General features: G+C 39.6%; 2 protein-coding genes across 2 annotated transcripts; both read right to left on the bottom strand.

Annotated features, from left to right (window-relative positions):
- Window positions 1-20,758: 20,758 nt before the first annotated feature.
- Window positions 20,759-35,115, bottom strand: LOC117594880 (B-cell receptor CD22-like). The gene is made up of 9 exons (XM_034294316.1): window positions 35,085-35,115; window positions 31,829-31,906; window positions 28,019-28,348; window positions 24,187-24,438; window positions 23,796-24,059; window positions 22,838-22,928; window positions 22,367-22,421; window positions 22,064-22,275; window positions 20,759-21,415 (listed from the first exon to the last, which is right to left on the bottom strand). The coding sequence occupies exons 2-9, from the start codon at window positions 31,881-31,883 to the stop codon at window positions 21,337-21,339; spliced, it is 1,338 nt and encodes a 445-aa protein (XP_034150207.1). The 5' UTR covers window positions 31,884-31,906; window positions 35,085-35,115; the 3' UTR covers window positions 20,759-21,336.
- A 9,933-nt stretch (window positions 35,116-45,048) lies between these two features.
- LOC106024442 lies at window positions 45,049-54,579 on the bottom strand. The gene is made up of 6 exons (XM_034294482.1): window positions 54,502-54,579; window positions 51,454-51,531; window positions 49,377-49,712; window positions 46,714-46,829; window positions 45,851-46,009; window positions 45,049-45,096 (listed from the first exon to the last, which is right to left on the bottom strand). Exons 2-6 carry the CDS (start codon window positions 51,506-51,508, stop codon window positions 45,049-45,051), a joined length of 714 nt encoding a protein of 237 aa, XP_034150373.1. The 5' UTR covers window positions 51,509-51,531; window positions 54,502-54,579.
- Between the last annotated feature and the right edge of the window lie 6,369 nt (window positions 54,580-60,948).

Consider the following 60,948-nt stretch of genomic DNA (forward strand, 5'->3'; position numbering starts at 1 on the left):
TCTGTTTCTCCAACCTGTATTAAAACCCATTTTGATGACCTAGTTCTTCATTGGAGCTCTATTGTGGCCTCACTATAAAGGGATCTGTGCCTGCTCTTGGGCTGTTTCTCTATTGCAGAGTTGAGATCCCTTTGAGTTTATGATATATTCATACTGTATGTTAAACAAAAAAATGAAATGGAGTGGTATACTCACTCAAAACCATAAGAAAAACAACAGCTGAAGTTTTGTTTCCAATACTGTTTTTTGCCTCACAGTAATATTCTCCACTGTCATCAGATGTGATGTTAGTGATGTTGTAACTCTGCCCTGATGCTTTTTTTAGTGAGGTTACAGTCTTCTTGTACCAGGTGTATTTGTCCACAGGTGGGTTGGCATCACTGCTGCAGGTCAGAGTCACTGAACTGCCCTCCACTATTTCACCAGAGGGACTGACTGACACTGAGGGGTTCTTTGGAGCATCTGGTGAACAAAATGCAATTAAACTGTGTTTTTAAGTAGTGTTTTACATGAGGACAGTCTGGAATTATGACTGTAATACAATGCAACAGTAAATGTGTCAATTTCTCTTTTTTAAAGAGCAGATGTAGCAGATAGTTACTTACATTGAACATCCACAGAGACAGAAGAAGAGTTGGGACGTCCATATATATTCTGAGCCTCACAGTAATATTCTCCACTGTCCTCAGATGTGATGTTAGTGATGTTGTAACTCTGTCCTAAAGCTTTTGGTGAGGTTACAGTCTTCTTGTACCAGGTGTATTTGTCCACAGGTGGGTTGGCATCACTGCTGCAGGTCAGAGACACTGAACTGCCCTCCACTATTTCACCAGAGGGACTGACTGATGCTAAGATGTTCTTTGGAGCATCTGGTGAACAAAATGCAATGAAACGGTGTTTTAAGTAGTGTTTTACATGAGGAAAATCTGGAATTATATCTGTAATAGAATGCAACAGTAAATATGTCAATTTCTCTGTTTTAAAGAGCAGATGTAGCAGACAGTTACTTACATTGAACATCCATAGAGACAGAAGAAGAGTTGGATCGTCCATATATATTCTGAGCCTCACAGTAATATTCTCCACTGTCCTCAGATGTGATGTTAGTGATGCTGTAACTCTGTCCTGATGGTTTTGATGAGGTTACATTCTTCTTGTACCAGGTGTAGTGGTCCACAGGTGGGTTGGCATCACTGCTGCAGGTCAGAGACACTGAACTGCCCTCCAGTATTTCACCAGAGGGACTGACTGATGCTAAGATGTTCTTTGGAGCATCTGGTGAACAAAATGCAATGAAACAGTGTTTTAAGTAGTGTTTTACATGAGGAAAGTCTGGAATTATAACTGTAATAGAATGCAACAGTAAATGTGTCAATTTCTCTGTTTTAAAGAGCAGATGTAGCAGATAGTTACTTACATTGAACATCCACAGAGACAGAAGAAGAGTTGGGACATCCATATATATTCTGAGCCTCACAGTAATATTCTCCACTGTCCTCAGATGTGATGTTAGTGATGCTGTAACTCTGTCCTGATGTTTTTAGTGAGGTTATAGTCTTCTTGTACCAGATGTAGGTGGGGTTGTCAGTCAGAGGACAGGATGTGATACAGGTCAGTGTTACATTCTGTCCCTCAGTCACTGTAGCAGGAGTCATCTCAACCTGTAGACCTGAATTGAAGATTAAACACTCAGTGTGTCATTATGTAATGGCTTGTAACAATTATTCAAAGCTGGAATCCATAGCTGTATACGTCCACTTCAAGTACATCTTACTGTGTTTACAGTGTTTCTGGTCGTTGTAATGAAAGATAACGTTTTGTTCCCTCAATCACTTGTTTTCTCAAAGGTATAGCATGATGAATCAAAAGCTGTGATAAATATTTCCATAATTCCATTGCTTTAGACCAGGTCCCCTACACTGTTGAGACCATGACAGAGATGCCACCCTACCTCACAGAAGGCAGCAGACAGGCATCAGTGTGCTACTTGACATCTCTACTTCTGACACACTGGTGTCTTCAAGAATGTCGAACTCTGACTCTTCGCTTCACCAGACTTCCTGCCACCAGTTGTCACTGCATGTTTCATGGTCTTACACCTGGTGGAATCTCTTCTGCCTATTCCTTTTCCACACAAATCCTTACTATATAATACAATGTGTAAATGATTTGTCCCTGCATTTGAGCCCTTTGGTCTTTGAAATAAGCAGCAAAAGAGCCAGAAAGAAACATTTGTCACTGGCTAAATACTTCTGGAGTTCACTAAATACCACAAACAACACATCAATTACTAGACATGTCTGTTCAGCTGTACATCAGAGCTGACTGGTTGACAGTTCATCTTAGATGGCAGCTCACAGCCAAACAATGCTGAAGCATTGACCTCTTTAACATGGTTAATACTACTATTAGGAACTAGCAGAGGTAGAGTATGTGTGTCATATTGTACATTCTATATGTTTCTGTTAGACTTGTATAAGTGTTGTCTTCATTTGGTGCACAAAAAAAAGTGGAGAATCTATGACAAATTACAATTCCAAAATGTATATTTAACATTTAACCAATTAATTATGAAAACAGGAAGAGTCCATAAGCATTTGCAAAGTGATACATAATGGGTTACAGTATCATAAAGAGAAGTTACAAACAGCCTGACCACAGAGAATTGACCTCAAGACGCAGACCACCGGTAAACCTCAAGAACAAAATGGCAGAGTTAATTCTGAAGTACAGAAACATTTTCCCTACTCTGATCCAATCAAATGCCTGAAAACATGTTGGTGATTCAGCTTGCAGCAGGTCAGTGACTCCAAACACACTGATTAAACAACCAAGGAGTTTTTCAGGGCTAAATGACCGGACAAGTCACCAGATCTGAATCCAACTGAAAACACTGAAAAGACAAGACTGAAACCAACAGAAACTGAAGATGTCTACTCTAACGAATATGACACAGGAAACCAGGTGGAATGGTTATGCAGAGCATATACTTTAAATTCCAAAAGGTAAAAACCAAGGTCAAGCAGGCGGGGTTTGGGGCACAGAGGTCAGATATGCAAAGGTACACAACAGACAGCATGAAGATTGAGTCTATAGGCAGAAACTGGTCGGTACACTAGAGACAATCAAAACTAGAAGACCAGCGAGAAACAGGGATTGTACATTGTAAAGAATACAAACAATATCTCACAAAGACAATTGCGAAAAAAAACAAACTAAATAGTGGACACTAATGAAAATCAGATGGGATAAACAGGTGATCAGAATTCAGGTGATTGGGACCTGGGGAGTGTGCTGTTTTCAGGGTGAAAAGGACATGCGATATCTTCCAGAGGTAAGGGAGGAGAGCGGTACGGCGATCTGACAGCTACAGTACCAGCCTGGCAGAGCATCACCAGGGAAGATACCCAGATAAATGGGAATCAACCAAAACTACTTATGTCTCAAATTATACATGTTTTGCCGGACATCATAAACGGAGCCAGCCAAGAAGAATGAATGTCTCTTACTGAGTGACTGACTGACTGAATTAAAACTATACTAGACTTAAGCTTCAGTAGCTACATTGTAGTAAGCCTGAAATAAAACTGTTTATGGTTATTTTGCCATGGACGAACTGCACCGACAACAAACATATTTCTCTCGTTTTCAATTTGCATAGCGTAGTTCACATAGCATAGTGGTTACTGTAGCTATTAAACTGTCATTGTTTTCTAAAGAGACAAACCAGACTTGGAGTGATTGGAGTCATTGTTTTCATTATAGTTACTGTATCGCTATTAACTAACCATGTGCAGCAATCTCTTTCTAATGTAACACGTTGAATATAGTGTAGTGACCCTGTTATACCTGTTGTTGGTTTGGATGTCTACTAATGTAGAGAACTAGTTTAGAGAACCGTGGAGTTTCAACTAAGTGGTTTGACAATGCAGAGGTAAACAGACACCACATCTCTACACATGAATCACATACAACAGGGGTGTCAAACCGGTTCCACAGAGGGCCGAGTGTCTGCAGGTTTTTGGTTTTTCCTATAAATTGGTTCCCAGGTCAGACCTACACAACCAGGTGAGGGTAGAAACTAACCAATTAGTGACCTAATGAATCAATCAAGTACAAGGAGAGAGCAAAAACCTGCAGACACTCGGCCCTCCGTGGAACCGATTTGACACCTCTGACATACAACAATACCCACTGTTTAAATAGCAAAGTGGTTAAAGACACAATCTACCACATAGGAAACCACATTTCAAATCCAGCCAGGGGCAATTACATTCATCCTTCTAATCGTGGGCCGGCAGAAATTGCCTGGTTCCTTTTCTTGTTATACTGGCATAAAGTACTGAAAACAAATTTTTGGACCAAAGATTTGAAGTACAATGTATTCCACATGTTGGGAAATAATATTCTTGTTCATTTTAATAGAGAAATGTTTTGATCAACTTCATCATGTCATGGTTGAGGGAAAGGAATTGAGGCAAAGAGCGGCTGAAGATAGTCATTACTTAAGTTATCTTTTACTCAAAAATGACAAAAGGCACGCATAATCACAAATTGAAGCATTTAACACAAACAATGACCCACAACTAAGGAGCAAACAGGGCAACTTAAATTGGATCCCCAATCAGAGTCAATAGGGAACAGCTGCCTCTGATTGGGGATAAATAAACAGTAGTGACTATGGAGATGCATAGAGGAACCCCAGCCAGGACCAGACAAATCATGGTTTTTCGGAGGTAACAAGGTCAACACAATCTAAGAAAATGTGGTACAACTACATTTCTTGATAGAAACTTTGATTGAATAGTTTTTCACTGTACCTGTGACAGTCAGGGTGACTCCAGGTTGGCCGGTATATTTGTTTCCATCTGTTATGAATCTGAACTTGTACACAGCTGAGTCACTCTGTCTCAGGTCTGTGATTATCAGGGTGTTGTTATTATTCGTATTGTTACAGCACGTCACACGACCTGTGTAGTCTGGGTCATCAATCAGGTTCACAGGGTTATTATCTGGCCCCTTACGGAACCATATGGTTGATGTGACTGTTCCGCTGGGAAATGTGTAAGAGCAGGACATCTCCATTGTTGACCCATTCAAACCACAGATACTCTGAGTGGAGTAGGTCACACTCCATCCATTCTGACCCAGTACCACTGAAACACAGTCAGACAACACAAGGGGATTAGAATTTACACTACATTTACATTTCAGATAATTAGCAGAAACTCTGATCCAAAGCTACTTACAGCAATTAGAGTTAAGTGTCTTGATGAAGGGAACTATAAAATATACTTCTTTACACAATGTCGGCTCTGATACTTGATCCAGTAAACTATCAGTCTCTGGACCCGTTTTCCCCTAAAGCCCTATTAACACTACAGTAGTTGTACTGAGTTATAAACGTGTAACAGCCGGGTTGTTACATTTCTATGTTCAGTGTATTTAAGTTCTAGTCTGTTTCTATGTTCTGTTGTTTCTATCCCTTGTGTTCATTGCTTTCACCTGTTTTCTTAGTCCTCTCATCTGTGTCTCATTTTCCCCTGATCACTTCCTTATTTAGTCTCCCCAGTTCCTTGTCCCTTTGATCGGTCGTTGTCTTTAATGTTGAGTTCCTGTCAAGCTTTGTCTAGTCTTGTGTTTCTGTACGTTTTGGCAATTGGAAATCGTTATCATTGTACTCTGCATTTGTGTTTCATCTCTGCAACTTGACAATAAAAGGAAGGTCATTGATGTTAATCTCAAATTATGTAGTAATAAAAAATAAATAATGGAATAAAATACCTTCTTGTATTTAATCCCAACCCTCCACTCCACCTGTCATCCAGATCCTACTCACTCCCAGAATCCCAACCCTCCACTCCACCTGTCATCCAGATCCTACTCACTCCCTGAATCCCAACCCTCCACTCCACCTGTCATCCAGATCCTACTCACTCCCTGAATCCCAACCCTCCACTCCACCTGTCATCCAGATCCTACTCACTCCCTGAATCCCAACCCTCCACTCCACCTGTCATCCAGATCCTACTCACTCCCTGAATCCCAACCCTCCACTCCACCTGTCATCCAGATCCTACTCACTCCCTGAATCACAACCCTCCACTCCACCTGTCATCCAGATCCTACTCACTCCCTGAATCACAACCCTCCACTCCACTTGAACGCTGCACTCTTCCACCTCACAGTCACCTGATTACTAAGCATTTGTTGTTGTCCTTTGTTTGTCACAGTATTTAGTTCAGTCTCACTCCCCTCTCTGATAGTGATGTATTGTTTTGTGTATTACTAAGCTGTTCATTATTTTCTCTTCTAGAGAACATTTACTCGTCCTAGAATGTATTCATTCTGTGTATGAACATTCAGCCTGACCTTGATATTGTCTTAATTCATTATTCATTTTATTTCATTCCCAGTCTGATCCTTCGTAGTACCTTTTCTGTTCATTAAACATTTCTGCCAGTCAGGTTTTTGTCTTTATCCTACTCCCTTCTACCTTCACTTGTATTGTTTGTCTCTCCTGTATTTTTGACCCTAGTCTGTCCAACGACCACGGTTTCTCGCCTGCCCTTTCTGCTGTTTAATAAAATCACACTACAAACTCCCCAGTTGGAACCATCAACACTTGTCAGTCTGGTATTGATACAGTACTACACGAACAAGTGATCACCAAGTTGTGTGAACTCTACACAGTTGTTTTACTGTGATTAGGCTCTAAAATTATGGTTCATCCACACTGATAACCCATTTGGGTCTCAAAATGCAGAAAGTGATCTAAAAAAAGGTTTAAGATACATTCTTGTACAATTAAAACTATACATTTATTTCTTGTTTATTACAATGTTGCAGCCCTCAAGTGGTGCTCTGAATGCTGTAATTATTGATGACTACCAATCATCTAACTGGTGACTTTTGGGTGATGCACATCTCTAAGACCTTCTAAACATGTGCATGTTATTTGTGAAGTCAAAAGTCAAATCTCTGAAGCCGATGTCAGGTTCTCCATAGTCATTTTGTCATATATATATATAAATTTGATACATAAAATAAATAGTAATGTTGTCATCCAGTCATGATTGGTAGGGGTGTATTTCACATTGCAAAGCAGCAAGCTGGTAATTCGTTGTTTATTCATTGTAGGTACTTGTGTTTTTTACTGATTTATTTGTATAAAAGGTCTTAACATAGTGAAACTTTAATGGTGTCAAATTTAAAGATTGGAATAGTTTTTTAAATACTATTGTTTGATCAGTTTCATACTGTTTGGTTTATGTATAGATTATGTTGATTTCCATGTGTACTTACGATTGTTTTTTTGTTCAGAGAGGTGTTTTTCTTATTTAATCCTAGAAATGGGCAGGTGGGTGTGGGGTGGTGGGGGGCCTTAGTGAAAAGTTTAGCAACGACTACATTTAAACACCACTCCAGAATAACTGACTTCATAATAAATGATCATTTAGGATAAATATCACAATATAAAGACATGAATGAGTCCATACCTGCCACATACAGGAGTGTAAACACCAACACATGTACTGCTGTTGTCAAGGCCATTGATGCATCTTCCTCCCTGCAGGCTTGGAGACATAAATAAAACTCACTGTTGTCATGAATTAACATTTTTATGAAATATAATATAGAAAAATATATACTGTACGAAAATAGAGTATATCATGACGGAATGGTTGTAATTTGAAAAATGTTTTAATGGTCCTCAGGACTTTTAGTGTTGTAGGATTGCCTAATGGTATCCTGAATATACATGTCATTATTTGCATTTACATCATGGTTTGGAAGGGCAGGGTCTCAAACCTGCAACCATGGGCTACCCATTGCAAGTAGTGTCCTTGCCAGGTTACCACATTACCCTGAAATTATTACTGGTCTGTCACAGGGACACGCCTCTCTGATGCCCATCTGGGCACATCCTACTCCTGAAACCAATGTAGCATTTGGCGGGGCAGAGTCTCAAACCCACAACCTTCAGCCCCACATATAGGAACACTACTGACTGATATCCCCTTTTGGAGCGGAGGGTAAGGGGCCTGTGAGGTCGTTAACTTACTCAAAATGGTATGTAATCAATGTAAGCTTCATTAGAGTATTATTAGATGTGCTTACTGAAGATGAAGAACCACTCACGGAATTGTTGCTTCTTGTTATTATTCTCCTGCTGGTTTGACATGTGGGGGCAAAGAAGAAAATCGACAAAAACTAACACAACTAAAAAATGCTAAAGTTGAACTACAAAACTCCACACTGAAGGTTTTTAGTCTTTAATTATTATTCCCAAGGGTTCCTGTCGAATACAGTACAGAGTTCCCAGTACCACTCAAGACAGTGGTAGATGTGTGGTTGATGCCTTTATAAATGTTCAGACATGAAGCTCCCATCATGTGATATTCCAAAATAATACGTTGCCATTAAAATTACATGTTTTTAAGACATAATAAAACCGCAGCCAAAGACTTGTAGTTCACAATGCACATCAGACCAACAGTTACAGTATGCTGGCTTGCCAAAATAAAGACTTTGCATAATCATTTTCATTTTATTTTATTTACTTTAACCCTCATTCAGAATAACGATTATGATCTGAGTCATGTGGGAATACATTTAAGATTTTTTTTTTTGGCAAAACATTTGGACTACATTCCTAAAACCTAATTAATTTACTTACAGGTTTGAATGGTGCAACTACAGTAATGAAATACCCCCAAAGTATGTCTTGATAAACATACAGAAATGAAATACCCCCCGAAGTATGTCTTATTAAACATAATGTAATGAAATACCCCCCAAATTATATCTTATTAATTATACAGTAATTAAATACCCCCTAATGATGTCTTATTAAACATTCAGTAATGAAAAACAAAACAAAGTATGTCTTATTAAACATACAGTAATGAAATACCCACCAAATTATGTCGTATTAAAATATATTAATGAAATACCCCAAAATTATAATGTATATAACAATCAGTAATGAAATACCTCCCAAAATGATGTCTTTTAAAAATACAGTAATGGAATACCCCCCAAATTATGGCTTATTAAACATACAACAATGAAATACCCACCAAATTATGTCTTATTAAACATAAAGTAATGAAATACCCCCCAAGTTGTGTCTTACAATATACATTTATGCTCATAAGGTTTGCATACCCTGTTCGAAATTGTGAAATTTTGGCATTGATTTAGAAAATATGACTGATCATGAAAAAATAAAGTATGGATAGTGATCATATGAAGCCATTTATTACCACATAGTTGTTAGGCTCCTTTTTAAATCATAATAATAACAGAAATCACCCAAATGGCCCTGATCAAAAGTTAACATACCCTTGAATGTTTGGCCTTGTTACAGGCACAAAAGGTGACACACACAAGGTGAAAATGGCAATTAAAGTTGAATTCTGATTCCCTCTCTATTTGACTTGTAGTATAGATAATAAATAATCAAGTTTTCATTGTGTTTAATTTAACAGACTTACCAAGTGAAGAGGAGAGGTCTTGTACAGTGAACCAAACTTCCTAACAGTCAATGTAGACTGACAGTAGGTGTGTCTTCTGTCATAGACATTAAGCATTTAAAGTAGTCAGAGAAGACGCTGATGTTTGCTTCCTCTTTAGGCCATTAACATGACCACTGGCAAGACCAGTACAACACAAAGCTGACAGTGTGAGAAATTGCACCAAAGACTGCATTTTTAGTTCCATTTTATTATTTAAATTGACTTCCATTTTTATACAAAATGTCTAATATATTCCTATATTGCGTTTGATTTCTCCTTCTCCTCCTCCTCCTCACGTTTCTGGTTTAATTAACAAAACACCCACCAGGGACCTGAACACACCTGTATCCAGTGTTGGATTTACTGGGGGGATTGGGGGTTTTGACCCCCCTAATTAAGTTTTGGGCCACCCCAAATGAGCCACTATGTTGCAGTGGCTTATTTTAATAAAAGCTTGAAGGAGGCCAAAAATGTGAAGTCCACAATTTAGTTATAGACATTGTTTGATAATGGGTCTATTTTACAAGACTAGTTTTGTTATCCTTAGGTCAGTTAACCAACCCCTCTACTTTAGTTTTAGGATATAACCAAAGGGAGGTTTTGGGAACGGCTCTTTCATTTTTCCTAACCTCTGCATGCTTCTTTGCTCATGCAAATCTCTTGAATCTCCAGATAACTTTTATCTTTGATATTTGTACTGTACTTGTAGTGCTCTATAAATTCAATTCATTCGTTACATTAATTCAGTGCCTATGTCACAGCCAAGGTTTCACCACAATTCACACATTGGTAAAAATAAAGGAAGCTACATGCTATGCTTCATTAGTATTCACTGTTATGTACCGTCTCTCTAAACATCCGTTATGGACAGCAACCACTTAGCCTCCTCCTGTCAGCTGGTTACCTCCTTCCCTGGCGATACAACATGACATACAATGATTATATTGTGGTTTAAATATTCTGTACTGGTTGCGGATCCCTGCATTGTGCAGCATTGTGTGGGTCTGTTTGAGAGCAAATTATGGCCTGCTTTTGATTGACATTTTAGTGTGTTAGTTCGTCTGCAAGCCCTGCTGTCCTCACCTCGGCTCAACCCCAAGGACCTGGGTGCCTGGGAATGAGAAGAAAGGGGACCAGAAGAAGGAAGGCTGGAGAAGCAGCCAAGGCGACCTCCCCTAGCTATCCCTATCAAACTGCTACCGGAAGGACATCCCAAAGAGGCTGTCACCTCCACAAAGAACCCACAAGTTAGGAACCAAGGAGGTTCTGCATAGATCAATGGGCTTAGATCCCTTTGTATGTGTTCTCCCACCTCATGAAACATTTTACGAGAAGACTGGCGCTGTAATCTTGGCAAGGTCCAATGCATTATCATTGAATGCAACTTTGCCATTGATCATGATGTACTTGTTCTTCAGAAAAATACGTAAGAATTTGACTTAACAATTCAGAAAACAAAAAACACAATGGCAAGACGAATTTTAAAACATTTAATGAAAATAAAACCAAAAAAGTCTATATATAAAATGGAACAAAGTTTTTACAATCAAATTCCAACTAAAACTTTACAAATATTTAACATTCAAATTGAAAATATAACAAGTATTCAATCTACAAATACATTACATTTCTTCAATATTTTACTCAATCAACTTAAATCTAAAATCTACAGTCCCACCTTTAACAGATTTTACATTTATAAAGAAAACATTCAAAAGTGCATTGTCCAAACCAATAGTTTTTTTTGTTGTGGATACACTCATGAACATTTACTACTTAATGTTTTGGTTTATGGTCATCATGGAATGGTAGATCATTGGGAGCTCCGTCAGTCTGTCAATCTGTCTATCAGTTTAAACCATCAGTGTATCTGTTCTTTGTCCAGATGGTATGTGGCCCTTCTGAGTTGAAGAGGTTGCCTAGTGTCCTTAGTTCCCTGGGATAAGGTGGGGGGACGGCCTTCCCTTTTGGGTAAAACCTAGATATAGATGGAAAAAAGGGATCATGTATTGTTGACATAGGACAGCTGTGCAGTATCTTACCACACCCTGTTTAATGTATAAGTACTGATGATTGGTCTGTGTTACTTTAGAGATGCCTCATGGTTCATTTTGTATGTTTTGACTCATTTTGTAAGTTAGGGGATCTCACCATCTACAGTACATAAGAAGAAACCATATCAACAAGATCCAGAACAGCTGCTGCCTTCTCTGGGGCAGAGCTCATGTTAAGATGGACTGAGGCATAATGGGAATCTGTCCTGTGGTCTGACAAATCACAGTTTGAAATTATTTTTGGGAATGGATGGATGGCGCGTCCTCTGGACTAAAGAGAAGAGGGACCATCCCGTTTGTTATCAGTGCACAGTTCAAAAACCAGCATCCGTGATGGTATGGGGGTGCATTAGTGCACATGGTGACGTTACCATTAATGCTGAACAATAAATACAGGTGAGATCGATAACATTGTCAGACAACTGCTATTAATAAATACTCTGATCAGCCACAACATTATGACCACCTGCCTAATATTGTGTAGGTCCCCCTTTTGCCGCAAAAACTGTCCTGACCCGTCAAGTTACAGACTCCACTAGACCTCTGAAGGTGTGCTGTGGTATCTGGCACCAAGACGTTAGCAGCAGATCCTTTAAGTCCTAGAAGTTGCAAGGTTGGGCCTCCATGGATCGGACTTGTTTGTCCAGCACATAGATGCTCGATTGGATTGAGATCTAGGGAATTTAGGAGGCCAAGTCAACACCTTGAACTCATTGTTGTGTTCCTCAAACCAGTCCAGAACCATTTTTGCTTTGTGGCAGGGCACATTATCCGGCTGAAAGAGGCCATGCCATGTGTTCTCCAGGTAAGTGATGCACACGCACTTAGACATCAACGTGATGTAATAGAAAACGTGATTCAAATTATATAGACATTATTAAGCAGAACATTGCCTAGAAAATTAAAAGGTTACGGTCATTTTTGTCCATCATAGTATTCTGTATGCTTGTGTAACTGGGCCCAATAGAGGGCTTAGCCAAAATTTAGCAATTTTACACAGTCGACAACGCCACCTTGGGACTTGAAAATGCAATGATCACATATGATTTAGAGCAAGTTGGTTTGAGCAACTCAAAATGATTTATTATAAACCCTAAGACAATGTTCATTTGACCATAACTATAAAAATAAGTTAAAAGCAGAACCAATGTAATAAAAGACAAAACAAGCAACAATAAAAAACAGAGTACGAGAGGAGAATTTCTATGGTAAAGACTGTTGATGTGGAAACTATTTAAGTGGTTGCAGTGATCATCATGGGTGGATCATATAACCAAAGACAAGGACTACAAACGCACACAACATGCAAATATCAACATAAACCCAAATAAAACCAAAACCATGCAATGTTACTAGTAAAATGAGCCAGTTATACGTCACCACCTCTACAAATAATTCAAGCAACCACTAGGTTTCTAAAAACTCTGCCAGATTAAAAGTCACTAAACCTAATGCACAATATCCATAAGAAATGACCTCTCTTCAATAAAAATTACCTAATCATAACAAAACACAAACAGGCAAAGGTTCCAGTACCGATGAATTAAAATTAATAAAACAAGTTAGCCAAGTGAGTAACTGTAAAACTCAGACTAGGCAAAACTTCAGCGGCGCTGTACACTACATGAACAGAACAAAAACAAAAGTCAAGATCTTTCCCGGCATGGCAAAACATACAGTAAAAGTGACAATCAAACTAAGCAAGAGTACCTTGGCTGTCTCCTCCAGCGAACCCACAAATCACACAGAGTGTTAATCTCGCACCACAGAACAGAACAGAACACCAGGCACACCAGGCAGCAACAACAGCAGGAAAAGGGGAAGTCGTGGCTTACCCGACGGGCATTTATTTCCGTGAAGTCTCACGTGACAGTGTACTTAACCTACCGATTACACTTGAAACATTACGTATACTCAACAACTTGTCTTTCCCTGTCAGCAACTCATGAGGTCTCTATCTGTGTTCAGGGGCAGTAATGAATGGAATGTCGACTGAGTAACGCTCCTAGTCTCCATCTATGTGTGGAAGACTGGGCCGTGGGCCTAGAAGAAACCACTAGAAGAAGTCTCCCTTTTGGGGGTCTGTCTTAATAGCAGCAGTGGGGCTCCTGCTCCTTGTATTATAGAGGTGAAATCTATTCCTTACTGGGAGAGCTGAGTTAGCAGAACCACCAATAGTAACATGCCCCTGCTGTCATGTGTGAGCTTTCACCAAGTTGTCTGGGCAACCGACAATCTATGATTTCCTGTGTCTCCTGGTTCTATGTCTGTATGCAACCTTGCATTCTCTAGGCTACGTCATGGCAACAACAATTCTTTGTATGTTAATTGTGATGATGTCGTCACCTGTACAGCTAGGAATATAAGATTGAACCTTGGTAATGTAAAAAAGATAGAAACTGTCATGGCACCACTCTGTGTTGGTCTCTGTACTTATAATCTATTTGTCATGGTGCTTCTTGCCGTATATACGATTATACCTGAAATAATTAACTGTTATGCTAATGACTGAAGGAGTTTTTAAAATGTTTCTTAAAAAGCCCAAAATCATGTTTAACTTGCTTATCTTTTATTTTGTTGTATATTTAAGTAATCGTTTTATGGTTTTAAACAGGTGTCCACAGCCTATACAAGGAGGCAAAACGAGATGGAGGAAAAGGATGTCTTGAAAGTCATTAGATCAAAACTCAAAAGTGAGTCCATACTTTTGAAGAGGTCAAACTTTGAGCTGTGTTTAAAAGAGCAACTCAGAGTACTATTAGGCTGCAGCCTAACTTTTTGATTTTTTAACTGAGTTATTAAAAGTGAACATATTCCAAATGTCATGCCCTGGCGTCAGTCAACTTTACAATAGTATCACTATAAGAACCTCTTATAGTATTCCTTTTAAAACTACTATAGTTTTTTCTACAGTATGTCTGAAATTACCAATAGAATAATATATAATTTCTTTAAAGTATTCCAGTGATATTTTTATAATCCTCTATAGTATCCTTATTGGATAATTATAGAGTTACTATAGTTAATTCTATAGTATTATTATAAGATCACTACAGTTAATCTATATTATGTCAGAATAAACTTCCATATAGGACCTACTATAGGGTATGATAACCTTTTCAACTAATATTTGTATAATACTCTTGTATATATTTCTCCTATAGGAATCGTATAGTGCTTTTATGTAAAGGCAGTTTTAATCTGACCAAGTCAGACACAGGATAATTACTCTTGGGTATATCTGTAAATACTGTATGTGCCTTATGCTTACTTTATGATCACATTAGTTATGCCTACCTCGAATGATTGCTTGCTCAATCTCGCCCAAAAAGAGTTGCCGGGTTTTTTAATACAAACTTAGATGTTCGTTCTTGTTTCTACCGATCCGTCGTATAGAAACAACCACAACTTCTTGCTGAAGTTAGTTTACTATCTGGTTATCTATCAGGCTATTAGAGAAATTATGTAGTGGCAAATGGATGCTGCGTGCGCAGAGGGAGAAGAGTAGGAGGTGTGAGAGCTCGATTTTATTTCTGTGTACAAAACAGGAGAAAATAAATGATATTTTTTGAAGTTACATGCATGTGGTGTCAAAAATAAAGAAGATGGTGTGCTCTTTAAAACAAAGTTAACTTGTAATTTTAATTTGTTCATAGTTTTTGTGCTATATCTGCTTGTTTGAAATGTATGAACAAATATTATTTATTTTGAGAATTCTCAGTAATCTACAGCAGAATTCTAGAATTCTATTGGGGTCTAAAAGGTTAAAAGCATCCATTAAACCACGTGAATAATGTAGTAATGGTACTTCTGGGAAGAAGAAGAAAAAAGGAGGCTGAGACGACCTCCCAGACCCATCCCTTCCAAACTGCTACCGGAAGGACATTCCAAAGAGGTGGTCACCTCCACAGGGAAACCACAAGGTAGGAACGAAGGTTCTGCATAGATCAATGGTCTTAGATCTCTTTGTATTTGTTCGCCCACCTCATGAAACATTTTACGAGAAGACAGGTGCTGTAATCTTGGCAAGGTGCAATGCATTTTCATTGAATGCAACTTTGCCATTGATCATGATGCACTTGTTTTTAAAATATGTAAGAATTAGACTTTTCTTATAATAAGACAGAATACAAAAACATGAAAAATTATAAAATATTTTTTTAAACTGGATATCAAGGATACAGAGAAAAAACGGTACAACGCAATTTTTATGATCAAATTTTGGGTTTGTGGTAACATAAAAAAAAAACTTGAAATATTATAAGAAAAAATACTACTTGACAAATACTTAAAATTCAAATAGAAAAAAAAATATGCCAAATAAATAATTTCAAATATTTCTATTGCTGATTCAATCTATATACTTGTATTGGTTCCACCTTCAAGAGGAGGATATATCTGCAGACCGCAAGTCAGGGGCATAACTTAATATGGGGGTTCCTTAATATTAAGTTACGCCCATTGAAGGTTTCCATTGGTGTGGTGTTTTCGATTAAGTGCATGCATTTATGAAAGAAGTATTACAGGGTCAATGACGAAGATTTTGGTAAGTGCTTCCAATTGACAACCGCTAGCTATATATTTAGGGATAGTTAACGTGTTCGCTAAGATCGCTTATCTACTAAAATCTTTGAATCTGAGATTCGAATAGCTTTCCAGAGACAGACTAAACGACAACCCTTATAGTTACGTTTAAAGATAGCTAGCTACGCGACGAGGTAGGCTACTTGTTATTATTTCTGCCATGTGGCACATGGATTGCGATAAATACCTAAAACCTACCGGTAACGTACCCCAGCGTTCCAGCTGGCAGTGCAGCTGCAACTTTGCTTCAATCGAATCCTGGTTGAGGCGTATTGACAGTGCATGAGGCTCCAACAGAGGGTGGTGCAAAATGTACAAGGCCCGGGATTTGACAGGTGGATGTCAAACGCGGTTGCCTTGTCTCGCACCACATGGGGCTTAAGCCAGGTCTAGTCTATTAGGGAATGTATTGTTTAGAATATTAATGGGGTAATTAAATGTTTAATTGTCTAACTGGCATATCATTTAATTTTGTATTTCTTAGGTTATGCCATTAACTTTAAGATTTTGGGCTATATTAATTGACTTTCAATAATGTATGTTGTGCTCTTTTTGACCTGTTCTACTTATACTTTATGCTATTGAAATAACATTTAGGATAAGGGTTAAATTAGATGTAACACATATTCCTCCCAACAATGTTTTAAGTCCATAACCACGTCATTACTATATAATAAAAATTGTGCTTGTTCCAGGCACCCCTGGATAAATGCATTGTTCTGTAAACAGATGTTGACCTGACCTCTAAATTATGCAAATTGAAACTTGCCACCTTTATGCAACAGGCTATAGAAAATTCCACACTTCCAGTTACCAATTTCAACTTTCTAGAAGATTGCTGTTAAATTGAACAATGCAAGTCAGAGGAAGGAGAAACCATTACAATGATTTGTATGAAAACTGGTCAGATCCATGTCTCATTCTTGACTGTAACCAAAACTTTTTTAGAGGCACTTCAGTTTTCAAATGAATGTATTTTAGTTGTTTGTTATCAAACTATTTTAATCCTGTAACAAAATACAATTAAATGTTATTGGAAAATGCCATTTTATTTTACATAATTGGTACAAGCATAATCAGACTAAAGTGCAGTATTTAAAGCAAATACACTTTTGCTTTCTATATCAGTGCTTGAACCCCTTGAACCTAGTGTTATATCTTGACAAATTATATTGAATAAAATCACATGGACTCTGAGATAAAGTTGTAACATTAGTTTACTCTTCCTCCATCAGTACACTCAACGTAATGATGTAATATGCATACATGACACCTAGTGTTGAAACGTGTGTCAAACCAGGATGTACCCAAACTGACCAATGGCGAACATTGGTGGGTGTTACTTAATATTCAGGAACCCCCATTTAAACTGACCAATAGCGAACATCAGAGGGCGTAACTTAATATTCAGGAACCCCCATAGTAACGCCCCCGACTTGCAGTCTGCCGATATACCTTATTGACCTTCAACAGTTTCCACATTGTCACGTCCTGGCTGTGCCCCAAGCCATCTCTGCGCTGGGCTCGGGGCATAGCCAGGACAGGACAGGAGGTGGCCTTTAGCCACCTCTAATCCTTTTTTTTGGTTTCCCCAATTGGAGGCAGGTGTTGGTTATTGCCTCCAATTGGGGACCCTATTTAACCTTTTCACGCGTGAGTTTCAAATATTCCTTACCGACCCCCCAGCGTGAGTTTTTTTGCACGTGACTTCGGTACTCTGCAGCATTTGAACTCACGCCAGCCTTTGAACAGTCACCTTGCTAGGTAAGGAACACTACATGCATTGCATTGCAAGCTTCTCTCGTTGACTCGAATTCTAAGAGCTACAAAAGTTGGTTGATTTATTACTGTAGCTAGCTAGAAAACGTCAGCTAACCGCTAGCAAACGTCAGCTGCCTGCTAGCTAACAAATCGTGACCAGTTATTCAATGCAGTGAAAATGAATAAACTATATAAAATGCATACAACGGGGAACGTAACTTCTAGAAAGTTTTTGCAATGGTTTTGATCGGTAGTAGTCGCTAATATAATTCGTTTTTGTGCATTAGTGTTGGCTGTCTGTTGGTACGTAACTAACACTTCTTGTCCCGATTTGAATGCTTTCTACCTGGTTAATATCATAGTATGGTCTTGAAACAATTACAATCAGGAAATATAGTTATAAACACTGTTTAAGCTAAATGTGAGTAAATAATAGCGCGGTTTTACCAGCCATTGTTACGTTACTTGTAGCTAGGTATGCTAATGGTGCGTTCTAAACATGACGTTCTAATCACACCAGTGTGATCGTACGCTCCAGGGACCACTCTAGATTGATCACACTGGTGTGATCGTACGCGCCAAAGGGTTAAGTTCAGTTTGTAGGCCATGTTGATGTGGTTCATTTTGGTTTTGTACTGCTGAAGATTACCCACGGCACTGGTTGCTGCCTTTTGTTTTGACTCGTTTGAGTTTTTGCTTTTTTGATTAAAAGGATGGATTATCTACCTTTCCTATACTCTGCGCCTGTGTCCTTCTCCTACCCCGACCGTGACACACACATATAAAGACAAAATGTACAGGTGCAATTTCCAAACCTATTGTTTTTGTTGGAGATACACTCTTGAGCCTTTACTATATAAATGTTTTGGTTTCAACCAATGGTCTGATATGGCTAGCTGCTAGCTTTTCCCAGAGGCCAAACAATGCTGGGACAAATAGGGAGCAGTCATTGTTTACTGCTCTATACAATATAAAAGGTTTGAAGGAAAACATGTGAATGTTTGCCTCTTTAACGAGTGCCTCTTTAAAAGTGTTTAAACATTTTTAATGTCTTTTTGAATGATCCCATTTATTATGCAGGTCAACTTGGCCACCAGAGGGTGAACTAACCAGTTTGATCTGATACATCAGAGAGGATTTATTCCTAATGAGGGTTCATGCTCATCCCTTCAAAAATGCATAATATGTGGAGGTGCAAATTTAAAGTTTCTGTATCTTAATTTAAAACCAGTGTTCCCTTCCTTTCCTCCACAACATACTGGAGAGTTTCTTCTCTTGCTTAAATCTGCAGTTTTTGTCATGGCAATGTCATTCAGAAACTGTCAAGCAACTTGGTGATGGTCGTTGTTAATCACAGTTAATTTAAAAAAGTACTAACGTGACTACATTAATGATTAAAAAGAACTGTGCAGTTTGTGAACTCTGTTCTTTGCCACAGATTCTTTCATCGAGTAATAAAAATCGGATCCATTATTCTAAATAAACCTTCATCTTTACTAATATACCTTTGAAAATGTTCACTTGTCCTACACTGCACCTCCACCAGGTGGGGCACTTCTGTAAAACAAACATGATGGTTTATTGTTGTTTCTGTACCCTACACAACACCTGACTGGGTATGTCTAATATGTTTTAATTACAAAGAGTCACAACCTGTAGATAACAGGTCAGAGGGAACAAGCCAGTTTAGTGCAGTGATGTGGACCATTTAAATGTAATTCTGATCAGACAATTGTTGGATTGTTAAATCAAGATGAAAGAAGAGCATTTCTGTCTTTTCTACTTTGTGTGGGCTAACCAGGAACATTTCAGTGGACAGCTCTAGTCAGGGACAGGCCATCATTAACTGAGAGAAAACAGAAACTGAGAGAAAAAATTATTCAATGACTAATCAATTGTTGATTAACTCAACAATTGACCGTATTCTGTATATATTACTATTATATCAAATGCTCTCACACTGGTCAGATTGGGGAATGCACTGGGCCCATTAAGAAACGTTGCAGGGATTCACAAAAAATAACATAAGCAACTTTTTCAGTTGACTCTCTGTTCTTTTTTTATCTCTCTTTCACTCTTGAACTTCTCCTTCCTTTTTCTCTTAAACACAGATGAGGAAGTTAACGTGTTTCTAAATTAAATAACCGCGACTTGGTGTTTTTGCAAAGAACTAAATCATAACCAATGAACAACATTCATGGGGGAGAAAGAGACAGAACAATCAAGTGTTTAAACTTGCTTCCTATTCCTGTCTTCTAGTCTGTCCAGGAGTGAAAGGACTGAAATGTTACCAGGCTAGCATGTCCCCCACTAATGGATTATTGTTGTGGAAGGTGAAACGGATCCTAGATCTGTACCTAGAGGAAACATCCTTTAAAATAAATTAAAAACAAGATGGTATTTGCATACCCCCCATTTGAACACTGCCATGACTGCACTTTATTCACTTTCTCTTATCTCTTTCACTTCTTTCTTTTTCTCTCAAACACAGACTTGGTTGTTACCCAACATGAACATGACTTGCTGCTCTCTCCTTCCTTTGTATATCATCTCATCATCTCCCTTCATCCTGCAGATAACATAGCAGAGGATGTTGTGTTGTCCACAGTGTTATAGACAGCCACTACAGCAGACAAAGGGCTTCTTTAGACAAGAGAAAGAATAAAAAACATTCATGCTTTTACATGTCATATGTACAAAGGATGAAAAACACAAAACAAATATACAAAATCTTACATTCATGTTCCTACACAAAAAAAATTGAAATTGTAATTACAATAATAATAAAACAAATAATAAAATAATAATAACAAAAATGATACCAATAACAATTCCATAAACATATCAATGTTGTGTTGTGCGTATGTGTGTACTTCTGTTTGTGAATGTGTGAGAATGTGGGTATGTTTGTGAGTGTGTGTCTGTCAAGTCCATCTTCAGTAATCTCTATGTTTGGTAACTTCCTGCCTGTTCCACACCCACCACTTATATGGAGAACAAATCCCTGTCAGTTTACCATTTCAGTTGGCTTTATTGTCTCCTGGATATTTTTTAATTCAATTATTATCTCAGGTCTGGTCGCTATTTCACATATTCTTACATATTTCCATGGACACAGGGTGTGATCTGACCAGTTATCGAAGAGACAACTGCCACAGTTTTAATCTGACCAAGTCAGACACAGGATAATTAGGTTTGGGTAAATCTGTAAATACACAGTGTGTTTTCGTTTAACGTCTTTCATTCAAATACAGTTGTTTTCAGGTCCTCTTGATTCTGGTCATGTTTTGTTCAGGTCTTCTTGGTTCTGGTCTTGTTGTGTTCAGGTCCTTTTGGTTCAGGTCTTGTTTTGGTCAGGTTCTCTTGGTTCTGGTTTTGTTGTGTTCAGGTCATCTTTGTTCAGGGTCTTGATGTGTTCAGGTCCTATTAATTCTGAGGATGTTGACTGTGCTGTACAACACAGAGGGTTCTTCCTCAACTCCATGCATTGCCGGTCTAAAGAGAAACAGAAATCAAACTGAATCCATGTCCCAAAAGCCACCATTTTCCATTTGGGACTCAAATGGAGTGGATTAATAAGGAATTAGGATTAGGAAATAACATCCTCAAATCAAAATCACCTCTTTATGAAAATGTTATTATTGTAGTGACATGGAACCATCAAGCTCACGCATCAACAAGCATCTTTGTTCCCAGGTGTTCAAATAGAACTAGGGACTTTGAGACCAATGATGCACTGCAAGTCCACCTCTCACTTTCACTAATTTCACAAACATTCTACCCTACACCAGTCACTGAAACAAGCAGAGATCATCAAAAAGTCTGAAAAGCGATGTAAGTTTCCCCTCAGAGGATTACTGGAACAATCAGCATAGAGAAACACGTGATTATGTTAAACTCAGAGTCACGCCTGTGAGCTCAATCAAGGTAGAATTCCATATTTAACAACTAAGAGGAAAAGGTGCCATTCATAAAACAAACTCAAAACCATCACAACCCATCACTCCATCATTGCATATGACTGCGTGGGAGAAATTGTCTTGATGTCCACCAGGAACTAGTGGTCCCTATGGTCATTTATTTATGGTCTCCTCCAATTAAGAAGCAGTCTGTGAAAGACGTCAGTGATATAAATATGCTTACTGAGTGGCAGCGCTGGGAGGGTTGAACTTCACGGCGGCGTACTGGACATCCTCATCCTGTTCCTGGGTTTGGGCGTTGCTGTACAGAGGGACGTCCTGCATCTTGGCCCGGTGGATGTCAACGCCGGTGTAGTGAAGGTCATCAGACTGGTCTCTTTTCTCAGAGGTCACACCAACGCTGGAGATGTTGCAGTTTGTAGGGTTGGGGTTTCCCTGATGGGGAAAGACACAAGCGACATGATTAGTGGAGATAGTCTACAAAGCAACACAAAACAACATTCACCATCTATCATAGAAGACTCACCTGTTCATTGTCTGATTTGTCTTTTGTGTCAGGGACGGATTTGGGGGCCTTCTTTCTGTTTTCCGGATGAATAAACATGAAGTTAATAACCAACCCTCTGGAGTCTATTGACAACACATCAATATGACAGCATGCCTTCTGTCGCCGGTTCAGTAGCTGTGTCTGTATTAATAATGAAGACTTCCTGTTGTAGATTTCACAAGGACTGTCACACTAAAGAATCTGACACTTTTAAGCACTTGTGCATTGCATTGAAGGGGACTGGATATCAATGTGTTATCATTTTGAAAACTGACTGTAATGCCTGAATGATTTGGGTTACAAACCTCCTCACTAACACTCAGTAGATCCTGTCATTGTTCAAAGAAGGGATTCAGTTACAGAGAAAGGGAATATGGTCAAATACGGGTCTAGAGACATACATGTTAAAATATTATGAATAAATCTTTCCTCAGAAAGACACCCACCCACCTGAAACAGATGAAGCCAGAGAGACAGAGGATGAGAACCAGAATAACCACTGTGATTCCCACAACCACAAGCATTTCATAGGATTGTTTCTCTAAAAGAAGAATAGATAATAGATGTACATGGAATGATGTAATGAAAAAAATACAGATTAACATATGGGTGGTAATATAACACATCCTTTAAATACTTGGTAAGTGATATAATAAGCAAACACACATACATGTAGAAATGATGTGCAACAACTATAAAGATTAGCTTGAAATGTGTCAGGATCAGAAGCTCCTTTAATCACTAAGTAGAAGTAAACATGTAGACTATTATGGGGTGTTGCTACCAGTGGTGAAAAACAGTGTCAATAAACAAAATCCACATTGAGTTGGAATACAATTACAATGGGTCAGAAACATATAAAGTAATGGGATTCAAGTGTTACTATTACAGACATTTACAGTTGATGAACACATTTACAGGTTCAGTATAGTGTAGTATCTAAATACAGGGAAATACTCGGCCTGGATAACAGTTTGGAGGTGGTTTGGTGATGTTAACATGGTCTCATTAGTTTCAGTGGTAGAGACAGATAGCTGGATGCTGGGCGTCGCATCACAGGGGAAGAAACCGTTCAGGTAGCAGGAATTTGCTTACCTGCCCCTACACCTGTCTGGGGATAATCTGCAATACATCTAGATAGGAACTATCTGAAGGGTCTGATGCAGCTGGGCATTGAAGGGGATTCATGGATCACATTCTGCAAGATGCCTGTCTGTTTCTCCAACCTGTATTAAAACCCATTTTGATGACCTAGTTCTTCATTGGAGCTCTATTGCGGCCTCAATATAAAGGGATCTGTGCCTGCTCTTGTGCTGTTTCTCTATTGCAGAGTGGAAATCCCTTTTGCGTTTATGATATATTCATACTGTATGTCAAACAAAAACACAAAATGGAGTGGTATACTCACTCAAAACCATAAGACAAACAACAGCTGAAGTTTTGTTTCCAATAGCATTTGTTGCCTCACAGTAATATTCTCCACTGTCTTCAGATGTGATGTTAGTGATGCTGTAACTCTGTCCTGATGCTTTTGGTGAGGTTACATTCTTCTTGTACCAGGTGTATTTGTCCACAGGTGGGTTGGCATCACTGGTGCAGGTCAGAGACACTGAACTGCCTTCCACTATTTCACCAGAGGGACTGACTGATGCTAAGATGTTCTTTGGAGCATCTGGTGAACAAAATGCAATAAAACTGTGTTTTTAAGTAGTGTTTTACATAAGGAAAGTCTAGAATTATGACTGTAATGCAATGCAACAGTAAATGTGTCCATTCGTCTATTTTAAATAGTTACTTACATTGAACATCCACAGAGACAGTAGAAGAGTTGGGACGTCCATATATATTCTGAGCCTCACAGTAATATTCTCCACTGTCCTCAGATGTGATGTTACTGATGCTATAACTCTGTCCTGATGCTTTTGGTGAGGTTACATTCTTCTTGTACCAGATGTAGGTGGGGGTGTCAGTCAGAGGACATGATGTGATACAGGTCAGTGTTACATTCTGTCCCTCAGTCACTGTAGCAGGAGTCAACTTCACCTGTAGACCTGAATTGAAGATTAAACACTCAGTGTGTCATTATGTAATGGCTTGTAACTATGATTCAAAGCTGGAATCCATAACTGTATACGACCACTCCAAGTACATCTTACTGGGTTTGCAGTGTTTCTGGCCGTTGTTGTTATTAAAGATAACGTTTTGTTCCCCCAATCACTTGTTTTCCCAAAGGTACAGCATGATGAATCAAAAGCTGTGATAAATATTTCCATAATTCCATTGCTTTAGACCAGGTCCACTACACTGTTGAGACCATGACAGAGATGCCACCCTACCTCACAGAAGGCAGCAGACAGGCATCAGTGTGCTACTTGACAACTCTACTTCTGACATACTGGTGTCTTCAAGAATGTCAAACTCTGACGCTTCACCAGATTTCCTGCCAACAGTTGTCATTGCATGTTTCATGGTCTTACACCAGTTGTCACTGCATGTTTCATGGTCTTACACCAGTTGTCACTGCATGTTTCATGGTCTTACACCTGATGGAATCTCTTCTGCCTTTTCCTTTTCCAGACAAATCCTTACTATATAATACAATGTGTATATGTTTTGGCCCTGCATTTGAGCCCTTTGGTCTTTGAAATTAGCAGCAACAGAGCAAGAAAGAAAAATGTGTCACTGGCTAAATACTTCTGGAGGTCACTAAATTCCAAAAACAACACAGCAAATACTAGACATGTCTGTTCAGCTGTACCTAGGTACTGATTGGTTGACAGTTCATCTTAAATGGCAGCTCATAGCCAAACAATGCTGAAGCACTGACCATTTTAACATTGTTAATAGGTACTAGCAGAGGTAGAGTATGTGTGTCATATTGTACATTCTATATGTTTCTGTTAGACTTGTATAAGTGTCGTCTTCATGGGATCTACATGTGTTTATGGTGCACTAAAAAAAGTGGAGAATCTATGACCAATTACAATTCCAAAATGTATATTTAACATTTAACCAATTAATTATAAAAATAGGAAGAGTGCAGTTCATTAGCATTTGCAAAGTGATACATAATGGGTTACAGTACCATGAAGAGAAGTTACAAACAGCCTGGCCACAGAGAGTTTACTTCAAGACACAAACCACCGGTAAACCTCAGGAACAGAACCACTGGGTTACAGTTTGAATTCTGAAGTACAGATAAATGTTCCCTACTCTGATCCAATCAAATGCCTGAAAACATGTTGGTGATCCACCTTGCAGCAGGTCAGTGACTCACTATAAACAGACTGATAAAACAGCCAAGGAGGTTTTCAAGGCTTAAAGACTCTTTGAAATCAATTGAAGATCTGTGAAGACTGAAAATAGAACTTATATGACTCAGGAAACCAGGTGGAGTGGTTGCACAGAGCATATAATTTAATTTCCAAAAGGCAAAAACCAGGGTCAAGCAGGCATTTTTCACTGCACAGGCGATCAGACGGGCAAAGGTACAAAATGGATAGACTAAAGACGGAGACGAAGGAGGCAGAAACTAGTCAGTACACTTGAGACAATCAAAACCAGAAGAACAGCGAGAACCGGGCATAGTACATCTTAAAGAATCCAAACACTACCTCACAAAGACAAACAAAACTAAATAGTGGACACTAAAGACAATCAGATGGGATAAAAAGGTGATCAGTGTTTGTGTGATTGGACCTGGGGATTGTGCTGTGTTCAGGGTGAAAAGAACATGTATTATCTTTCAGAGGTAAGAGAGGAGAGCGGTGAGGTGATCTAACAGCTACAGTACCAGCCTGGCAGAGCATCACCAGGGAAGACACACAGATAAATCGGAATCAACCAAAACTACTAATGTCTCAAATTATACATGTTTTGCCAACCCCACATAAACAGAGCCACCCAAGAAGAATAAATGTCTCTTACTGAGTGAATGACTGACTGACTATCCACTGTTTAAGAGTGTAGGGGTTTAGAGTAAGGACTACCACATTGTCGACCTGGGTTCAGCCCTCGCCACAGACAAAACAAATTAGGCATTAAGAATTGTTCTGGATAGACTTGAGCTTCAGTAGCTACATTGTAGTAAGCCTGAAATAAAACTGTTTATGGTTATTTTGCCATGGACGAACTGCACCGACAACAAACATATTTCTCTTGTTTTCAATTTGCATAGCATAGTTCACATAGCCTAGTGGTTACTGTAGCTATAAAACTGTCATTGTTTTCTAAAGAAACAACCAGACTTGGAGTGATTGGAGGAAATGTTTTCATTATAGTTACTGTATAGCTATTAACTAACCATGTGCAGTAATCTCTTTCTAATGTAACATGTTGAATGTAGTGTAGTGACCCTGTTATACCGGTTGTTGGTTTGGATGTCAACTAATGTAGAGAACTAGTTTAGAGAACTGTGGAGTTTCAACTAAGTGGTTGGACAATGCAGAAGTAAACAGACACCAAATCTCTATACGCAAATCACATGGAACAAAACCCACTGTTTAAATAGCAAAGTGGTCAAAGACTCAATCTACCACATAGGAAACAACACGTCAAATCCAGCCAGGGACAATTACATTCATCCTTCTAATCGTGGGCCGGCAGAACTTGCCTGGTTCCTTTTCTTGTTACACTGGCATAAAGTACTGAAAACAAATTATTGCACAAAACATTTCAAGGACAATATATTCTACATGTTGGGAAATTACACCTGTGTTCATGTTAATACATAAATGTTTTGATCAACTTCATTATGTCATAGTTGAGGGAAAGGACTTCATTACAACCATGATGTGTCAGGTCCTTGCAGGGGTGCCTCTAGGCATCTCTACAGTCACAACTGTTTATTTATCCCCAATCAGAGGCAGCTGTTTCCTGTTGCCTCTGATTGGGGATCCTATTTAAGTTGCCCTGTTTGTCCCTTAGTTGTGCGTCATGTTTCAGTTTGTTAAATGCTTCAATTTGAGGCGAGGAGCAGGTGAAGATAGTAATGCCTTTAGTTATCTTTTACTTTTGAACAAAAAGGGCAAAAGGAGAGCTTAACCTCAAATTGAAGCATTTAACAAACTGAAGCTGCCTCTGATTGGGGATAAATAAACAGTAGTGACTATAGAGATGCCTAGAGGCACCCCAGCCAGGAAAAGACAGATCATGGTTGTAATGATTTGTGGAGCAAGGAACCAGGTGCAGGCAGAGGTAGTCAGTGTGGTTCTTTAATACAAGAAACAAACAAACACAGTGCATAACAAAACACACGAAAGAAAATGGCTGACTAAAGCAGCAAAACGATTGTACATAAAGGTTCTCAAAGACATTGAACAGCAACACACAACAGCAAACACAACAATAACAACAATCCACACTGTGGGGAACAGAGGGGAAACATTTAAACACATACAAATGAGTAGATAGGGACCTGGTGTTCATGATGATTGAAGACATGTGACACCGAACAAGTCCGGGATGCGTTCGTGTGATGATAGGAACTGAAGGTGTATGGAACGGTGGCGCTGCTGCTCACCGTACCATGACTATGGTTTTTGGGAGGTAACAAGGTCAACACAAACTAAGAAAATGTGGTAGAACTACATTTCTTGATAGAAACTTAAATTAAATAGTTTTTCACTGTACCTTTGACAGTCAGTTTTACTCCAGGTTGGCCGAACCATTTCCCTCCAGTCTGATCTGTTATGAATCTGAACTTGTACTCAGCCGAGTCACTCTCTCTCAGGTCTGTGATCATCAGGGTGTGGTTATTTGTATTGTTACGATATGTCACACGACCTCTATAGTCTGGTTCATCACTCAGATTCACAAAATCTCTAGTGAACCAGAAGGTTGATGCGACTTTATGACCACTTGGATACTTGTAGGTGCAGCTAAGCTCCACTGTTGACCCCTTCAAGACACAGATACTCTGAGTGGAGTAGGTCACACCCCATCCATTCTGACCCAGTACCACTGAAACACAGTCAGACAACACAAGGGGATTAGAATTTACGTTACATTTACATTTCAGTTAATTAGCAGAAACTCTGATCCAAAGCTACTTAAACAAGCAATTAGAGTTAAGTGCCTTGCAGAAGGGAACTATAAAATATACTTCTTTACACAATGTCGGCTCTGATACTTGATCCATTAAACTATCAGTTTCTGGACCCGTTTTTCCCTAAAGCCTTATTTACACTACAGTAGTTGTACTGAGTTATAAACGTGTAACAGCTGGGTTGTTACATTTCTATGTTCAGTGTATTTAAGTTCTAATCTGTTTCTATGTTCTGTTGTTTCTATCCCTTGTGTTCATTGGTTTTACCTGTTTTCTTAGTCCTCTCATCTGTGGCTTATTTTCCCCTGATCACCTCCTTATTTAGTTTCCCCAGTTCCTTGTCCCTTTGATCAGTCGTTGTCTTTAATGTTGAGTTCCTGTCAAGCTTTGTCTAGTCATGTGTTTCAGTATGTTTTGGGAATTGGAAATCGTTATCATTGTACTCTGCATTTGTGTTTCATCTATGCAACGTGACAATAAGCCCTTAAAAGAAAGTTCACTGATGTTAATCTACATGGTGACCAGGTGAAAATTCCCTTGTCCTTTGTCTCTGAGCACAACAGTTAATACTAATTTCTCCCAGGTTGTTGCTGTAAATAAAATTGTGTTACTTACCTGGTAAAATAATAGTATATTGCAACAGATTAAAACAGGGCAAGGCACTTACCCGTGCACTTGTCATCCAGATCCTACTCACTCCCTGAATCCCAACCCTCCACTCCACCTGTCATCCAGATCCTACTCACTCCCTGAGTCCCAACCCTCCACTCCACCTGTCATCCAGATCCTACTCACTCCCTGAATCCCAACCTTCCATTCCACCTGTCATCCAGATCCTACTCACTCCCTGAATCCCAACCCTCCACTCCACCTGTCATCCAGATCCTACTCACTCCCTGAATCCCAACCCTCCACTCCACCTGAAAGCTGCACTCTTCCACCTCACAGTCACCTGATTACTAAGCACCTGTTGTTACTTGCCTTTTCCTTTGTTTGTCACAGTATTTAGTTCACATTTCCTCTGAAACAGCTGAATGGATTTGGATGCCAATTGGTGTAAAGAACGACTGGACCATTGTTTTTTAAACATTTTATTATTGTAAATGTTTCTGGTGGATTTTCAAAATATGCATCTGTGTATGCTATTTTGGGTATTATAGATCACAACCCGATGAGACTATTCAGTAAGCCAGCTGGCCCTGTTGTGTAGTGGGAAAATCCCGGTCCTTCAATATTGTAACCCCAGTTTGATTCTCTTCTCAGACTTTCCAAATTCTGTATCTCATAAATGCTTTTCCACTAGGTGCTTTTGAGCCTTCACACTACAATACATATCTGAAATACCATGATTTTCATTTATTTGCGAGAATAATTGTATTACGTGACCCTTTTATGCTGTTATTGTTTTCCAAAGAAGGGATCCAGCCATGGAGTGATTGGAGTCATTGATTTTGTTATAAATAGGATGTATAGCTATTAGCTAGCCATCTATAATAATTTTTGTACAACAGTACATTTTAGTTCCGTTACAAATGTTTTGTTGCCCACTTTATCTCAGCAAAATTGTAATGGCTGGGGTAAAATTTACATTTGGAGAAGACAGAGGGTGGATGGGACAACCAGTAGTCCCTGTGGTGTAGTGGGGAATTGTTTTACCTGACCTTTATATACTGTTATTGTTTTCCAAAGACACAAATCAGCCATGGTGTGATTGGAGTCATTGTTTTCGTTATAAGTAGGATGTATAGCAATTAGCTATATAGTCTTTGTGCAAGACTACTCTTTAGTTCAGTTAATAAATGTTATTTTGTCCACGTTACTTCAGCAAAAATGTAATGGCTGAGGTATTCTGCTGTTTAAATAGTGTAATGATTAAAGACAGTCTGCCACATAGAAGACCAGGGATTGAAACCCGCCAGCGACAACAATATTCATCCCTCCTAATCGGCTGAACTAGGATTGCCTGGTTCCTTTTCTGGTTTCAAGGTCTTTCTGTTTTGATTTCATCTACTTCGATTGGACATCCTGACTACTAGTGGCATTGGGCATTTTTAAATAGCAAAACATTTCTCTAGTGAGAGCATGCTGTGAGATGCTTCCTGTGCCCCATTTGGCCCCCTGAAACGCTGCTCGCAGCTTGAATTTGTCTTTTATTCATTGCAGGTACTTTTGTTTGAGTAAAATGCCTTAGCTTGGTGACACTTTAATGTTCATCTCGTCTTCATCCGCTTATCCAGTATCGGGTCGCAGGGGCAGCAGCTCCAGCAAGGGACCCCACACTTCCCTTTCCTGAGCCACATTTGCCAGCTCTGACTGGGGGATCCCGAGGCGTTCCCAGGCCAGTGTTGAGATATAATCTCTCCACCTAGTCCAGGACCTACCCCGAGGTCTACTCCCAGCTGGACGTGCCTGGAACACCTCCCTAGGGAGACGTCCGGGGGCATCCTTACCAGATGCACGAACCACCTCAACTGGCTCCTTTCGATGCAACGGAGCAGCGGTTCTACTCCGAGTTCCTCACGGATGACTGAGCTTCTCACCCTATCTCATTTCAGCCACCCTTCTGAGAAAACCCATTTCAGCCGATTGTGCTCGCAATCGGTATATTGAGAGCTTTGCCTTCCGGCTCAGCATGGAGGTCCCTTCTGAGGGCTATCCAATCCCTGTATGTCCAAAGTGAGAGCTGTGTTCGGGTTCTCTGTAGTAAGTCGGATTCGTTCCAGGTGGGGGTTGGCCTCCACCAGGGCTGCGCTTTGTCACCATTCCTGTGTGTAACCTTTATGGACAGGATATCGAGGCGTAGTCTGGGTGGGGAGGGGTTGCAGTTCGGTGGGCTGGGGATCTCATCGCTGCTTTGTGCGGATGATGTTGTCCTGATGGCATCATCGGTCTGTGACCTTCAGCACTCACTGGACCGGTTCGCAGCCGAGTTTAAAGCGATTGGGATGAGGATTAGCTCCTCTAAATCTGAGGCCACGGTTCTCAGCAGGAAACCGATGGAGTGCCTCCTCAGGCTAGGGAAGGAGGAGTTACCCTAAGTAAAGGAGTTCAAGTTTCTCTGGGTCTTGTTCGCGAGTGAGTGGACAATGAAGCGGGAGATTGGCCGGAGAATCGGAACAGCAGGGGCAGTATTGCATTCGACGAAAAGAGAGCTGAGCCACCCACTTCAAATGTTATCATTGGATTGAATGGGCGTTATCAGTGGTTATCAGCCTTATAGATATGGGTCAGAAAGGGCCTGCTAGGCCTACTGGTAGGCTCAGAAGGCTGTTATCATCCATTTTTGAAAGGTTTGGCAACGACTACATATAAACACCACACCAGAATAACTGACATCTGTATGAATTATCCTTTCAGATGAATATCACAATATAAAGACATGAATGAGTCCATACCTGCCACATACAGCAGTGTAAACACCAACACATGTACTGCTGTTGTCAAGGCCATTGATGCATCGTCCTCCCTGCAGGCTTGGAGACAAAAACTCACTGTAGTCATGAATTAATCTACGAAGACCAACACAACTATAAAATGTTAAAGTTGAACTAAAAAACTGCACATTGTAGGTTTATAGTCTTTAATTATTATTGTACTGTCGAAGACAGTACAGAGTTCCCAGTACCACTCAAGACAGTGGTAGATGTGTGGTTGATGCCTTAATTAATGTTCAGACCTGTAGCTCCCATCATATGATACTCCAAAAAAATATGTTGCCATTAAAATTGTTTTGAAGACATAATAACACAGCAGCCAAAGACTTGTAGTTCACAATGCACATCAGACCAACAGTTACAGTATGCTGGCTTGCCAAAAGAAAGACTGCATAATCCATTGTATTGTTTATTATTTACCTTAACCCTCATTCAGAATTACTCCCAGACGATTATGATCAGAGTCATGCAGGAATATTATGCAGCGTAAATTCCCACAAAACAGCAAAATATATTTTAACAAATAAAGATTTGTTTTTTTTGGCAAACTTTTTCGAATACATTCCTAAAACGTAATATTTTTTCTTACAGGTTTGAATGGTGAAACATACAGAAATGAAATACCCCCCAAAGTATGTCTTATTAAACATATAAAAATGAAATACCCCCCAAATGATGTCTTATTAAACATACAGTAATGAAATACCCCCCAAATTGTGTTTTTTTAAACATAGAGTAATGAAATACCCCCCAAGTTATGTCTAAACATTTATGCTCATAAGGTTAGCATACCCTGTTAGAAATTGTGAAATGTTGGCATTGATTTAGAAAATGACTGATCATAAAATAATTACATTATTTTATTTATGGATAGTGATCACTTATGTGGATTTTTTAATTTCAATTAGTATCTGAGAATAAATAGTCAATGAGTTTGTTAGCTCTCACGTGGATGCACTGAGCAGGCTAGATACTGAGCCATGGGGAGCAGAAAATAATTATCAAAAGACCTGCGTAATATGGTTATGGGACTTCATAAAGATGGAAAAGGATATAGAAAGATATCCAAAACCACTTATTAAGAAGTAGAACATTCTCTTGATACCAAGCCAAGGTCAGGTAGACCAAGGAAGATTTCAGCCTAAACTGCCAGAAGAATTGTTCAGGATACAAAAAAAACCTCATAGGTTACCTCAGAAGAAATACAGGCTGCTCTGGAAAAAGACGGTGTGGAGCACAACACGACGATACTTGAACAAAAATGAGCTGCATGGTCGAGTTACCAGGAAGAAGCCTTTACTGCACCAATGCCACAAAAAAGCCTGGTTACAATATGCCCGGCAACCCCTTGACACGCTTCACAGCTTCTGGCACACTGAGACCAAAATAGAGCTTTAAGGTCACAACCATGTTTGGAGAGGGGTCAACAAGGCCTATAGTGAACAGAATACCATCCCCACTGTGAAACATGGTGGTGGCTCACTGATGTTTTGGGGGTGTGTGAGCTCTAAAGGCAGGGGAATCTTGTGAAAATTGATGTCAAGATGAATGCAGCATCTTTACAGAAAATAATGGCAGACAATTAGCATTCTTCTGCACGAAAGCTGCACATGGGATGCTCTTGGACTTTTCAGCACAACAATGACCCTAATCACAAGGCCAAGTTGACCCTCCAGTGGTTACAACAGAAAAAGGTGAAGGTTCTGGAGTGGCCATCACAGTTTCCTGACCTTAATATCATCGAGCCAATCTGGGGAGATCTCAAACATGCGGTTCATGCAGGACAACCAAAGACTTTGTATGACCTGGAGACATTTGGCCATGACGAATTGGCAGATATACCAGCTGCAAGAACTCAGGGCCTTATAGACAACTATTACAAAAGACTGCACACTGTCATTGATGCCACAGGGGGCAATACACAGTATTAAAATCTAAGGGTATGCAGACTTTTGAACAAGGGTCAGTTTTTTCTTTGTTGCCATGTTTTGTCTTATGATTGTGCCATTCTGTTATGACCTAGAGTTTAATTTGAATCCCTTAAGAAATAAAAGACGTGTTTTGCCTGCTCACTCATGTATTCTTCACAAATGGTACATACAGTATCTCACAAAAGTGAGTACACCCCTCACATTTTTGCAAATATTTGATCATGAGGTGCCATGATGAACTTCCAGTGACCAGTATGAGGGAGTGTGAGAGCGATGACACCAGATTTAACATGTATTTAAATGTACACTCTTATACAAGCTGTACACTCACTCATTTCCATTGTAGCAAATTGTAATTTCTTCAGTGTTGTCACATGAAAAGATATGTGAGGGGTGTACTCACTTTTCTGAGATACTGTATTTGATCAATTCTACAAGGGTATGCAACATTTTTAGCACAACTGTATTAAATATTGAAGAATATCCAAAAGTGGATCCAAGTGCAGCAGTCTGAGACATTTCAACACATGTGGGCTGTGTCATTTTCAAGGAAATATGACACCACAGAACAGCGTGTGAAATTAGTAGAAAGGGTTTACATTACAGATTGAAATCCACAGATTGGAATAAAAATAATACCCCAAGCTAAGAAAACTTCTGTCATCCTCCATTTCCAGGAAGGTGTACAAACATTTTCATGCAAACTAACCACAGGACAGACTCACTGTAATGGAATGTAATCATAGTTCAGTGGTGGACAATGCAGAGTGTGTTCCTACAATCTAGAATCTACCAACTGTTCCGGATGAACATTCAGGTCAACTTTGTATGAAGACACTTTCACAAGTTGTAAAAGTAATCAGGAGTTTGGCTACGTGCTTTATTTAAATCATGACTAAACATTTATAACTTCCCAACAGAAAACCACCTGCCATCCAATGTTACTTGCTAGTTAGGTTTTATATCTGCATGAAACTGTATGTTATCTTGTGCTACCTAACACAGGGTTAAAATGAGACGTACTCTCACGAGATGCATCCTAATTAACTGCTGGTACATACTGCATATTTAACTTATTTACTTTTGCTTTTTTGGTTTAGGTTTCCTTTTTGTAGTTTTATCCCTCTACAGATCTTCATTGTAAGGATTCTTTAAGTTTTTAACCCAGTCATATTCAGAAATTGTCCCAGAGATTCACTCGGTGTTTGAATTGATGTATAGATAATGAATAATGAAAATCAATATCTGAAAATCAATACTGTCTTCATTCTGTTTAACAGACTTACCAAGTGAAGAGGAGAGGTCTTGTACAGTGAACCAAACTTCCTACTAGTCAATGTAGACTGACAGTAGGTGTGTCTTCTGTCATAGACATTAAGCATTTAAAGTAGTCAGAGAAGACGCTGATGTTTGCTTCCTCTTTAGGCCATTAACATGACCACTGGCAAGACTAGTACAACACAAAGCTGACAGTGTGAGAAATTGCACCAAAGACTGCATTTTTAGTTCCATTTTATTATTTAAATTGACTTCCATTTTTATACAAAATGTCTAATATATTCCTATATTGCGTTTGATTTCTCCCTCTCCTCCTCCTCCTCACGTTTCTGGTTTAATTAACAAAACACCCACCAGGGACCTGAACACACCTGTATCCAGTGTTGGATTTACTGGGGGGATTGGGGGTTTTGACCCCCCTAATTAAGTTTTGGGCCCCTCCAAATGAGCCACTATGTTTCAGTGGCTTATTTTAATGAAAGCTTGAAGGAGGCTAAAAATGTGAAACCCACAATTTAGTTTTAGACATTGTTTGATAAGGGGTCTATGTTACAGGACTAGTTTTGTTATCCTTAGGTCAGTTAACCAACCCTTCTACTTTAGTTTTAGGATATAACCAAAGGGAGGTTTTGTGAACGGCTCTTTCATTTTTTGTAATCTCTTCATGCTTCTTTGCTCTTGCAAATCTCTTGAATCTCCAGATAACTTTTATCTTTGATATTTGTACTGTACTTGTAGTGCTCTATAAATTCAATTCATTCGTTACATTAATTCAGTGCCTATGTCACAGCCAAGGTTTCACCACAATTCACACATTGGTAAAAATAAAGGAAGCTACATGCTATGCTTCATTAGTATTCACTGTTATGTACCGTCTCTCTAAACATCCGTTATGGACAGCAACCACTTAGCCTCCTCCTGTCAGCTGGTTACCTCCTTCCCTGGCGATACAACATGACATACAATGATTATATTGCAGTATAAATATTCTGTACTGGTTGTGGATCCCTGCATTGTGCAGCATTGTGTGGGTCTGTTTGAGAGACAATTATGGCCTGCTTTTGATTGACATTTTAGTGTGTTAGTTCGTCTGCAAGCCCTGCTGTCCTCACCTCGGCTCAACCCCAAGGACCTGGGTGCCTGGGAATGAGAAGAAGAAAGGGGACCAGAAGAAGGAAGGCTGGAGAAGCAGCCAAGACGACCTCCCCTACCCATCCCAGTCAAACTGCTACCGGGAGGACATCCCAAAGAGAACCCACAAATTAAGAACCAAGGAGGTTCTGCATAGATCAATGGGCTTAGATCCCTTTGTGTGTGTTCTCCCACCTCATGAAACCTTTTACGAGAAGACTGGCGCTGTAATCATGGCAAGGTGCAATGCATTATCATTGAATGCAACTTTGCGATTGATCATGATGTACTTGTTCTTCAGAAAAATATATAAGAATTTGACTTAACAATTCAGAATACAAAAAACACAATTGCAAGACGAATTCTAAAATATTTAATAAAAATAAAACCAGAAAACTGTCAAATATTTAACATTCAAATTGAAAATACATATAAAAAATATTCATTCTTCAAATACATTACATTTCTTCAATTTTTGATTTAATCAACTTGAATAAAAATCCACAGTCCCACCTATAACAGATACTACATATATAAAGAGTGCATTGTCCAAACCTATTGTTTTTTGTTGTGGATATACAACATCATTAACTTTTACTACCTAATGTTTTGGTTTCAAGCAATGGTCTGATATGGCTAGCTGCTAGCTTTTCCCAGAGGCCAAACAATGCTGGGGCCAAGATCATTGTAACCACAAAAAAAATATCAGCTGATTTTAAGGGGCACTCCAGTCATGTGATCACCCTCCATGATCCTCCAAATTCTATTTGTTCCAAAAAGGTGACATCACCATGTCTTAAGTAGAACACCATTAACAATCACAATCAAAATCAAAATGGGGATACAGGCATGCAACAGGTCATTTGGTTGGGGTGGGGTTACTGCTGACTCCATTTTAATAGGTTAGAAGGAAACCATGTGACCGGAGCACCGCTTTAAAAGATGTTCAATGTTTTTTTTTAATGATTCCATTCATTATGCAGGTCAACTTGGCCACCACAGGGACTAACCAGAACTAACCAGTTTAATCTGAAACATGTGAATTTCTTCCTAATCACTTGGTGGGGCTCTTTAGTAAACCTAGAATCATGGATTATTGTTGTTTCTGTAACTTACACAACATTGACTGGATATGCCTAATGTGCTTTGGTTTCAGTCACTGATCAAACCTGTAGATAACATGTCAGAGGGCGCGAGCCAGTTTTGTTCAGTGATGGGAACCATTTAAATGCAATTCTGGACAGACAATGGTAGGATTTGTTTTGTAAATATGAGTTGAGTTTAAAGTGGAGCATTTATGTTTTTTCTACTTTGTAATGGCTATCAAGGAACCAGGAAGTCAGTGGACAGCTCTAGTCGGGGAAAGGCCATCATAAATGGGAGAAAACAGGGATGTCAGGTGAATACACAGTGTGTTTTGTCTAACTTCTTCCATTAAAGTATATTTGTGTTCAGGGCTTGTTGTGTTCAGGTCCTCTTGGTTCTAGCCTTGTTGTGTTCAAGTCCTCTTGGTTCTGGCCTTGTTGTGTTCTGGTCATCTTGGTTCTAGGGTTGTTGACTGTGCTGTAAAACACAGAGGGTTCCTCCTCAACTCTACGTGTCACTGGTCTAAAGAGAAACAGAATCAAACTGAATCCATGTCCCAAATGTCACCTTCTTCCCTTTGGGACTCAAATGGAGTGAATTAATAAGGAATAAGGAATAAAAAAAAACAACCTCTTTATGAAAATGTTATAATAGTCTTGACATAAACATCAAGTTCACATGCATCAACAAGCTTCTTTGTTTCCAGGTGTTTCCAGAACTAGAAACTTTGAGACCCACCTCTCACTTTCACTCATTTCACAAGCATTGTACCCTACCAGAGTCACTGAAACAAGCAGAGATCAAAGCAATGTAGGTTTCCCCTCAGAGGATTACAATTCTCGGCGTAGAGAAACACGTGATTGTGTTTGAATCATAAATATTTTTTGTCTGAATTGTAATGATCTTCCTATTGAATTTCTTCAGTTTGTGCTAGTAAAAAAAGGTTAAAATCAATGAGGAAAAATATCCAATCAGATTTTTTCTTTGGTAGTCTCTTGGTAGAATTATTTAGCTGTGCTCAACACTCATTGGCTAGGCCCTCAGGCTAGTAGAAGGCACCAGCCAATATTGTTGACATTGACTTGAATTAGAGATGCACAATCAAAAATGTACTCGTAATAAGTGGGACTATTGTATGATGTCTCAAGGCCCTCTAGAGGGCCTAAGTATAAGTCACGAATTCAGAGCCAATAGCGAGCCTTATCTTGTTTTCTCAGGCTTGAGTCATGCTCTGTATACACAGGCATTTGAGTTCTCTATCTATATGTATGATGTCAGATCTTTTTCCGCTACTGAGGGCCTAGCTCCAATAGTCACAGTTCGTCTCTGGAAAAAGGTGCCGTTCGTTACACAAACTCAAAACCATCAAGATTGTGTTGATGTCCACCTGGAACTAGTGGTCCCTAGGGTCATTTATTTATTGTTACCTCCAAATAAGAAGCAGTCTGTGAACGTCAGTTTAATATGCTTACTGAGTGGCAGAGCTGGGAGGGTTGAACTTCATGGCAGCGTACTGGACATCCTCATCCTGTTCCTGGGGTTGGACGGTGCTGTACAGAGGGACCTCCTGCATCTTGGCCCGGTGGATGTCAACGCTGGTGTAGTGAAGGTCATCAGGCTGGTCTCTTTTCTCAGAGGTCATGCTGACGCTGGAGATGTTGCTGTAAGTTGGGTTGGCGTTTCCCTGATGGGGAAAGACACAAGCAACATGATTAGTGGAAATAGTCTATGAAGAAACATTAAACAACCTTCACTAGCTATCATAGAAGACTCACCTGTTCATTGTCCGATTTGTCTTTTACGTCAGAGACTGATTTGGGGGCCTTCTTTCTGTTTTGCCTATGAATAAACATTAAATTAAACCAACATTCTGGGGATGTATTCACAAAACATCCTAAAGTATCTCCTAACTTGCTTATATAGGAGTGACTCTTAAATAGGTGTATCAGTCCTAACTTAAGGACTCCTACATTTTTGGCCTAAGAGTGTTTCACAAAGCGTTTTAGCACTAAAGGCTGCTTCTAGCAATCCATCTCTTAATCTGGTCAACATTTTAGAAACACTCAACGGCACCAAGCTTTTAAAAAGGTATTGTATATTATGATCATAGTAGCGCGAGTCAGGGATGTTGTCACTTTACCAACAAACAAAAACCACCCAATTACATCGGACATCAAGGATGTTAGAACTTGACGCTACTTGGCCACAGGGAAAATGGCGCTATGCGCTGCCAGACATTTAAGAGGCTGACAATTACCTGAACATATATTGACATGTCACTATGTAATTCTTGGTTTCATGTTTAAAAAGTGACACTTACCCTGCATTATTTTCTTTTTTTTCTTTATTAAGTATTTAGCAACATGACACATTCTGCGGTGTTGCATTCATGAATTCACTGACAGAGATGCCTCCCCTATCAGCCAATCGCTGTGGGCATAATGGGTAGACTTGTTCGTGGAACACAACATCACCCATAGCAACGGTCAACCCCGCCCTTCCTTATAGCTTAAGACTTCTCCCTGTTCCTTAGTAAAAGTTGGTCTAAGCAGCTTTGTGAATAGGTTTCAAGAGGAAACTCTTAGCTAGGAAGTATTGTGCTGTTTAAGCACTTGTGCATTGCATTGAAGGGGACTGGATATCAATGTGTTTTATCATTTAGAAAAGCTCCATAGATTAATCTTCACTACATGCTTAAGAAAATGCCAGCCGTATAAGTTAGAAGTTTTACTTCTTTAGCCGGTCTCCACTGCTTGCCCTCCTTTAACCTCACTGTGTCTCCTGGGCTAAGGGCTGGCAGCACGCGTGATCCTCTGTCATAGTAGTGTTTCTCTCTGTCTTGGTTGACCCTCATCCTATCCTGCACCCCTTCTATTGTTCTAGGTTGGAGCAGTTTTTGTGTTGTGGGCAGTCTTGTCTTTGTTCTGCGGCCCATGAGCAGCTGTGCAGGTGAGGGTAGTCCATCCAGGGGTGTATTTCGATAGTCCAGGAGGGCGAGGTGAGGATCTCGTTTGTCAGCTTTGGCATTCTTGAGAAGGCTTTTTTAGCCTTCCCGTTGGATTGGGGGTATGTGGGAGATGATGTGACATGTTTGAATCCGTACTCCTCACTGAACGTCCTGAATTCGGCGGAGGAATACTGTGTGCCGTAGTCAGAGCAAACTACATCGGGTATGCCATGCCGGGAGAACTGCTGTTTGCAGATGGTTATGACTGCTTGGCTTGTTATGTTATGTTTAGCTTGCTTAATTCGATAAAGTTTGAACAGTAGTCAATCAGGACGAGATAGTGTTCTCCATCAAGTTCGAAAATATCAGTAGCTACTTTTTGCCATGGCCTTTCCGGTATGTCATGCCCAATCATGGGCTCCTTTCTATTCTGCTTTCTGTAAGTGTTGCATATAGCACATCTTGAGACTGTGTCAGCTATTTGAGCTTGCATCCCCGGCCAGAATATGACATCTCTTGCTAGTCTCCTTGTTTTTTCGATCCCTTGGGGGCTGGAGTGCATTTTTTTCAGCATCATCCTTCTCAGGGTGTTTGGTATCACTAATTTGTTGCCTTTGAATATCAGCCCATCTTCTACTGTCATTTCACTCTTGTAGTTCCAGTACACTTTGGCCTTGTTCAGTGTTTCTGATCTTTTATCTGGCCAGCCCTGGAGGATGAACTTTTTTACTTCTGTGAGGGTTGGATCCTTCTCAGTTTCTGTGAGTATTTCCTGGAGTCTGGCGGCTGCTATGGGTAAGCACATCACTGCACATACTTGTATATCATCTTTATGTTCATTTTCATCTGTGTCCTTTAAAAAGTTTCTGCTCAGGGCATCAGCCACGTAAAGTTCCTTTCCTTTTTTGTATTTCACAGTCATGTTGTATTTTTGGAGCCTGAGGAGCATTTTCTGAAGTCTTAGTGGGGTCTCGGCCAATGTTTTTTTCATTATGGTTTCCAAGGGTTTGTGGTCTGTTTCAACTTCGAACTCCGGTCCGAACAGATACTGGTAGAACTTGTCGCATCCAAACATGATGGCGGCCAACTCCTTTTCTATTTGTGCATATCTTTTTTGTGTGTCAGTAAAGGCTTTTGATGCGTAAGCTATGGGACACTCATCTTGAAAAAGCACAGCTCCTATTCCACAACTAGAGTCGTCCGTGCTCAGTTTAACTGGTTTTGATGCGTCGTAGTATTTTAGTACTGGAGCTTCTGTGACCATCTTTTGCAGCTTCTCAAAACTCTTGTCTTGTTCCTCCATCCAGCTCCATTCTGTGGTCTTCTCTAACAGGATGCGGAGTGGGGCAGTTACGGTGGATAGCTGCGGTATGAACTTCCCTAGGTATGTTACCATCCCTAAATATATCTGTAACTCAGTCTTGTTAGTGGATTTTAGCATTTTCCTGACTGCCTCTACTTTCTCGGGGTCTGGCTTAAGTCCTTCAGCTGTTAGGATGTGCCCCATGTATTTGACTTCTTGTGCAGTGAATGTGCATTTTTCTGAGTTGAGTTTTATGTTCCTTTCTCTCACTCACTCCAACACCCTTTTCAGCCTCTGGTTGTGCTGCTCTTCGTTTTCTCCCCATACAAGGATGCCATCAACTATTACCTCTACTCCTTCCATGTCCTCAAACATTTCAGTCATGAGTCTTTGAAATATTTCTCCAGCTGTATTTATTCCAAAGGGTAGCCTTTTGTATGTGTAGTGACAGAATGGGGTGTTAAAAGTGCACAGCGCTGAACTTTCTTTAGCCAACTTGACCTGCCAGTATCCACATTGAGCATCTAGTGTGCCGAACACTTTAGCTCCTGCCATCCGAGCCAGCACTTCTTCGATCGATGGGGTAGTGTTCCCTTTCAATAGCAGCATTCAAGTCCTTGGGGTCCATGCATATCCGGATCTTCTGTTTTTCTGGTTTCCATACCGTGACCATGCTGCTCACCCACTGCCTGGGTTCTGTTACTCTTTCAATGACGTCCAGGTTTTCCATTCTTCTCAGTTCTGCCTTTACTTTGTCTCTCAAGGCCACCGGGACCTTTCTTGGAGCATGGGTGATGGGTTGTGCGTCCGCTCGGATCTTGATGTTCTGTTCCCCTTCAAAACAGCCCAGTCCATCAAACACGTCTGCATGCTTCTCCTGTATATCCTGGTCTATGTTTTCACCCGGAGCCTGAACACGAGTGTTGACCACATGTCTCTCAAACGTTACATTCCTGTGTGGGGTAAAATGTTCCTTGAATTTGTCTAATAGTACCTTGAGTTTTAATCTGTCCTCCTGCTGCGTGAATTCAAAGGTGTTGTACATTTCAAGAGCCTCATCCCCGATGACGTGTAGTAACGTGCTGCTTTGTACTTTTTGAGCTTTGTAGCGGTCATGTAAAGTTTGAATTTTGGTTTCCATTTCTTCCAATTGTCTGCGATATTTCCTTCCAATCTCAGCGGGTCTGGTGCTTTTAGTGCATCCATTTTGGCGAGGATTTGTCCGTTCTGACACCATGTAATGATATCGAGACTTACGCCATCGGGTGCTACTGTAATGCTTTAATGAAGACAAACCATTGCATCCACACCACCACTACAAGCTCGTGAACCTCCGTTTTATAACAGCGCCCTCTTGTGTCCTGGATTTCTATCATATCATTGCACAAATCTCCTAACTAACACTCAGTAGATCCTGTCATTGTTCAAAGAAGGGATTGAGTTACTGAGAAAGGGAATATGGTCAAATACGTATCTAGAGACATACGTGTTAAAATATTATGAATGAATTTCTCATTGGAAAGACGTCCACTTACCTGAAACAGATGAAGCCAGAGAGACAGAGGATGAGAACCAGAAAAACTACTGAGATTCCCACAACAAGCATTTCATAGGATTGTTTCCCTAAAAGAAGAATAGATAATAAAAGTACATGGGATGATGTAATGAACAAAAAACGGCTTAACATATGGTTGGTTGTACAACACAGCTTTTAAATACTTTGTAAGTGATAACATAAGCAAACACACACACATGTAGAAATGATGTGCAACAAGTATAATTATTAGCTTGAAATGTGTCAGGATCAGAAGCAATTTTAATCACTAAGTAGAAGTAAACATGCAGACTATTATGGGGTGTTGCTACCAGTGGTGAAAAACAAAGAGTCAGAATAAATAAAATCTACACAGACTTGGAATACAATTACAATGGCTCTGAAACATATAAAGCAATGGGATTCAAGTGTTGAAATGACAGACATTTACATTTGATGAACACATTTGCAGGTTCAGTATAGCATAGTATCTAAACGCATGGCAATACGCAGCCTGGTTAACAAATTGGAGGTGGCTTGCTGATGTTAACTTATTAGTGTCTTTGGTAGAGGCAGAACACTGGACGCTGAGCGTCACAGCACAGGGGACGAAGCCGTTCAGGTGGCAAGATTTTGCCTACCTGCCCCTACACCTGTCTGGGGATAATCTGCAATACATCTAGTTAGGAACTATCTGAAGGGTTTGATGCAGTTGGGCATTGAAGGGGATTCATGGATCACATTCTGCAAGATGCCTGTCTGTGTCCCCAACCTGGATTTAAACCGGTTTGGCTGACCTAATTCCTAATTGGAGCTCTATTGTGGCCTCACTATAAAAGGATCTGTGACAGCTCTTTAGCTGTTCACAGTTCTCTGTTACAGAGTGGAGAACTCCTTCAGTTTAGGATATATTCATACTGTATTTTAAATGAAAACATGAAATGGAGTGGTATACTTACCCAAAACCAGAAAACAAATAAGATCTGAACTTCTGTTTCCAATAGCATTTGTTGCCTCACAGTAATATTCTCCACTGTCTTCAGATTTTATGTTAGTGATGTTGTAACTCTGTCCTGATTCTTTGGTTAAGGTTACATTCTTCTTGTACCAGGTGTATTTGTCCACAGGTGGTTTGGCATCACTGCTGCAGGTCAGAGTCACTGAACTGCCCTCCACTATTTCACCAGAGGGACTGACTGACACTGAGATGTTCTTTGGAGCATCTGATGAACAAAATGTAATGAAACTGTGTTTTTAAGCAGCATTTTACATGAGGAAAGACATGAATTATGACTGTAATACAATGTAACAGTAAATGTGTCCATTTGTCTTTTTTAAATAGTTACTTACATTGAACATCCACAGAGACAGGAGAAGAGTTGAGATGTCCATATTTATTCTGAGCCACACAGTAATATTCTCCACTGTCCTCAGATGTGATGTTAGTGATGCTGTAATTCTGTCCTGATGCTTTTGGTGAGGTTACAGTCTTCTTGTACCAGGTGTATTTGTCCACAGGTGGGTTGGCATCACTGCTGCAGGTCAGAGTCACTGAACTGCCCTCGATTATTTCACCAGAGGGACTGACTGACACTGAGGTGTTCTTTGGAGCATCTGGTGGACAAAAAGTAATAAAACTGTGTTCTTAAGCAGTATTTTACATGAGGACATACTGGAATTATGACTGTAATACAATGTTACCGTACATGTGTCTATTTCTGTTTTAAATAGCAGATGTAGCAGATAGTTACTTACATTGAACGTCCACATACACAGAGGAAGAGTTGAGACGTCCATATTTATTCTCAGCCTCACAGTAATAATCTCCACTGTCTTCAGATGTGATGTTAGTGATGCTGTAACTCTGTCCTGATGCTTTTGGTGAGGTTACAGGCTTCTTGTACCAGGTGTATTTGTCCACAGGTGGGTTGGCATCACTGCTGCAGGTCAGAGTCACAGAATTGCCCTCCACTATTTCACCAGAGGGACTGACTGACACTGAGGTGTTCTTTGGAGAATCTGGGGAACAAAAAGTAATGAAACTGTGTTTTTAAGCAGTTTTTACATGAGGACATACTGGAATTATGACTTTAATACAATGTACAATGGGATTATGACTGTAATTACAACCCCTGTGTGAGAATGCTATTCATAGACTTTAGCTCAGCACTCAACACGGTCCTCTCCTCTAGGCTTGTCAACAAACTCCATGACCTGGGGATCAGCCCCTCTCTCTGCAACTGGACTTTGGACTTCCTAAACAACAGACCCCAGTCAGTCAGGTTAGACAAGCTCACCTCCTCCACCCTGATCCTGAACACTGGTGTACCACAAGGCTGTGTGCTGAGCCCATACCTGTACTCCCTCTTCACCCACGACTGCACTCCTGTACACAGTTCCAACACCATAGTCAAGTTTAGACGAAACCATGGTGGTAGGCCTGATCCGTGACGATGACGAGTCAGCCTACAGGGAGGATGTCAAGTGCCTGGCGGCATGGTGCGCTGACAACAACCTGGCCCTCAAGCAAAGAAAACCAAGGAACTCATTGTGGATTACAGGAAGTCTAAAGGCTGCAGTCATGCCCCAGTTCTTATCGATGGCACTGAGGTGGAGCGTGTCCAGCTTCAAATTCCTGGGTGTCCACATCTCTCAGGACCTGTCCTGGACCCTCAACACCTCAACTCTTGTCAAAAAGGCACAGCAGTGCCTGTACTTTTTGAGAAGGCTGAAGAAGGCCCACATGTCCTCCAAGATCCTTGTGAACTTCTACCGCTGCACAATCGAGTGCATTCTGACGAGCTGCGCCACGGTGTGGTTTGGTGGTTGCTCCGTGGCAGACTGGAAGGCCCTGAAACGGGTGGTGGAAACCACCCAGCACATCACTGGTACCGAGCTCCCGGCCATTGTGGACCTCCAGTGCAAACGTTGACTGCACAGGGCACGCGCCATCACCAGGGACCCTTCACATCCATGCCACAAACTGTTTGCCCTCCTCCCATCAGGAAGGCGGTACAGGTCTCTACGTACTCGCACCAGCAGGTTCAGGGACAGTTTCTTTCCATCTACTGTAACCCTGCTGAACTCTGTGACCCATCACTAACCATACCCACCCTTGGTACTACTGGACTCTGTCACTGCCTTACAAAGTCCAATAAGTACGTTTTCAGTTGTCAACAGGCATGTGTCATTGCTGCTATTCCTGTACTTCATTTACACATGCTGTCTTGCACCTTAAACTTGCCCTCATTGCACATTTAGAAGTTCCACTGTACTTACATGTTCTACAGTTACATACACACGTCTACCTCGGGAACATCATTGCAGCTATAAAATTTGCCAGCATGGCAAGTTGAAGGAGTAGGGAAGCATGTGTAACTCGTTGTACTGTACTTGCATTTGTTCAATGATAATAAAGTTGAAGCAAATCAAATTTATTGTAACATTAAATGTGTCCATTTGTGTGTTTTAGAGATCAGATGTAGCAAATAGTTACTTACATTGAACATCCACAGACACAGTAGATGAGTTGGGACGTCCATATATATTCTGAGCCACACAGTAATATTCTCCACTGTCCTCAGATGTGATGTTAGTGATGCTGTAACTCTGTCCTGATGCTTTTTGTGAGGTTACATTCTTCTTGTACCAGATGCAGGTGGGGTTGTCAGTCAGAGGACAGGATGTGATACAGGTCAGTGTTACATTCTGTCCCTCAGTCACAGTGGCAGGAGTCCCACCCACCTGTAGACCTGAATTGAAGATTAAACACTCAGTGTATCATTAAATAATGGCTTGCAGCAGCTGTTAATAATGTTGCATCTAACAACAATTATTGTTTATATCCTCTGACAGAATAATTACACGCAAATGACAGAAAGGCTGAGTGTGTAACAAAGATTTGATGTACAATGCGATTCATGTCTAAAGCCATTGTAATGGAGGACATTTATCTGAGCGGTATGTGTTTGTTTGAAGAAAAAACATTAAAGTAACCACAAAGACACAATGAAAAGTAACAGAGGCAATTCACTTTGGCAGTTTTTTCTGTGCTTTCTTCCAAGTTCGTTGCAGGATTTGCAATAATACTTATTTTACTTTGACTGATGTTTTATAATGTGTGAGTCAAGGCTCTGAGGTGTCCAGTCTTGTACAGTATGTCCACTCCAAATACATCTTACTGTGTTTGCAGTGTCTTTGGTCGTTGTTGTTATGGAAGATGAAGTTTTTTTCCCCAATCATTTGTTTTCCCAAAGGTACAGCATGATGAATCAAAAGTTGTGATAAATATTTCCCAGCATTCATAATTCCATTGCTTTAGACCAGGTCCCCTACACTGTTGAGACCATGACAGAGATGCCACCCTACCTCACAGATGGCAGCAGACAGGCATCAGTGTGCTACTTGACAACTCTACTTCTGACATACTGGTGTCTTAAGGAATGTTGAACTCTGACTCATCGCTTCACCAGACTTCCTGCCACCAGTTGTCACTGCATGTCTCATGGTCTTACACCATTTGTCACTGCGTGTTTCATGGTCTTACACCAGTTGTCACTGCGTGTTTCATGGTCTTACACCAGTTGTCACTGAATGTTTCATGGTCTTACACCAGTTGTCACTGCATGTTCATGGTCTTATACCAGTTGTCACTGCATGTTTCATGGTCTTTCATCTGTTGGAATCTCTTCTGCCTAATACTTTTCCACACAAATCCTTACTATATAATACAATGTGTATATGTGTTGGCCCTGCATTTGAGCCCTTTGGTCTTTGAAATAACAGAAATAATACAGAGCAAGAAAGAAAAAATGTGTCACTGGCTAAATACTTCTGGAGTTCACTAAATAACACAAACAACACATCAAATACTTGACATGTCAGTTCAGCTGTATATCAGTACTGACTAGAGTTCACTAAATACCTCAATACATCACTATATATCACCTCATCTGGGAAATATGGTGGAGGTAGTGTATGTGGGTCCTGAAGATCTGTGAAGACAAGACTGAAAACAAGCAGCAACCTGAAGATGGCTACAGTACTGACCTGGCAAGAACATCCCCAGTGAGATACCAGTACAGGCCTGGCAAAGCATCCCCAGGGAAGATACCAGTACAGATCTGGCAGAACATGACCAGGGAAGATACCAGTACAGATCTGGCAGAACATGACCAGGGAAGATACCAGTACAGACCTGGCAGAACATCACCAGGGAAGATACCCAGTACAGATCTGGCAGAACATCACCAGGGAAGATACCCAGATATATGGGAATCAAGCAAAACTACACATTTCTCAAATTATACATGTTTTGCCGGACTGCATAAACGGAGCCAGCCAACAAGACCACGAACATATTTCTCTCGATTTCCATTTACTTGACGTAGTTCACATAGCATAGTTGTTACTGTAGATATTAAACTGTTATTGTTTTCTAAAGAAACTAACCAGCCATGGAGTGATTGGAGGAAATGTTTTCATTAAAGGTACTCTATAGCTTTTAGATTACCATCTACAGTAATCTCTTTCTAATTGAATGTGTTGAATGTAGTGTAGCAATCCTGTTATACCTGTTGTTGGTTTGGATGTCAGCTAATGTAGGGAACTAGTTTGGAGAACCATGGAGTTTCAACTAATTGGTTTGACAATGCAGAAGTAAACAGACACCACATCTCTACACACGAATCACATGCAACAACACATGGTTAAAGACACAGTCTGCCTTATAGGAAACCACAGATCTAATCCAACCAGGGGCAATTACATTCATCTTTCTAATCGCGGGCCAGAAGAACTAGGCATGCCTGGTTCCTTTTCTTGTTATACTGGAGTAAAGTACTGAAAACAAGAATTATTGGACAAAACATTTCAAGGACTATATTCCACATGCTGCGAAATTTCCCTTGTGTTCATGTTAATACAGAAATGTTTTGCTCAACTTCATCATGTCATGGTTGAAGGGAAAGGACTTGAGGCGAAGATAGTCATTCCTTTAGTTATCTTTTACTTTTGAACAGAAGTGGCAAAAGGAGCGCATAACCACAAATCGAAGCATGACACACAACTAAGGGACAAACAGGGCAACTTAAATAGGATCCACAATCACAGGCAATAGGAAACAGCTGCCTGTGGTTGGGGATAAATAAACAGTAGTGACCTTTGAGATGACTAGAGGCACCCCAGCCAGGACCAGACATCATGGTTTTTGGCAGGTAACAAGGTCAACACAAACTAAGAAAATGTGGTAGAAATACATTTCTTGATAGAAACTTTAATTGAATAGTTTTTCAATCTACCTGTGACAGACAGGGTGACTGCAGGTGTGCCAGTCCATTGGTTTCCAGGCTTAACTGTAATAAATCTGAACCAATACTGAGCTGAGTCACTCTGTCTCAGGTCTGTGATTATCAGGGTGTTGTTATTATTCGTATGGTTACGGTACGTCACACGACCTCTGTAGTCTGAGTATCCAATCAGGTTCACATTAACATTGCTATTAATGAACCAGTAGGTTGATTTGACTGTTCCACTGGGAAATGTGTAAGAGCAGGACACCTCCACTGTTGACCCCTTCAAGGCACAGATACTCTGAGTGGAGTAGGTCACACCCCATCCTTTCTGACCCAGTACCACTGAAACACAGTCAGACAACACAAGGGGATTAGAATTTACACTACATTTACCTTTCAGTTCATTAGCAGAAACTCTGATCCAAAGCTGCTTACACAAGCAATTAGAGTTAAGTGTCTTGCAGAAGGGAACTATAAAATATACTTCTTATACACAATGTCGGCTCTGATACTTGATCCAGTAAACTATCAGTTTCTGGACCCGTTTTCCCCTAAAGCCCTATTTATACTACAGTAGTTGTACTGAGTTATAAACGTGTAACAGCTGGGTTGTTACATTTCTATGTTCAGTGTATTTAAGTTCTAGTTGGTTTCTATGTTCTGTTGTTTCTATCCCTTGTGTTCATTGGTTTCACCTGTTTTCTTAGTCCTCTCATCTGTGTCTCATTTTCCCCTGATTACTTCCTTATTTAGTCTCCCCAGTTCCTTGTCCCTTTGATCAGTCGTTGTCTTTAATGTTGAGTTCCTGTCAAGCTTTGTCTAGTCTTGTGTTTCAGTACGTTTTGGGAATTGGAAATCGTTATCATTGTACTCAGCATTTGTGTTTCATCTCTGCAATGTGACAATAAGCCCTTAAAAGAAAGTTCACTGATGTTAATCTACATGGTGACCAGGTGAAAAATTCCCTTGTCCTTTGTTTGTCACAGTATTTAGTTCAGTTTCTCTCCCAAGTCTGATAGTGAGGTATTGTTTTGTGAATTACTAAGCCGTTCATTATTTTCTCTTCTAGAGAACATTAACCATCCTAGAATGTATTCATTCTGTTTATGAAAATTCAGCCTGACCTTGATATTGTCTTAGTTCATTATTTATTTTATTTAATTCCCAGTCTGATCCTTCGTAGTACATTTTCTGTTTATTAAACATTTCTGCCAGTTTAATAAAACCACACTACACACTCCACAGTTGGAATCATCAACACTTGTCTGTCTGGCATTGATACAATACTACATGAACAAGTTATCACCAAGTTGTGTGAACTCTACACAGATGTTGTTGTAGTGTGAATATCTTAAGAGTATGGTTTGTCCACACTTTGATGCCCCATTTGGGATCCCTGAACTAAATTATTCAGGGATCTAAAAAGAGGACTAAGATACATTCTTGTACAATAATAACTGTTAATATATTAATTGTTTATTATAATATTGCAGCCCTCAAGTGTTGCTCTAAATGTTGTAATTATTGATGACTACCAATCATCTAACTGGTGACTTTTGGGTGATGCACATCTACAACCTTCAAGTCAAAAGTCAAATATCTATACTCAATGTTATATTCTCCGTAGGCATTTTGTCTTCTCCTGATATACTTCTGGAATAAATAAGTAAACAATTGATAAAATAAATAGAAATTGTCTCATCTAGTCATGATTGGTAGGGGCGTATGTGACATTGCAAAGAAGCAAGCTGGTTAATTGGTCTTTTATTCATTGCAGGTACTTGTGTTTGTACAGATTTGTTTGAGTATAATGCCTTAGCTTGGTGGCACTTTAATGGTGTCATATTTAAATATTGGAATCGTTTTTTTAAATACTATTGATTGATCTATTCCATACTGTTTGGTTTATGTTTGGATTCTTTTGATTATGTGTACTTTCAAATGTTTATTTGTTCACAGAGGTGTTTTTCTTATTTAATCTTAGAAATCGGATGGGGGGGTAGCTGAATAACTGAAAAATAATTCATTATAAATGATCCTTTAAGATGAATATCACAATATAAAGATACGAATGAGTCCATACCTGCCACATACAGGAGTGTAAACACCAACACATGTACTGCTGTTGTCAAGGCCATTGATGCATCTTCCTCCCTGCAGGCTTGAAAACATAAACTCACTGCTGTCATGAATTAACATTGCTATGAAATACAATAATGAAATGAATATGCTTAAGAAAATACAGAATATCATCACAGAATAGTTGTAATTTGAATTTTTTTTAATGGTCCTCAGACTCATTACTGCTGTATGATTGCCTAATCGTTACCTAAATATACATGCTGTTATTTGCATTTACATTACTGTTTGGATGGGCAGAGTCTCAAACCCGCTACTTTCGGCTACCCACTGCAAGTAGTGTCCTTACCAAGTTACTACATTACCCTTAAAATATAACTAGTCCCTCACAGAGACATGCCTCTCTGATGGCCATCGGGGAATATCCCACTCCTGACACCAATGTAGCATTTGATGGGTCAGAGTCTCGAACACACAACCTTCAGCTCCATATCAGGGAACACTACCGAATGATCCAAACAGGGATATCCCCTTTTGGAGGGGAGAGTAAGGGCCCATAAGGATGCTACAATACTTAAGTTACTCAAAATGGTATGTAATCAATGTCAACTTTATTAGAGTATTTTTAGATGTGCTTACTGAAGGTGAAGTACCACTCAAGGAATTGTTCCTATTTGTTATTATTCTCCTGCTGGTTTTATCTGTAAGGGAAAGGCTCGAAATCTACAAAGACCAACGCAACTATAAACATACTGTAGGTTTTTAATCTTTCATCATTATTTAATTATTATTTCCCAGGGTTCCTGTTGAATACAGTACAGAGATCCCAGTACCACTCAAGACAGTGGTATGTATGATATGTGGTTGATATTGTTATGAGTGTTCAGACCTGAAGATTCCATTGTATCATATTATAATACAATCAAAACAATTAAAATATATAAGTTACGCTGACTTGCCAAAAGAAAGACGGGATAACATTGTCATTTTTTATTTACCTCAGACTTATCTTGAGTGAATATCATGCATAAATTCCCACAAAACAGCAAAATATATTTTTTTATGTTTTCGAAACTAAGAACATTTATCTTAGCAAACCATTTGAAATATGTTCCTAAACATACTTTTTTTACTTATAGTTGTGCTGAAGTTGGCATATCCTGGTGAAGTTTTGGCATTGATTTTGACAATATGAGTGATCATGCAAAAACACTTTTTATTCAAGGATAGTGATCATATGAAGCCATGTATTATCACATAGTTGTTTGGCTCCTTTATAAATCATAATGATAACAGAAATCACCCAAAAGGCCCTGATCAATAGTTTACATACCATTCCATGTTTGGCCTTGTTACAGGCACACAAGGTGACACAGAGGTTAAAATGGCAATTAAATGTTATTTTCCCACACCTGTGGCTTTTTTAATTGCAATTACTTTATCAGTATAAATAGTCAATGAGTTTGTTAGCTCTCAAGTGGATGAATTGAGCAAGCTAGACATTGAGTTGTTTCAAGGAGCACAATAAAATGATTCTTGAACAACAATGAGCTACATGGTTGAGTTGCCAGAAAAAAGCCTTTAATGTGCCAAATACCACAAAAAAGGCCAGTTACAATATGCCCGATAACACCTAGACACTCCAGTTGCCATGTTGACCTTCCAGTGGTTACAGCAGAAGAAGGTGAAGGTTCTGGAGTGGCCATCACAGTCTCCTGACCATAATATAATTAAGCCACTCAGGGGAGATCTCAAACGTGTGGTTTATGCAAGACGACCAAATACTTTTTGACAAGATGAATGGGCAGCTATACCTCCTGCATGAATTTGGGGCCTCATAGACAACTATTACAAAAGACTGCACGCTGTCGTTGATGCTAAAGGGGGAAATACACAGTATTAAGAACTAAGGGTATGCAGACTTTTGAACTGGGGTCAGTTCATTTCTTTCTTTGTTGCCATGTTTTGTTTTATGGTTGTGCCTTTCTGTTATAACCTACAGTTGAAAATGAATCCCATAAGAAATAAAAGAAATGTGTTTTGCCTGATCACTCATGTTTTTTTTAGAAATGGTACATATATTATCAATACTCCAAAGGTCTGCAAACTTCTTCGCACAACTGTATAGGTTTCAACATTTAGGGATTGTGTAGCTAAATTAATGAAATACCCCCCAAATAATGTCTTACAATGTATTAAACATGAAAGAATATCCAAAAGTGGATCCAACTGCAATAGTACGATGCATTTCATCAAACGTGGGCTGTGTCATTTTGAAGCAACTACAACACCACAGAACTGGAGGTGAAATTAGTAGAAAGGTTTTTCATTACAGATTAAAATCTTCAAATTGGAATAAAAATAATACCCCAAGCTAAGCAAATATCTGTCATCCTCCATTTCCAGGAAGGTGTACAAACATTTCATGCAAACTAACCACAGGACAGACTCACTGTAATGGAATGTAATCATAGTTCAGTGGTTGACAATGCAGAGTGTGTTCCTACAATCTAGAATCTACCAACTGTTCCGGATGAACATTTTGGTCCACTTTGTATGAAGACACTTTCACAGTAAAAATATAATATAAAAATATACTGGAGTTACATGCTACATGCTTTACTTAAATAATGGCTGAACATTTTAAACCGCCCAACTGAAAACCATGTGCCATCAAATGTTACTAACTGGTTATCTCCATGAGATGCATAATTTTTTTCTGTCAGTATGTACAGTATCTTTAAGTTATTTACTTTTGAATATTTGATTTAGGTTTACTTCTCTAGTTTCATCTCTCTACAGATCTTCCTTTTTAGGATTCTTTTACTTTTCATGATGATTGGATCAGCAAGTGATTTGCTCACACACACACACTCTTGGACACACACTTCAAAACACACACTATGGATAATAATTACACAATAGCAACTCTATCTAGAAAGTGTCCCAGAGAGGAATTCTGATTCCCTCTGTGTTTGACTTGCAGTATAGATAATAAATAATGAAAATCAATATTTGAAGAAATTGTCTTCATTGTGTTAAACAGACTTACCAAGTGAAGAGGAGAGGTCTTGTACAGTGAACCAAAGTTCCTAGTAGTCAATGGAGACTGACAGTAGGTGTGTCTTCTGTCACAGACATTAAACATTTAAAGTAGTCAGGGCAGAAGCTGTTGTAGAATTTCTGTTTGCTTCCTCTTTAGGCCATTAACATGAACACTGGCCAGACCAGCATGCCACAAAGCTGACATGACAGTGCAAGAAATTGCACAAAAGACTGCTTTTTCTACTTCCATTTTATTATTTGATGAGTTGACTTCCATTTTGTGCCAAATTTCTAATATATTATATCTACTTCTGTTTTCATGCACTTTTCAATTCATGGTCTTAAACATTCTACATGTTCTGACCTTGACTTAAACTATTCATTCAGATATGTGTTGTGGGTGCAGAGATGGATATAATGGAGGTCCACAAATACCCCACATAATGAACTTGATTTCATCACATTATACTCCATCAGTGAATGGGTTAATGTGTCCAAACTTTTGACTGGTACTATATTCAGTTCATAGGTTTGTAAACCCTGGCAGAAATTGTGACATTTTGGCATTGAGTTTGAAAATATGGCTGACCATGCAATTCTTTAAAATTGTATTCAAGGATAGTGATCATATGTAGCCATTTATTATCACATAGTTGTTTAGCTCCTTTTTAAATCATTATGGTATCAGAATTCACCTAAATGGCCCTGATCAAAAGTTTACATACCCTTGAATGTTTGGCCTTGTTTAATGATACACAAGGTGACACACACAGGTGAAAATGGAAATGAAAGGGTAATTTCCCACACCTGAAGCTTTTTAAATTGCAATTAGTGTCTGTGTAAAAATAGTAAATGAGTTTGGTAGCTCTCACATGGATGCACTGACCAGGCTAGATACTGAGCCATGGGGAGCAGAAAAGAACTGCAAAGTTCCATTGCCTGCGTAACAAGGCAATGGAACTTCTTAAAGTTAGAAAAGGATATAAAAAGATATCCAAAGCCTTGCAAATGCCAGTCAGTACTGTTCAATCTCTCATTAAAAAGTGGAAAATTCTGGGATATCTTGATACCAAGCCATGGTCAGGTAGACCAAGAAAGATTTCTGTCAAAACTGCCAGAAGAATTGTTCGGGATACAAAGAAAAACCCACAGGTAACCTCAGGAGAAATTCAGGCTGCTCTGGAAAAAGTTGTGGTTAATTCAAGGAGCACAATACGACGATACTCCAACAAAAATTAGCTGCATGGTTGAGTTGCCAGAAATGTCCAAAATAGAGATTTAGGGTCACAACCATAAGCGCTATTGTTTGTTGAGGGGTCAACAAGGTCTATAGTGAACAGAATACCATCCACACTGTCATGGTGGTGGCTCACTGATGTTTTGGCAGTGTGTAAGTTCTAAAGGCACGGGAATCTTGTAAAAATTTAAGGAAAGATGAATGCAGCATGTTATCAGATAATACTGGCAGACAATTTGCATTATTTTGCACGAAAGCTGCGCATGGGACACTCTTGGACTTTCCAGCACGACAATGACCCTAGGCACAAGGCCAAGTTGATCCTCCAGTGGTTACAGCAGAAAAAGGTGAAGGTTCTGGAGTGGCCATCACAGTCTCCTGACCTTATTGTAATCGAGCCCCTCTGGGGTGATCTCAAACGCGTGGTTCACCGAAACTATGAAGACATGTTCATTCATCCTATATAAGGTTGGTGAAACACAGAAATGTTGACTTTATGGCAGAAGATATAACATACAGTCTTACTCTGCCATAAAGTCATCATGTCTGTGTTTCACCAACCTTATATTGGATGAATGAACATGTCTTCATAGTTTCGGTTTACCTGTTGTAGTAGGTGGGGCTTAAATTATTGACACAAAAGATGCATGAATGATGGAATGCAAATCCCTGGCAAAAGCTTTTGTGCTGGTAAGATGTGTTGTGATGCTTCCTCTCTCTCTCACTCTCTCTGTTTCTCTCTCTCTCTAACCATAGGGATTCCTTTGGTTAAGCTAGCACGTATAAAATTCATTTATTCTGGCTTAAACTCAATGAAAATGTAATGATAGAAAATTGCTAATGTGTTTCTGTGTATTGTCATTGGATAAGTTCGACAAAAACAGCTTACTTCTGTTATATCTCAAATTAGATTTCACCTAATTCCCATATTTTCTGACACACTGTGTGCCTACGGCTTGGCATTTCGTTACCAATATAAAATGTCATATTATCTAATGTTAGTTAACACTGTTGATGAGTTGTAGATATATGTTTGGTCATCAATATTGCAGTGGAAGGAAAGCCCAGGAGAGTCAACCCAAATCGTTTTTAAGGTGAGACTGATTTCTTAGAATCTTTAAAATTAGGAAATGTTGCCTAGTTACTATACTTAAAGGCTTTGGCCTCCAAAAAATCTGCCAAAATTGTCAGCAGTTTTCTTATCTTGAAAGTAATCAAATAGTCTAAGTAAGGAAGCAGCTGACAAATTTAATGTTAAATGTTAGTCAGTCACAGTCCTAGATGCTATATGGAAGTAGCACATCTGCCTACCTCTTTTGCATGCTGATTGTGTCTTTGGTTCTGGCAGGAGTGTTGCACTAAATTCTGGGCCCTGTACATAGGCTGCCTCTCCTCTTTATTCAACATTTAAAAAAATTACGAGGGCCCCTCTACACGTTAGGGCACGATTTTGCAGGTTTCCCTACTTACAAAGCATGTACAGGTCTGTCATTTTTATTTATAGGTACACTTCAACGGTGAGAGACGGAATCTAAAACAAAAAACCTGTTTACGATCAGATTCTGCCATTATATGCAACTTTTGTTTTTGGACGTGTTTTTAGAATGGTGAGTAACAGAAGTAGTTGAAGACGAAGAAATGGACTAGATTAGAATGTAGCAGAAGCCATTGTCACAAACACAGGAGATGTTCCCTCTATTCAACTCTATGCTTGAGATCAAGATGCTGGCAGAGCGGTGACATCCTCAATCACAAGGCTTTTGTGAAAAGCTCAACGCACCAGATTGGGGACATCAGTTGAAGAACTGAAAGGGAGTGGGAAAGGCCAGATATAGATTGAAGCTATTGTTTTAGGTTCATGGCCGTGGCTCAAGCAGGGAAGGGTGGATATGATTCACAGGGCTCTTGGTTTGGCAGGGCTCACTGATCATGATAATATTATGCCGCATTTCCACTGGTCCTTTAACCCAGTACCAGGGCTACACCAGTGATTAATGCTAATGTTGGCTCTAGACTGTAAAGAGACTGTAAAGACAGAGACTGTAAAGACAGTGAGGGTTGTTGCGTACACTCGTGTTGTTTTTACTGTAGACTGTATTCAACGCACGGGTTCAATGACATTTGATTTGAAGTTTCAATTTTATATGCTTACTATTTATCCTCCCCAATTATTGAATCCAATTTTCCACACACCCACTCGTTTTCTCACCAGTCCCCCCTTCAACACTAATCAATGTGACCGTTACACTCTGGATAAGTGGACCCCTATATATAAAACCCCTGACTCAATGCTAACAACTTATTTTTAAGTCCTGAAGGCCAAAGCCCCCAATATCTTAAGTCACTCTTCAAAATCTATTTTTCTTATAGAATCCTGTGCACTAATAGATTCCTTGGTCTTCCTCTGGTCTTTCCTAAACCCCACACTTCATTAGGCTATCGTTCATTTAATTTCTCAGCAGTGAGAAACTGTTACAAATTACTCTCACCTGACAGTTTCCTTTTTAAACAAATGAACAAGCCGCTTTCTGATTTGCTGGGAACCAAATATATAACTGTGTATGTGTCTCTATATATAGTGCAATTGATGATTGTTTTTTTCCTGCTTGTGTATTGGCCTGGTTTCGGGGACAATCTCTATTTCAGTGGAGCATCTCTATTGAGCTAAATTTTCTTAGTCCATGGCTAGTCTTAATCTGTGTCCTTGAAACCAGCCCATTGCATACTGTACATTTGTGTGTGTGTATGTGAATATTTGTATATATATGCATATTTGCATCATTAATGTGGTTCTGTTTATTATCCCATCCTCTTCCAATTGCATGTCATTTGCCAGAATGGCATTGAAAACGAGAATTTGGTGTGTTGACTCGATCTGGTTGAATAATGTTTAAATAAATAAAAATGTTATATATTATCACAATATTACATGTTTTTTATTCCATTTGATTGACACTGGCCCACAAGTGTATTCAAACAACCCAATCACAAACATGCAAATCTACGCCATACACCCCGCCTATTTATTTCATAACCGACCAATCAGAAAAGAAATAGGCGGGATATTAGCGGAGGATTCAAACGGAAGATGGCAGCGGATGAAGATAGCGATGAAAATGCACAAAATAGAAGATAATACAATATTTGAGACAAGAAAAGACATGCTTAAAAAAAATTTAAAAAATAAAGACACTGTATTATTTACAAATGTATTGGGTCTCTTTTTATTTTGCTTCTCTGTTATTGATATTCAACTGTTTTGGTGATATTGTTTTTTTCCGTGGCTAGTTAGCTTTTGCAGTGCTGTGGGACTGCATTGGATAGTTATCTTATCTGGTTATGTTAACCCGATCTGACCATCATGTTGTAACATTCTCAATGTATTTTATTAATTCACACAACTGAATAATACCAGCAATTATTAACTCGATGTAGCTGAATAACAGCAATAGCATTTATTCAGTATGGCTCTTGTTGCATGTTAAGTGGCAAAGATAGCTTTAAGTTACAGCACTGTATCGTAACATGTTCTTCAGTTTGAAGTTACAGTAGGCTAAATAATTGTTTATCCCTCTTAATGATCTCGACTTGGTCATCAGCCAATGAAAGCAACTGTGATCTCTAAACTAAAACACTGTTCAGTCATTTATCCATTTCATTTATCCGCCTGCCCAACATCTTCAACCCGGATTTCTTCATGGAGAAGCTGCGTCATGAGAGACCCAATGTATCCTGTCTCAGGGCTTGGTGGAGTTATTAACAGTGCACTAAAGCCTGTCATCCTCACTCCTCAAGGGCCCAGGGTGCAGGGTTTAGGGTCTAGGGTGCAGGGTTTAGGGCTCGAATGGGGATTGGGCCCTCTGTATTTTTTACATGTCAATCTTCAAACACTTGCATCCTTAGCATGGCCCAGACCCCACCTCTATTTTTATTTATTTTTTACAGTGTGTTCCTTACCTACGATCTCAGTCGCATACTGGTTGACCGTATTCTGGTTAATATTGACCGCCCTCTGGTTAATATTGACAGTATTCTGGTTAATATTGACCGCCCTCTGGTTAACGTTGCATTACCAGCTCTTCCTTACTGACCAATCATGTCCTCGTTCCAGACAAGGGTGTCGTCTTCGGGGCGCCCCTGACAGAGGGAGGCATCGCCCAGATCTACCAACTCATTGAATACCTCAGCAAGAGTGAGTTGATCCTGCTTTTACATTTACCGATTGATGATGATGACGATAACTATGATTGTTATGTAATAATGATGATCTTTAGTATGTGTCCTTGTTCCTGTGTCTTGGTGGTTGATCTGATCAATGTGCTTGCTGTTTTTATTCACTTGTATTTACATTTCTACATTATTAATGTGTGATTCTCTGTTGTAGGTTTTTTCCTTTTGCTGTATTGATTTGGACAGGTGGTCCTTGATAATGTCAATTTATTCTCAATGACAAACTTAGTCAAATAACTGTTAAATAAAAATAATTGATATTTTTAGACAGATCAGACCGTCCTGTTTTAGGTAGTTGATTCATTGATTTTAATTGATCAGACGTGCATGTGGAGGGCCTGTTCCTGGTCCTAGATGGTTAACTAATTGATATGAATTGACCAGACCTGCATGTGGAGGGCCTGTTCCTGGTCCTAGATGGTTAACTAATTGATATGAATTGACCAGACGTGCATGTGGAGGGCCTGTTCCTGGTCCTAGATGGTTAACTAATTGATATGAATTGACCAGACGTGCATGTGGAGGGCCTGTTCCTGGTCCTAGATGGTTAACTAATTGATATGAATTGACCAGACGTGCATGTGGAGGGCCTGTTCCTGGTCCTAGATGGTTAATTAATTGATATTAATTGACCAGACGTGCATGTGGAGGGCCTGTTCCTGGTCCTAGATGGTTAATTAATTGATATTAATTGACCAGACGTGCATGTGGAGGGCCTGTTCCTGGTCCTAGATGGTTAAATAATTGATATGAATTGACCAGACCTGCATGTGGAGGGCCTGTTCCTGGTCCTAGATGGTTAATTAATTGATATTAATTGACCAGACGTGCATGTGGAGGGCCTGTTCCTGGTCCTAGATGGTTAACTAATTGATATGAATTGACCAGACCTGCATGTGGAGGGCCTGTTCCTGGTCCTAGATGGTTAACTAATTGATATGAATTGACCAGACCTGCATGTGGAGGGCCTGTTCCTGGTCCTAGATG

The sequence above is a fragment of the Esox lucius genome, chromosome 9, assembly GCF_011004845.1.
Source record: "Esox lucius isolate fEsoLuc1 chromosome 9, fEsoLuc1.pri, whole genome shotgun sequence".
Taxonomy (NCBI): domain Eukaryota; kingdom Metazoa; phylum Chordata; class Actinopteri; order Esociformes; family Esocidae; genus Esox; species Esox lucius.

Coding starts and splice junctions, on each gene's coding strand:
- LOC117594880 (XM_034294316.1), bottom strand. CDS start 31,883: ATGGCCTTGACAACAGCAGTACATGTGTTGGTGTTTACACTGCTGTAT. Junction 22,422..22,837: donor TCTGGCTTCATCTGTTTCAG/GTGGGTGGGTGT, acceptor TCCGGAAAACAG/AAAGAAGGCCCCCAAATCCG. Junction 22,276..22,366: donor ACAAATCAGACAATGAACAG/GTGAGTCTTCTA, acceptor TTTCCCCATCAG/GGAAACCCCAACCCTACAAA.
- LOC106024442 (XM_034294482.1), bottom strand. CDS start 51,508: ATGGCCTTGACAACAGCAGTACATGTGTTGGTGTTTACACTCCTGTAT. Junction 49,713..51,453: donor TACACTCCTGTATGTGGCAG/GTATGGACTCAT, acceptor ACTGTGTTTCAG/TGGTACTGGGTCAGAAAGGA. Junction 46,830..49,376: donor AGTCACCCTGTCTGTCACAG/GTAGATTGAAAA, acceptor TCTTCAATTCAG/GTCTACAGGTGGGTGGGACT.